Consider the following 70,103-nt stretch of genomic DNA (forward strand, 5'->3'; position numbering starts at 1 on the left):
AACCTGTGACACTCATCAATTTGGGTGTCCTGTGAATAAGTTTGTATGTTGTGTTGTTTTCAGGCTTATCAAAGAATTGGATGGAGAAGTGAAGAATATGGAGAGAATAAGGCCTGGTTTGATACTAAGTGATTCTGAAAAAAGTTGTATAAAAAAAAATTATGAGCTGTTTTTGTGTTTGGTAAACATTCAGCTTCAGTTTTTTTTCACAATTTTGGGTGAAAAAAAGCCAAAAACAAGAAGCTGCAAAACCCAACTTTGAAAAACCATTTTTTTTTCACATCTGTTTTACATAAAAGTTTACCAAAGCAGATTTTTTTAAAACCACAGTAATACCAAACCAGCCCTAAATGACCCAAATACCAGCAGAATCCTTTGTTTTAATTATCTTCTTGTGTGTATTAATTGTTTTTAACACGTTATACTTGTGTTGACAGCTTGAACTATTGTGCAGATCAAAGAGTTGAATTCATATGTGGCTCTGAAAAAACAGTAAGTTAGCATCAGCAAGAAATTACATTCATTGATTCTTAGCAGAAATACCCAATTCATTTGCCTTTTTGGATATTTCTTAAGTGTACATTATATTAGTTATTTTTGTGTGGATGAACTGTATTGTATCCATCTGACTTTAACATCTATTATCCCAGGCTTACATATATGATATTTCGTTGATATATTGGTTCATTACATATCAATTTGGAGAATGAAATACCTGTGTTAGAAAACACCTTGTTTTCTGAGTCTTAATTATTATTTCACATATGATTATCCAACGTTCCCATATTTATCAAATATTTAACATGGATTATTTCAGACTGATGTAGTGATGAACATGTCTCCGTCCCATCTCCCCCCCCTCCCCACACACACACACACACTTTAACCAGAGATGCATGTGTGCACTGTGTAACTTGTTGTGGAAGGCAGTAGTCACACAATCTTTTCTCTAAGTTTTAATACAACAAGAAGCCTGATTTTACAATACAGGAAGATAATTTATTATCATTATTCATGAAAAAGGCTTTGTTGTTATTCTTGAAATTGTCCCATTGGATGCTCAAAGTACTGGTTTATGCTTGGGTCAAAGTTGTTGTTGTTGTTTTTTTTTTTTTTTTTTTTTTTTTTAAATTGACGATATATCTTTTTTCTAATAATAATTTGTAGAAACAATATTAAATAATATCATATGTTGTGGAAGTATAGTCATTGCTTCTGAAAGCAAGTAGTGAATCGATAAGGTGTACTTGAACGTCTCTACTTGGTTGCAAGTATTCTTCTGAAATAATTTCCCACTAATCATTATTCTAGATTCAAGCAGATTTTGAATTTCCTAGGTACCTAGTCAGGCAATGAACTAATTTTTGCTCCACAGAAATACTTGCAAGAGTACAAAGTTATCGTAGTATAGCATCTCTAACATGGTGGTTATCCACAAAAATTGAATGAATAATTTGTGTTAAATCAAATCTTAATTAATTATTTAAAAAAAAGTTGAGAAAAATGTCGATTTTATGATTTAAAATAATAAAAACGATTTTAATAGAAAACAATTAAATAAAATGACAAGATAAAATAAACTAAAAGAAAACAGTTTTTGAAAATTAAAATCGTAAAAGCCTAGGGTTCCTGCGTCACCTTAACAATCCTATGTAGTTATTCCATTTACTTATGAATTACACATGCATATTTTAAAGGTTAGGTTTTCCTAATATATGCCTACTTGGAACCCCAACATAGAGCGTATATCAAACATGCAATCCGTCTGTGATATTCATATCAAATCTAAACATGCATGACTCATTATGCTTTGTGAAACCTTTTGAAAAACCATACAACCCTTAAGACGTGGTATTCATCCTAAATGAACTTGCACATATTAATCACAAGAAGCCTTCATCAATTTCAGGGATCGTCCTCCGACCAAAATTGTATCAAATTACTTTTCTAAAGATCCTAATGGTAGCTAAGCATTAAGACAATTAGATAGTTTAAACCGATGATTAATAATTCAAAATCTACATGCAAAATATCATAAGCAAACTGAAAAGAAACTACATATTCTTGCTAAGGCTCGTGGCCTCGCCCTAGCAAATAGAAATTAGTTACTAACAATCATACAACAAAATATTATTAAAAACAAGGATAGAAAACACCTTGAAAAATAAACTTGAATCCAAAAGCTTTCTAAAGTGTGTGTGCGTTCTCTCCTTCTCCCCCTCTCAACCTTTAATGACTAAAAAGCCTTATTTATACTACTAGAAAATAAAACCCTACCTAGAAAAGGTCTTAGAATAATACTAGGAAACCAAATAAATTAAAATAAATTAGGAAACATAATCCTAAATTGACTAGTAAAATTTGCCCAGAATCTGCATAGTCTCAAAACATCCACGTTTCTAGATCTTTAAGGCTCCAAAATTGGCCCAAAATAGCTAGAATTAAAGCTTGAGATGTCCCGAACATAATTGCAGAAGGCCTTGAACCCAAAAGACACTATCTTGGACGCCAAAAAGCCCAAAGAATCCCAAAACGTCTAATTGACAGCACTATGCGTTGCACATTTATTCCATCACCATAAATAAACCATATTGAATGTCCCCAAGGCAAATCAAACTAGATCAATTTGCAGAAGGCCCCGAGATACTTCAATTTGATGGGAAAAAAATTGACACATTTGATGATAAGGGACAATATGGAATGTCCCAAGGCAAATCAAAGCTAGATCATAAAGTTGCATTATGCCGAATATAAGACCTTTTGCTTATAATTTGAGAGAATCTCTAATTTTGTATTGTTTCGATTATTGTAGTTTAACAATCGTAGTTTGCTAATGATTTCTTCTTCTTTGTTTTTTATTTTTTAGACAACTATATATTTACATTAAAGGGTCGGAATATGGGGCTGAGTCACACAATGAGGCAATAATAAATTAGTATCGAATTCGCTATCAACGATATTCGAACTTAAAACCCCCTATTTACAAGTGAAAAGCAATATCAAATGTTATTTCTTAAAGAAACCCCAAGTTATCTTCTAAAAGAAAACCCAACACCCAACCCACATTTCCCGTCACCAACTCCCCTCTGGCTTCGAGTCGATGACAGCCCCCTCTCTTCTCCACTTCACCTCCCTATTCTCCCTTCCTGTAAACCAAGCAGTGGATTTACTTTCTTTTTTAAGAACCTGATCTCAGTGGTATGACGGAGACTTTATTCATGAACCAACTATAAAACAACAAGAGGAGTCTTGTGGCAGGTAACGCGACACCCAAAATAACATGTGGAAAACTAGATTGTGACTTTAGCCACTATTTTGTTAGAAACTTAAGAGTGAGGACATAGGAGCATGATCGTAAATTGCAATACCAACTTATAACCTGACGCTGGACAAATAGTTGTTACATAAACTCACCACATAAGTAAGAGGGACTTCCATTTATACCAAAGTAGTATCCCTTCTAACCCAACAAGCTCTTAACGCCACAACCAAATCTATAATTTATTTTCTCAACCAACACATCCACAGTTGCAGACCCTTTCAAAGTTGTCAAACCCTCAATTTCCATTGTCATGTTTTCCATTTACAGATTCGGCTAGGGCCGTCGAAACTTCTCTCTTCCTAATCCCAAACCGAAGCAGCCTATGGTCGGTATACCTTTGAAAGCTCAGACAGAGAGAATAAAGGGACTCTTCGGGGGCTACTTAAGGCACTTTAGTGCAAACCAGAATGGGGCTACTTAAGGCACTTTAGTGCAAACCAGAATGGGGCCGTGGATGTTGCTCAGTGCTACTATAACTTAACAACCAAAAAGATCAGCGTCGAACTTCAGCCCCTTTGAGTTGGTCATTCTAGCATCTCACATGATGAAGTATCATGTGGATGAGTTTGTAGCATCTTTTGTCTTGTACCATCGGATAACACGTTGTTATCTACAACAACGTGGGGCATGGAGCAAACCCCTCGACATGTAACACTCCAATGTTGAAATCTAAAATTTTGATCTATATTCATAGGTTTTAAGATCTCTGTATGTTGTATATTGGTAATTTCAGTGATTATTTATTATTTGGGATTTTAAAAAATTTGCACTTTTGGGCCAAAATTCAGTTGTTGGTCCCGAAGAAGAACGTTTCGCGAACCTTGTGATAGATGTTAGGGCCCTTTCAGGCAAACGCTTTTGATGGTGTTTGATCTTAGTTCCCGAATAACTCACATAAATTAAAAACATTGCGAAAAGACAAATAAACCTTATAAAGAACGGGGAAAGATATAGAACATAATAGACATTATGTCGGCTAAAAAGAGCGCTCGTAACGGCAAATTTTTTTTTTTCCAATGTTTAAGTGAGGTATTTTCTCAAACATTTGGCCGACCTATACTTATTGTGTGCTTAGTGTACATCTCTATCTTTTGTATCATTTTAATTGTATCTTTAGGGTCAAGATTGTTATAGTGAACAAATAGATAAATTATATATGTATAAGGGTGAGAGGTCAAATTTATTAGACATATGAGATGCGATAATTCTTCTTCATGAGCTACCCGAATCAATTTTACAACTAAACATTTTTATGTTATATCCGTCTTCTAGTGATTTTGGATGAGAAGCGAATGATAGCGTTGGTGGTGGTGAGTTGATTATTATTCATCATCAACTGATTCAACATCGTATCGAATGTCGAAAGACAACTTTAATTTAAGCGGGACCTTAATTCCTGTTCAGATTATCTTTTTTTAGGCCAAAAACTTAAAGGGGACACGTGTCCCAGTGTCCCATAATAAGATTCGCCCCTGACCAACAAAACGGACATGGACTTAATTTTAGAAGATCCGTCGAATTATCGAATCGGATTGTTTTGAAACGGTTCAAAATCGGATCGGATATAGGGTGGTCCGACCCATCTCCGATCGCTTTACAAGTCCAACTACGAGCAACAAATATTCCAAAAAAAAAACAAAACAAAAAAAAGGAAGCGTGAATAGATGGAACAGATAAGGCCGTCTGTCCTCCTCGTTCTTTCCTCTTCGAAGCAGACTCCATGGTTACTCCCATGACCTCTACTCTCTAACTCTCTCTCTCTCTCTCTCTACCATTTCCTCATTTCCCACAAACCCTAATTCCCATGGGCTCCAAAATTCTTCCACAGGTACTCTCTCTCTCTCTCAATACATTTGGTCCGTGTCTGTGTGGTGTGTGTTGTGTGTGTGGTGTGCGTGTGTGTGAATTGTAGCAATAATGTGGACGGAAATTGATGAATTTGTGGGTTTTCAGGCTCTGATAACAATTCCACGAAACCCTAATCAATACCCGTCAGTAAAGCTCGGGTTTTCAGCTGCCCTCTCTCGCCGCTCTTCCAATTCCACCCGGGTTTCGCTCTCTAGGGTTTCATCGAGCTCAATTGGGTCCGTTTTCAGTCCCATTGTTTCCGCGATATCGAAACGGAACTTCGTTGTGAGAGCAGACCCGAGCTCTGAAGGTGAAGTCGGAGGCACTGATGATGCCCAAGAGAATGAAGCAACTGGGAGCGGAGAGGCCTCTGTGGCCATGGTAGAAGCTGAAGCAGAAGCAGTGCTGGAGCCTGAATCCGAAGAGCCGAAGCCGCTGAGAAAGTCTCGGGTTAAGCTCGGCGATATAATGGGGGTAATTTGTTCCCTTTTCTCTCTCTCTCTCTCTATTGCTGCTTTGCTTGCTCTGTGTGAAAATGTAACAAAAGTGAAGAATTGAACCCGCCAGGACATAATTTTGAAATCGATATCATTATGCTGTGGGTGACATTATGTGGGAATGAAAATGATATCGATGTTGCATTGCGTTCTATATTCTCAGCAGAGTAGCAGGGATTTCAAAATATGCATTTTTCATTGGCTATTTTTTAGCTGGAATGTATTTAAACAGGGTATTTGTCGTTTGGTTTTTCGCCATTCAACCCTAAGTGATTGTTAAAACCCGAGATTAATGTTGACCGGAATTCTTCTGTTTGCTTAGATATTAAATAAAAAGGCAGTTGAGGCGGCCGAGCAGGAAAGGCCAGTTCCCGACATTAGAACTGGAGATGTTGTGCAAATTAAACTGGTAATAGTGGTTCTGCTTCATTTCTCCAGATTTATGCCGTCCCCGATTGCATCTGTTGTGATTCTTTTTATGTGTATGACTTACAGGAAGTTCCTGAAAATAAGAGAAGGTTGTCTATCTATAAAGGCATTGTCATTTCAAGACAAAATGCTGGTATTCACACAACTATTCGCATTCGGAGGATTATTGCTGGCATAGGGGTTGAGATTGTGTTCCCCCTGTAAGTTTTTCTTTTATGTTCTACATGCTCAGCTTGATTTTTCTGCAGAATCATATGTTTAATGTGGTCCAATAACACTTCGCAAATAACTAATCGGGCTATACATGATTAACTTTCGGCTACAGTTACCGATGAGGTCTTTTTTGAGTCAGTGGGCTTTGATCCGTCGCCATATCTCTGAATTCTGATGACATGACTCTGAAGAACCTAACGTGGAGAAATCTATGTTGGATATTTATAGTCACTGATGGTTATTTATTAGGATTTTCTAGTCTAATCGAATTCATTGCAAACTTTATGTTTCATTCTTTGAAATTTAAACAACTCGACCCATATTTGTAGTTGGGTGCATAGGTGATAAAATCATTTTAGAAGCAGGCACTAGGAGGTTGCAAAGGATTTTATTGGATTCTTCTCACCCCCAACCATCCCAAAAGGGTTTCTTTCTCATTGTGTTTTCGACTTTTTGTACTTAATAAAATATACGAGAGAAGAAAAACCCTGTCTCCCGTAGAATATGCCTAGAATTCAGTTTTGGATTCATGATGATGACGCTTAGGCTCGTATGAGTGTTACCATGCTTACTGGCTATTTCTCCCCTTAAAGCCTTCCCTTGAGTTTTGAAATAATTAGAGCTTTATAAGCATATTTACCGTTAAGAATATTTTTGTGTGATAGGTTTTAGTTTCTATTGCTTGTCATTTCAGATACTCACCAAACATTAAGGAGCTAAAGGTACTGAGTCACAGGAAGGTCAGGAGGGCGAGGTTGTACTATTTGAGAGACAAGCTTCCAAGGCTCTCGACGTTCAAATGAGATATAGTATACGGCTCTTGTTTGGTTGTTTTCGGTTTCAGAGTAGTCTCATGAAAACCGTCACGTTGTAAAAACTATATGTATTTCCATCCAGGAATCCATTGAATGTGATATGTGTATCAGTTCTCCCCAATTTTTGTTGTATCTATAAATATATGCTAGGTTAATTTCCCCCTTTCTTTCTATTGCTGTTTCAGTTGATGATTAATTGGGAGGAACTCAGTGTTTTTTTAATTTTATTTTACAGCAACCATGACAGCATATTTCCAACGGTGCATGTAGGTTATATTTCCTTCCCTGCTAGAGGTCTTCCCTAGCCTATGGAAACCTCTTGTATTCGGAAATGGATGTGATTTTCACACATCTCTTTTAGTTTCTCACACACCTCTATTAATATTTAATCATCAGATCGGATAAGTCAAACAGAATCAACGGACAGGATTTAAAAGGGACGTGTGAGAAGCTAAAAAGAATGTTGTATCTTTTTTTTCTTCTTAATTTGGAAATATTCACATCCTGTGCCATGATCAATTTAAAATAACTTTTAGTGCTAAAAATTGATTCTAGCTATTTGATATTTAATTATTAATAGTATAAGTGTCACAAGTAAAGTTTTTCAAACGAGACTACTCAGTATTACGGTTTAATAATATTCTTTTTTACTTTTAAATTGGAGGTCTCTTGAGGTTTAAATCCGGTGGTTGGCGAGTTCTTTTGCATTAGGCTTCCGCCCTTCTTTTGTTTATGCCTTGAATCTTTATTCACCATCCATCAATATTTGTTGACACACTTCAAGTTTCCAATTAATATTGTTATTTCGTACTACGGTCTAGTAGTATTCCTATTTACTTATAAATGAGAGGTCTTAGGTTTGATTTTCGCCAAAGGCGAATTTGAACCACATTATTGCTAGTTCATTGTGAGGCTAAGCACACCCCTCCTCCTTAGTGTAGATAATATCATTTGTTAAAATAAAATAAATAAATAAAGTTTCCAATTAATATTCGTATTTACATCTAAAAGAATGCAATTAAATGGATTTAAAATAAAATAAAAAGAATTTGAAAACTTTGAGTTTTAACCAAAAGTCATGTAATAACTTTATTTAATGGTTAGAACAAACCTAAACACTAAATCAATCCAATTAAAATGGGCCAAACATTGAGTTTACGATTTTGTCCCTAACGACAAGCATCTCTCTTCATTTATGGATATGAGGATCCTCTTCGGATTCTTTTGTGGGGATCCTAAAGTGTTGAGAGTTGTCCCACATTGGTGAGAGAAAAAATTTGTTATGTGCTTATATGATCTTGGGTTACTCCCCATATGGGCAATTGGTTTTATGGTGGAATCCCAATTTCATCATGGTATCAGAGCAAGGTTGTTCACGTGTGAAGCCCAACGGCCACATGCGCGTCGCGTCACGTCACCCAGTTGTTGTCCACGTGTAGGCTTGAAAATCCGCTACACGTGCGAGGACGTGTTGAGAGTTATCCCACATTGGTGAGGGACAATGTTTGCTATGTTCTTATATGGTCTTGGGTTACTCCTCATATTGCCAATTGGTTTTATAGTGGAACCTCAATTTCATCATGCTCACATTTTAGCCGTTCATCATACATCGTACGGTCAGTTTTCATTACATACTATTTATGTTTGATTTTAAATAAAAAAATTCAAAATAATTTCTGACTGTATGATATACGATAATCGGTTAGGATGTGAGGATTCCTAGGATCCCCACAATTTGGATCCGGAAGATATTCAAATCCCATTTATGGAGATCTCTCATATGCTCTGTCTCCCCCATTTCTTCCTAACATTCAAAACCTTCCATTCTTTCTAATATCGCATAGCAGCTTTGAGCAAGGGACTTGAACTTTCACCGACATCGGCAAAAAAACCAAAAGTAAATTTCTGCCCTTTCCTCCTCATTCATCTGATTGTTAACCTTTCAATTTGATGAAGAAGAGAAGAATTCGATGTTCCGTAATTGAATTTTCTGTTTACGTTTATAGGTGATTGGAGATGGCTGAGGTAATTTTGAATGAAAACATCCTTTCTTGTGAAGAAGAAAGAAAGACTTTAAAGCCTACAAATAAGCGGCCGCCCAACAATCTCCAACTTTGCAACTTGTAGATGATGACGACAAAGGTGCGTGTACACACACACACACGGGGGAAGTGATTTCCATTTTTTTATAAAAATGGGAATTGGTTGTAAAGTTCACACCACATTAAACTTTAACTATCCGAACCGTTTATTTTTCAAGTTGCACCTTATAGATTATCCTTGCAAAGTATTAGCAAAATTAGAAATGTTTAAGACATCTAATTTAGTTCAAAGAAATTAACGAATAATTTGTTACGTAAGAAACAATAAAATTTTATCTTAATAATTAGATAAGCAAATGGTTTTGGATTGAATTGAATTTTTGTAAAGATGATCTATGAAACGAGACTTACAAAATAGACTGTTCGGATCGTTAAGTTTGATGTGGAGTGGGCCCACACTTAATCCCCATTTTTTTCAAAAAATAGGGATCCCTTTGCATATAGGGCATGTGTGTTTATATACATATACGTATACATATATATACACACATATAGGATATACACACACATATATTATTTTCTTTTTCTCTTTGTTTTTTTCTCCTTAACATTCTTTATTTTTGTTAGCTAATTAGCTTCTTCATCTCTTGCATATACAGAGGGATGGAATCGATGGATGACGTGAGGAAAACATCATCATGACTATATTAAAACAAGGAATGAATCAAGCTACAAACAGGAAGGCCTCTATGCTTAGTTGCGATTATATGAATTCACCCACACTAAAGAGAATCCTTAAATTTCCTTAGTCACGTTAACATTTGGAATTTATCATGAAGGGAAATGATGCCTTTATGCTTCTACTCAATTATAATACTTTAAATTTTTTTCAAAGATAAACAAAAAATTATAATAATCCTCACCATTTTTTAAACGTAACCAAAATAATTCACACTATTTCTGAAATGTAACTAAAATAATCCACACTATTTCTGGAAGCAAAATAAACACTATTTCTGAAACTACAACAAAATAATCAACATTATTTTTGAAAATGAATCAAAATAACTCATATTATTTCTGGAACTATGGCAAAATTACACACTATTTCTGAAAACTGAACCAAAGTAACGTACACTATTTTTGGAAGTGAACAAAATACACACTATTTCTAGAAAAATATAATTTTTTTTTACTTTTAAATGCTTTTCTCTCTCCTGATTAATTAATAAGTAACAAAACGAAGATTAAACTCACACATTATGTGTATATAAATATAAAAAGGTAAAGTACAAAAAACTACCTCAACTATGGGTCAAATGACACTTTCATACTTCATCTTTTAAAATTGACAATGTCATACCTCATCTTACGAATTTGTGTCAATGTTATACCTTCCGTTAGCTTGGCCGTTTATTTTTCAGTTAAATGCTGACGTGGCTTGATCCGGGACCCATTTTTATTAAAAAATTAATAAAAAATTTATTAAAAACAAAAAAAATCATTTAATATTATTTAAATATTAAAATAATAATAATAAAGTACATAAAAAAAATAAAAAACAAACCTCTCCTTTCGTGCATCTCCCCTCTCTCTCTTCCCCATCATCTTCCTGCAACCCAGAAAAGAAGAAGAAGAAGAAGAAGAAGAAGAAGAAGAAGAAGAAGAACGGGAGACCCAGTTCGTCCCCCCTGCAGAAGAAGAGGGAAGCAGAAGAAGAGAGAAGGAAAAAAAAAAAAAAAAAAAAAAACGGCAAACCCGTCCCCTCCACCCACCCAACCTGCAGAAGAAAAAGAAGAAGAAGAGGGAAGCAGAAGAAGAGAGAAGAAAAAAAAAACAAAAAACAACGGGAAACCCTTCACCCACCCACCCAACTTGCAAAAAAAAAATACCCAGTTCGTCCGCCCCCCCTCGCACCCACCCTCTCCCCTCCACACCCATTCCCCCACCCCCCAACCCCACTGCCCATTTTCTCCTCGCCTAGGAGAATGGGTTTTTTTCTGGGTTTTTTTTTTTTTTTTTGGATTGTAGGTAGTGGGTGCGAGGTTGGGTGCAGAGGGTGGGGTGCGAAGGTGGGGAGGTTGGGTGCGTGGGTGTGGGGAGAAGAGGGGGTGGGGAGCAGGGAAAACAAATTGGTTTTTTTTTTGTTTTTTTTTTCTCTTCTGTTTTTCTGGGTAGCAGTTGTAGAAAGGGGAAGAAGATGAAGATGGGGAGAAGGGAGAGAGGGGGGGAAGGGACGAATTGATGTTGGTTTTTTTTTTTTTTTTAAATAACTTTTATTTATTATTTTAATATTTTAATAATATTAAATGATTTTTTTTTGTTTTTAATAATTTTTTAATAAAAATGGGTCCCGAATCAAACCACGTCAACATTTAACTGAGAAATAAACGGCCAAGCTAACGGAAGGTATAACATTGACACAAATTCGTAAGATGAGGTATGACATTGTCAATTTTAAAAGATGAGGTATGAAAGTGTCATTTGACCCATAATTGAGGTAGTTTTTTGTACTTTACCCAATATAAAATATAAAAAGAATAAAAATTATAATACAAAAAGGAGAAAAGTTGAAGGAAAACGTGAAAGACAAGAGAGAGAGAAGAAATGTGGATGTTTTTTTTCTTTTTCAAATTAAAGATGTTATGATAACGTGTGTGTAGTGTTTGAATAAAAATGTAAAATTTAGTTTGTTCATAATTATACTAGCATTTGGCTACATATTTTGTGTGTATGAATATATTTTTTTAGAAAATGAGAAGAAGAGAGGGAGAGAGGGAGAGAGAAAGAGAGAGAACGTGGGAGGAGTGGGAGATTTTTGTTCTTGGTTTTTTTTTTTTTAAATTTTAAATATTAGAGATATTTTAACATCACCTGTAAATGAGGCTTCAATAAAAAAACTGTAAAATTTGGACCTGTGAAATTACATTATTGCCCATCATTTTTTTTGTGTGATAATAGACGAAGTTGTCTTTTCACCCTCTTTTGGTTGACAAAAATGATTTCATTAATTAATAGAGATATGCTCATGATTTTATTTTATAATAAAAATCAATTGTCTTTTTATTTTTTATTTTGTTGACATAAAGATATCCCTTTTGTAAATTGGAATTGTTATTAGCATTCCAAAAATCTTATTCTACACTCTAAACTTTCTATATTAGGAAAGAAAAATACACTTGTGAGAGAAGTGTAGAATGAGATTTTTGAAGTGCCAATAACACTTCCCTTGTAAATAATTAAGAGTTTTCAAGACTCTCAGCAACAGAATCAAGATATAATCACAACCTCGAGCCGAAATGATTTACATGTGGTACCTAACATGCCAAATGTCAATGATAAGAATTTACGTAAAATTAACAAATTATGCACCAACTAGAATTGCCAATAGCGAGACTTAAATTTAATGAGACGACGGCACACAATATAGGAATCTTATCAGCTAAGCTAACCATCGTTTGCCTGAGAAACAGAATTGTATTAATTAGATTATTAATTATTGATGGGTGACTATGGGTATGTTATGGGACGGTATTTACGTAATACGTACACGAAAGTCTAAAGGATCGCCACCACGAAAGCCTTCCTCAGTTCCTCTTCCTCTCCTGAGCGTCAGCGTTGTCTCTCACTTTTGAAGCGGGCGTCATCACTCCCTTCCTGTTGACACGTGGCCTTCTCCATCCCTCTCTCTCCCTCCCTCCTCACCTTGCCCTTCTTATTGAAATTCGAAGCTCCGCCGTTTCCATCGGAGCCTCCCCTTCTCTCTCTCTTCCTCTCTCTCTAAAATCTAATTAGGAGGTGAGTTTGGTTTTGGTGTTGAAGATCGCTCGGACCGAACCCGATCTTGGTGGCTGAATCTCCGAAGCTGAGGTCGAATTTGCCGTTGGACCGAGCAATCCGTACCTCCTCCTGCCATATGTTAGTTCCCAATTCAATCTCTCTATCTCTCCTTCTCTCTTTCTCTCACTAACACATAAGCACATTTTCTTTCACAAACACCTTCTCTCTCTCGATCTCTCTCTCTCTCTTTCTCTCTCTCTCTCTCTCTATGTGAACCATGTACTCGCGGAGTCGTTAATTCTCTCATGTTTTTGTAATTGATTTTCTGAGCTAGGGTTTGTTCTGGTAATTTGAACGGCAGGGTTTGAGATTGTTAGGTGAAATTTTGGAAGAAAAAGAAAGAAAGAAAATTGTTTGCATCTTTGGTGGTGTTCCATCATGAGTGCCGGTGGTGGTAATCAGTTCATTTCCGTTCATCCTGATGAGCTCAAATTCCTATGTACTCTCTCTCTCTCTCTCTCTCTCTGCCTGCACACACACACACATACGTGCATGCCGCTTTGGGTAATCAGATGGGTTTAGTTGACTTATTGTGGGAAATTGATCATGTTTATACTCGAATGATCATAGAAAGATGTTTTTTTTTTTTTTTTTTTTCTCCCGAGAATTCGAGGATAATTGAATTGCATGAACTCATAAATGTTGGAATTTCATTGACAATGACTGTTTTTTGGGTGACTTGAAGGGGAAGAGATCATTGTTGCTGGTTTTTTTTCTTAATTAAGATTAACAATAGATTGTTGGGTTACTTTTGTAGCTCAGCAAGGTTTGTGATCTAGGCACATATGATTGCTTGTATCTTAAAAGGTTTGCGTTGTCAATTGACGGTAGATTTATGTTGAATGATTGTTAACATGATGGCGGGTGCTAAGAAAAAGGTGAATATGATCAAAGGAAAAAGTTTGAGGAGGGTTTCTTTAGCTCGTATAACATAATGTGTGACGGACCTCTCATTCGACACGAGTCGTTTTTATTTTATTGTTATTTTGCTTCTCTTGTTGAGTACCTCATGGCCTCTTCTTTGGGTTTTTGAGCTCTACTTTTTAACCTTTGTCTTAATTGACCAAAGCGGATTTTTATTAACAATTGTTGAATAGCTTTTATACCACCCCCTAGGTTACATCCTAGATATTGTTAGGAATCTTCGTTTTATTGGGTTACTAATTACTTTCAGAAAGCTATCGAAGGGTTACTAATTACTATGCATAGTGACTGGGATTACATACCCTATAGTTTAGCAGATTTCTGGACTCCGTGGTCACCTTAGATGTTATACTCCTTTAACTCTCTGAACTCTGTGGTTGACTTATGGTTTCTTTTCAGATCTTACTGGTTTAGCAGCAATCTAAGAATTGCTGAATTAAGTATGTTATAAACAAGAGTGACTACACATTGTGATGAAATCCACTACAAACAACATATACTGCTGGTTCCAGCACTGAATCCCATGAACTTGCTTGCCCTAAGTTTCATACTTATGTTTTGCTCTATACCTACACATAGACAAGACACACATATACCTAATTACCTACCTATGCTCATGATAAGCAGTGCCACCACTCCTCTGGTTTTTGGAAGGGTTCAAATTGAAACAATTGCAGGCTAATAGGGTGAATCTCATAAATACATATTGGACTATTACATAATTTTGACTATAGTTAGTGCCATGTCCAGGCAATTTCTTTTCAAATTCTTTCATAAAAAGTTTTTTCTTTTATTGTTTAATGACGTTTGATAAAATACTAATGAATATGACTTTCTTGATCAGTTGAACTGGAAAAGCAAAGCTTTTGTGATCTAAAAGTTGTCAATCACACAGAACACCATGTTGCTTTTAAGGTACCAATTTTGTTCATAAATGAATTCAATGTTTATCCAAACTAAAATTCGCTAGTGCATGTTTTTTTAATTGTTTTCATCATTCTCTTGTTTCTAGGTTAAAACCACTTCACCGAAGAAGTACTTTGTACGACCCAACACTGGTATTATACAGCCTTGGGATTCATATGTAATCAGAGGTAATATACTCTTCTCATCATGTTGTTACAGTTTCCATTTGTTTTGTAATCTTATTTCTTCACCTCGAACTTCAGAAACCTCTGAGACTGCCCAACAAGTTATCTCCAGTATTGGTGATCCTCTCAGGCAATACTTTCAAATGGAAAGTTTTCAATCTAAGATTGTGTTAGCTGGCTTTGGCCAATCATAAGAATGTAACATATTGTTCATGCACCGTCGACTAGTGTTTATTATATACACGTAATGCACCTTAATATCCTTAAAAGCTTTTGTAATACTGGCTTCCAACTAACTGCTGGGTCTGCAGTCACCCTCCAAGCCCAACGAGAATATCCTCCAGATATGCAGTGCAAAGATAAATTTCTTCTGTTGAGTACAACAGTGCCTCCAAATACCGATGTTGATGACCTTCCACAAGATACTGTAAGAATTTTAAGTTGGACATTACTCGCTCTGTTTTGCTAGCTTGATTTGTCATTTTAACACAACATTTGATCTAGTTCACCAAGGAAAGTGGAAGGGTTTTAGAGGAGTGCAAGCTTAGAGTTGTGTATATCACTCCTGCTCAAGGAAACTCAGAAGATGAAGCTATGCGGAGCTCCATGCATAGTCTTGATACTAATTCTGTAAGTTTTTAGGGAAGGTCTTTTATCCACTACTTCACAAAATTAATCCAAATATTGTGTTGTATGTTACATTTCATCACTTGCAATACAAAGCATAATTAGAAAAACAAGAAGTATTGACTTCTAGTAGTGATTAAAGGTGGTCGCTGAATGAAGTTATTGGTTTAGCATTTTTTAATCACAATATATTAGGCATTTGTGTGAAGTTTATTTCCACATATTATTTATTTGCAGAACAATCCTATGTCTGAAAATAATAATAAAAGAAAATTTAAGAAATCATGTGAAGTGTGAATCATCTGAACTTGTTATTTGAATCATATGAAGATTATGCGCTCCCATTTGTTTAGTTGACATTTTTTCAGTGCTTGCTTACCGAAAACTTGTAACAGCCCAATATAAAATGTCATAGGTTATTGCAGTGATTCTTAATATATTTGAATTAATTTCATATTCTAACTCTTTAGAACTTGTACTTGTAGAATCAAGCTTTCCAACGCCTGAAGGAAGAAAGAGATGCAGCTGTTAGACAAACACAGCAACTTCAACAGGAAGTGGTTAGTAGATAATTATTCCTCTGCTTCTCTAATACACACACGTACAGAAAGACTAAAGTATTAACCTAAGTAGCTTATCCTTGATTGTTTAATCTTTACCTATAGCTAGAGTCCAAACATTAAAAGTTGGTGCGTTAATCCTGAGTCTGGACCATGGAAATATTTTAATCTCAAATCTAACGCTCCAACGTATATTTAATACAACATAAAGAGACATTCATCACAACTTATAAAAGCTGGAAGACTAGAATTTTATTAGGTGACCATAGAGATTCTGGAAAATTGAAGACGAGGAGCTATATATGGTCAGAAGTACTTATAAGTTGTTTAATGCTCAGAACAACAATTCAAGAAATTAAATGACCCGGTATCTGGATACGTATGTATCTGGATTTTGACTAGTTTTTTCTTCCTACTTTCAACATGTATTCAGACAATGCAGGGTGAGGTTGATAGGAGCTGAAATAAGTAGGGAAGTATAATTATATAAACTATATATGGAAATGTCCTTCAGAAAGTGGTTTAGTTAAATATGTCAAACAACATGCTTGCGCTCTCACCCCCAACATTCTCTTTTGTTCACTACAGGATATACTGAAGAGGCGAAGATTTCGGAAGAGTGACCCAGGCTTCTCCTTCACCTTTGCAATTTTAGTGGGACTCATTGGACTCATGGTTGGCTTCCTCTTGAACCTTTCGTTGTCTTCACCATCTACAGAATGACTTAACGTTTCTTCAGGATATCAGGAAATATTTTCTTGACAAATTCATTGTATAATTTCTTTGTGTTCAGTTTTCTGGAAAGTTTGCTTTACTTCCGTTTCTGTATATTGATGATGATTGTTGCAAATTTGCATCGCGATTAGTTGATTTATTGAATATGTTTCTGTTTCCCCCAACGTGTTATACGCTCTGTATGCAGCATTTCTGACATTGTTCGGTAGGTCTCCCTAGAAAAAAAACTTGAGTAGCACTGTTGCACATGCTTCACCATCGCGTTATACGCTCACTGCTCCCGTCTGGTAAATTTGTTTGCAGCTTGAAAACACCGTTTTGCAAGTTAATTTGCACGCCGTATTTTCAAATTTCCGATTGTTACGAGTCCTGTGGTAATTCGAAGTTTGGTGACGATTAAATATGATGCGGAACACATGTCATGTTGAAAGGTAGGCATTAACAGAATAAATGCATTCATTTGATATCCATTTTCTAATTTTCATTTGATATCAAATGAAAAAAAAGGGCATGGTTAAAGCAAGGTGTGTTACAGGAGGAAAATGGTTCATTTGATATCCATTTTCTAATTTTTCAGTTTTCCGTTCAGTAATTGTTTTCAGCTTTCATTTTTCTGAAAAACTTAAAACAATTACCTAACACATGTTCATACAAAAACATCCTGGATTTGATCCTTGGCGTTGGTGGATCATACAATGGTGGACAAAGGAAGGCTAATATGTCTCTGTGAGTCTTTTTGACCATCGAAAGGATGGAATCCAGTGGCAAAGTCACTAGCTGGTCTCCTTTTAAAAAATAAAACATAAAAATTCTATATGATAAAATATGAAGGTGTCAAACAATAAAAGTCTAGAGAATAGAGCAAATCGAAAGTGTTTACGAGTTGTCTGCATGACAATTGTGACGAAATAATTGATGGAAATCTTTGAAGGTTTGACGTTACGGAAGGTAGTTTATTAGTTAAATGTTTAGAGGATAATTGGCTAACAGAAAAGTTCATAATAGAAAATATCATTTGTTAGGAGCAAAATAATAATAATTCAAGTCGTCCTGTACATTTTGAGCAAATTATACATGAACAAACCATTGTCTTTCTCTCTTCTTCTTTTTTTCCATCTGGGCCATTGAATCTGGTTTGGGCCTACCAGGCCCAAATTACACAATTTTTTTGTTTTTTCAAGAATAAGAGAGGGTAAAAATGGCGGGAACTCTTCAGGTGCTAAATCTCAAACCCTACACGTGCGAAAATTGGCGCCCATCTGTCCCCTTCTATTCCAATCTCCCTCTCTCCGTCTCCGATCCAAATCTCATCAATCAACCGTGGAAATGGCGACTCGTCCCACCGACTCAACTCCCATAACCCCAACCGTCTCCGAGTCCGAGAAGGCCTGGCACCTCTTCGCCCTCCTCTTACAACTTCGCCGCCCAACTCACCCCTCCGAGCTCGCCTCTCGATGCACATTGTTCCCCGCATCGCCTCACCTAGTCCGATACCTTTGCTCCACCCCGGGCTCTCCTCTCTGCTTATCGAACCAGCTCTACGTCACGCCGTCTCCGGCTTCCTTAGCAGCTTTCCTCGAGTTCTTTTCACATCGCAGTGCCGGCGATGCAGTGAGAGTCTGCTTGGGGAAGCGGAAACGGGTCGTTTGGGATTCCAGAGTCGGGCCTCGGTAGCAAAGAGATTAATTGTGGATTTTGGAAATGGTAACTGTTACATTTAATTGTAGTTTTTTATTTTATTTTTTTGGGATTTAATGTGTTTGGTTGGTAATGGTTGTGATGAACTGCAGTGAATGAAGAGAGTAGAGCGCGGAAAGCAGTTGGGCATACTCGTTCAAAGGTACGATTAAATTGTTTTTTGGGGGATTTTTGAATTTTGCTTTTTTTTTTTTTTTTTAATTTTAAATTTTAATCTGGAAATGTTGAACTACCAAAATAAAAAAATCACTTTAATCGGGTAATTTGTAATCCTAAGAGAACACAACATATGTTGAATTTGAGGTTTTCTATTTCGTTTGAAAGGTGATTTGTCGTTGTATAAATAAAGTGAAATAAAACAGATTGCTTATCTGGAAAGCTTGTAATTCAGATCAATTTTTGCAGACACATTCTCATATGGCTGACTACTACATCTGCAAATACATAAATATGCTACAAAGTTGGATGACACTGACGGTGAACAAATCGATGTTAAATTCTTCGTTATATATCAATTACAGAACTGGACAATCAAGTTTAGGATTGAACAGTGTTGACCATGTAGAGGATCAAACGGAGGGGACCAATACAATTGTGGAAACGAAGGTTAACAGGCTGGTAATGGATTGTGTCATCGGTTTAGAATCAGTTCTTCCAATCATGGTGTCTGATGATTTAGTCTTTTATGAAGGAGCTGACATACATGAGACAGACTGCAGTGGGAATTTATCTCTGGAAGAAATGAAAGAGAACAATATATCACCAGTCATGGATGAGAATGTAAATGGTAGTTGTAAAGTTACAAATGTTGGACTCGTTGAAGATGAAAGAGTTGTTGGAGGTGAGGAGGAAGAGTTGTTAGTGGCTTCTCGCAGCCCTAATGGAGAAATAGAAAATTTCTCCCAGACAAATATTGCTCTTTATGATATGCTGCCTAGGCGTAAGGTCAAAAGATTGAGAAAGGCGGATTGTGAAGATATGATGCCTCTGAATAAAAAGCAAACAAGAAGACATGAGACCAAGACCATAAGTTCAGCTACTGAATTTTCTGTATTGCAAAAGCAATTGTTGATGCCCTCCTCCAAGATGAAGGCGGTTGACAAGGATAAAATGGCTCCGAGACTACAATCACACAACTTAGAGCATGATCAGGCTGTTGCCACTCCCAAAGAGAACCAGAAGTGTGAAACAAATCAAAAGCCAATCATCTTAGTACAGAAATCAAAAAGGAATTGTGATGACGTGCATATTAATGAAAGAAATGGACGCCATAAATCTGTGTCTCTTAAGGTATGCTACGCTTCTGAAATATAAATGTTCTCTCTGTTTCAACAAGTGCAAGTCTGCGTTTCATTAATGATCTTATACTTAGTAAGCATATGACACTTTGTAGGATCAACCGGAGAAAAAAGAATTTCCAATTTTTGAATCCTATATTGTAGAAGAAGAAGAAGGTTCAGGTATATAATGATCTGACTATGTTGGATTTTTCGCATCCGTATCAACCTCTTTGTCATTATTGATTTTCTTATTTGTTTCCCAAACTGTAGGTGGTTATGGCACTGTTTACAGGGCACGGACCAAAAATGACGAGAAAAAGGTCGCCATTAAGCGTAAGTAACACATAATTTTTGTATGTCAATTGTCCTGAGGGGTCAGACTGTTGCCTCTTGTGACGACTCAATCTGCTTGCATATGCAATACAAATATCTGCTATCTCCTAAAGTCAGTAACCAATTCTGGTTAGATGTCTTGGTACACTCCGTAATCTTGCACATAAAGTGCATCTCAGTCACATTTGTGAATTATGGCATTGTTTATTTGAATAATTTAAGTCAACTTTCTTTTTCCTAGACAGTGCTAGCTTTTCACTTAGATATCAAATAAACACCAAGTGAAGGGAAAGGAAACATTTACCCGAAGGTCCCAAATGTTATAGCCAGTGACAGCTCCCCAACTTTCAGTTATCTAATAAACTTAAACAATCAACTGTTCACTGTCATCACATGCTCCCTGTGTGCCTTTTATGAATCCAAATATGTTGTAATTTGGCTCATTAATAATGTGTTTTTGTTGATTTATTCTGGATTATTTATGATATAATTTAGGTGGTAGAATGGAACTAAATTAAGTTGGGTGTGAAAGGGGTTATAGCTGCCCCCAGAACCCCCTTCTAGTTAGACTTAAATGGCATACTCGAAGGGGTTTCAGGTCCAATGGGAAGGGTGTTACTCAAACCCTTTTTAGTTGAAGCCAAAACGAAGTTCCATATCTCATATTTCTTTAACCGCTCTACAGGCCCGCATGCTAATGCTCATAAGAATCATGTTAACAATGAGTTAAGGATGCTGGAAAAGTTTGGGTAAGTGTTTAAAGTTTCAAGTACAAAATTTAGAGCTTTAGTGGCAAGCAGTAGTGAGATTTTACATCCCAGTAAGTTTTGTAATGTAGGGGCAAAAACTTCGTGATAAAATATGAAGGCCGTATCAAGAATGAAAATTCCAGTTGCTTTGTACTGCAGCACGTTGAGCATGATAGGCCTGAGGTGATTATTGGACATTTTCATAACTTTTCTCCATTTCTTTTGAAGCTTTTGTTTGACATTGATTTTACTTTTAGGTTTTAAAGCAAGAGATAGGTCTTTCTCACCTACATTGGTATGGCTATTGCTTGTTTAAGGCGCTGGCAAGCCTTCATAGACAGGTAACTATTGGTGTTTTGCATGTTCTAGTAGGATTCAAGAGCTTTTTGTAATAGTTTCTAAAATATTTTTTTTGTGCATTCACAGGGAGTCGTACATAGAGATGTTAAACCTGGAAACTTCCTTTTCTCTCGTAAGGCCAACAAGGGTTACCTCATAGATTTCAATCTTGCAACGGTTGGTCATACCTGTCCCCACTTTTTACTTTATTTTTAGTTTGTTTCAATAATTTATTATTCTGTTGCAACCATATTGAATTTTGTTGATCTATTAGTGTTTTTTACTCAATATTGATTTTCCTTATTTGACAGGATTTGCATATGAAGCCTGGAACTCGTAAGCTTTCATCTCTTCCATGTAAAACAGATTTATTGTTCTCATGTTATAATTATTGAAACTCAATTTTGTTGTGTTACTGATTATATAGATAATCAAGTGTTAAACAAGTACTAAATGATGGTTACAAGCATCCACATACCGTTTTGCTTTCAGTTTAACTCAATCTCCAGACTCTTAATTTTGCAGATCATTATATTTGGAGAATTAGGGACAAAACAACAATAGCATTTTGCTTATGCATGCTAAATGTTTTTTAATTGAGTTCTCTGGTAGAAAGAATGGAAAATTGATGAAGCTAATTTTTCGTATTTCACAGGCAAATTAAAATCTGGATATGACTATGATGAGAAACTTACAAATGCAAAATCTGTACCTCGAACCCCACTTCAGAAGTTGCCAACTGCTACGTCCTTAGTAATTGCCAATGGGGAGACCAAAAAGGTCTCAAATCCACTTTTGATCCGAGGGACTTGAAAAAAAAGGCTCTTAGCCAAATAAAGCCCTACAATTCTTCAGGTGGCCGGAGCCTAATCAAAAGTCAGGGTGCGGATGGCTCAGGTATAACATCAGTAAAGGATGTGAGTAATATCAGGACTCCTCCAGTAGAAAGGTTGAGGGAACCTGTGCCATCCCAAGGAAGGAAGGAGCTCATCAACCTAGTACAGGAAGCAATGCAGAATCAAAACCATATATCATCAGGTGTTTCGGCTCCTATGAGAAAGAGGATTCCTGCCCCTCCTGGAAATGAGGATGACAAGCTTTTCTATATCACTCCAATGCCTCTGCACTTAACTGGCAATGGTGTTGGTGGTGCAGATTTGATCAGAAGCAGAGGTTTGTTTCTTTCAGTGACTTGGAGTCTTGGACAATCTGGTTGGACTAGCAAATTTCTTTACTTTTGTTTGTTCATATTTTGTCTTAGGGGGTGGAAAGCAAAAGAAAGAAGGTCCTTGTGCTGGAACTAAAGGATACCGAGCTCCGGAGGTGAGGTTCATACAGTTGTTATATTTACCATAGTTTATCCATATAGCCTCAATTTATCCTGCCATTACACTCTGTAAATTTTGTAACTTTATGCATTGTTGGAATCACACTGGTTACTCGTACTAAGAAACTTAGCCAAGCAATAACCAACCTTATGAAGCTTTCTAACTCAAGTGTTTAAAAGCATTTAACCCTTCACCCGAGGTCTTGTGTTTGACTCTCCACTCCCATTCTGGAGTACTTGAGTTGCACATGAAATTGAACCAAATTGTTTGGATAGTTTTTTCTTTTTTTTTTTCCTATGAAGCTGTTAGATTAATGAAATAAATTGAGATGGAATCATGACGAAAAACAGTGCCATTTTGATAACTTATGGTAAACGATTGAAACCAGCTCTTTCATTTCTTGATTTTTTTTGTCATAATTCTATGTGGTTTATGCAGGTTCTCTTGAGATCCCCATATCAAGGCCCCAAGCTTGATATCTGGTCTGCCGGTGTCACTCTACTCTACTTCATGATTGGCAGAACACCCTTTGGTGGCGATCCTGAACAGTAAACACCCTTGCTTCGATCCAAATGCTTTATGCGTAATCTTAGCTCTCTGTATTCTTTATATAAAATATTTTGCTAACCATTGCCATGGGTATTATCAGGAACATAAAGGACATCGCAAAGTTGAGAGGCAGTGAAGATTTATGGGAAGTTGCCAAGCTACACGACCGTGAATCGTCATTTCCAGCGGTATTAATCATTCATTACTTCTTCGATCTAGTACATGATATTTCAATCTGCAGAGTTGTTGAAATTGCAAAGTAATATTTTGTCACAGGGCCTCTATTGTACAGAATCTTTGCCGTCTATCAAACTGCAGGATTGGTGTAGAAGGAGCACAAAGAGGCTGGATTTCTACAACGAAATCCCTAGACCGCTTTTTGATCTTGTTGATAAGTGCTTGGCAGTGAACCCGAGGGTTAGGATAAGCGCCGAGGAAGCACTTCGACATGAGTTTTTTGCTCCGTGCCATGAAGAGCTGAGAAAGCTGAGGCTTCAGAGGCAGGTGCTGTAACTTGGAACGCAAGAAATGGCTCCAGTTTTAGATGGACCAAACATCGTTAAGACTAACCGGTTGGGATTAGAGCTTTGGATTTTAGACTAAGTTGTATCATAATCTCCAACTCCTACTTTGTCTTAGTAATTTGCATCGATGAAAAAATGTTGTATAGTTACAGCCTTGTTATTTTTAAGCGGTGAGAGATTAAATTAGTTTGAACTCGTAATCAACGAGATTTAAATTTAAAATCTTTCATTTACTAATGAAGAAGAATATTACTAGATCGTAGTATTAAGTTTTATTTTTCATGAATAGAAAATGAAAATGAAAAACTATTTTAAGTTTTTATTTTCTTTCATTTCTTCTTTCTCTGTTGTCCTCCCTGTCATTTCTCTCACCATCTTATCTCATCTTTGTTTGCTTTTCATCTGTTATGTATACTTTTGGGCCCAGTTTGTACTTGTTTTTTTTTTTTTTTAACCAAAAGTTGCTCAATTTTAAAGTTGTTTCAAAATAAACGCTCAATTATTTTATTTTACAGCTGATTATTTTTTAAGCACAGCAATCACAAATTAGACCTTAATTATCCTAGTAGTTACGTCATTCATATTCAACTCATTGGTGTTTTAAATTCAAACTTTTCACCTCTTAAACCATCTCTAACTTTTGGGTTAAAACAAAAAATTTAAGTCATGTTTGGTACTCTACTTCAATCCAACTTTTTAAACTCAAAAACACTTTTCAATTTTTAGGCATTAAAAAATTGTTTGGTAGGATTATTTTCAAAAACTAAACTTAATACTAACTTAAAAATATTGGCTATTCTCTAAAAACACCACAAAGTGAGTTTTTAGAATTTTTAAACTTAAAGCTCACTCATTTCTTTTCCCTCTCTCCTCCCCTCTCACTCCAAATCTGTCTCTCTCCCTCTCCTTTTTTTTTTTCCTTCTTCTTTCTCTCTCTTCCAATCCCCTCTCTTCATTATCTCTCTCTTCTTCCTTTTTATCTCCTTCGATAGTCTCTCTTCTTCCTTTTTATCTCCTTCGATAGTCTCTCTTCTTTCTCACTCCTCCGATCCTCTCTTACTTTTTTTTCCTCCTCTCTTCTCTTTCTCCATCTCCTGCAACCCCCTCTCTTTTGATCTCTTTGTCCAATTTAAGTTTTAAAATTTAAAAATTTTTCATACTAAACAAGTTTTTGAGTCATAAAGAAAATTATTTTCAAGAGATGTTCTTAAGAAATGATGAATTTTTTTTAACAGGATACCAAACAGGCCCTTAGGTTTTAAACTAGCACAATCATTCTCCAATGGTTGGACCTAAAATAAGTTTTTGGTTAAAACTTAAAATTTGGGCAATTTAGCCTAAATTTCAGCCAGAGTTAAAAGGCTAGCTCACCTTATGCGCATGGCAACACCCAGAACAGTGGAGGCCACAGTAAGGTGCCGCCCAATGCTCGAGATGCGCGAGGGCTGATAAGAAGTGGGGCTTGCTTATGATGAGAATGTAAATGAGCCTAACTGCTCTTTTTTGATCCGACAATTTTAACTGTTGGACCGTTGGTTGATCTAGTGATTGAGATTCAAACCTATTTAATTTCTAAATACATGAAATCCAACAGTTGAGATCGAATATAATCAAATCCAACAGTAAAAAAAAGAAAGATATAATGGCCGAAAAATAAATCCAGCTGCTGAAATAATTAAAAAATTATTTAAATCAAAATTCATTAAAAAAAAAACCCCATAAATACATTTATATGAGTCGATTTAGTGAATTTTCAACTTATATTAGAATCTAAATATTTTTAGGTTAAAATGTTCATAAAAATAAATTATGATAATCTACATAAATTTTATTTTTTAAAAAATTACTAAAAAAATTAGTTTGAATTTATTTTTTAATAATTTCGGGGTAAAATTTTAACCTAAAATTTTAAATCTTAACCTAAGACTTGGATGATCATTGTGAATTTGTGTTCTAGTTATTATGTATCTTTGTATTTAACCACATTTCATTGGATTCTTTTCGATGATGCAAAATCTAGTTGAATTTGTTTTATTGGTCAAGAACAATATTGGTGTAAAAAAGGACATGGGAACACGCCATGTCATGTTGCTGATGTGGCAAGGTTCGATTTGCCAAGAGGGCACCGACGCCGGTTGCTAATTGCTTACGGAGAAAGCGATGTCAAGGTTGACGAACGTGTCATGGAGCTCAGTCAACCGCCAATCCACGCGGAAGCCTCTAGTCTCCACCAGAACCATCTTTGCTCCATTTCCTTATCTGCCCTTCTATAACGCATTTAATTGCTAAAATGACATTCATTTTGATTTTTGGTGTGACCCCGAGATTCAACTTGTCGTTTGTTTGTTAGTTTTTTTTATTTTTAATTATTTATTTATTTATTTATTTATGAATAAACGATATTATTTATACTAAGAGGGTGAGGAAATGGGTTAAGCCTCATAATGAACTAGCAATAATTTAGTTTAAATTCGCATTTGCGCAAGAATCGAACCTAAGACCTGTTACTTACAAGTAAAGAGAAATACCTAGACTGTAGTACTAAGTGACAACTCATTGTTTGTTACCTACTCGACATCTAGAGCATATCTAACCAGTGCTTTAAAAACTAGTTTTAAGACTCGTTTAGGTGGTTTTCGGGGTGGAATCATGTAGAAAACATTTTGTTCAACAAAATTGAATTATAAACTAGCCTAAATGCTTAGGCTATCATCTCAGCGTTTGGGCGAATTGGAAGCCAGAATTTTTTAAAAAAAAATAGAGAAAAAGGTCCATACCCAAGACAATGTCCTTTCGAGCAGGGTTTTTATAAAATTCATTCTAATTTTATGTTTCTAAATTAGTTTTTATTAATTTATTAGGACTTTATGATGTCAATTACAAAAATATTAATTGCTTGCGTGTTTGTTTGATTATTTTACAAAGTATTACATATATGTATTTATATATAAGATGTCTTAAATTTGATTCTCGCAAAATACGAATTAAAGTTTTAAACTCAGGCTAGAAGAAGATCTAGTCCCAAGTTGCGAAAAAGCTTTTTAACAAACCCAATCAGCCTATACTAATTGATAACCAATAAAAACGAACCCCCTAATACTTTTTAACTTCTAACCTCTCTAACTGCCAACTTACAACTTACAAGAGTCGCGATTTTTCGGGGATACGATGAAAACCACAAGGGCAAAGATGTAAATTAACGCTTCAGAAATTAATTAGAGTTGATGAAAAACTGGAAGTTTCTAGGAAAACCCGTAAGCTGAGGAAGCCCCTACAAATTCCAGATCCCCGTCTCGCATCTGCTTTCAGCTTTCCCCTTTTTTCCTGCAAATTCTCTCTTGCTCGCTCTTCCTTTCTTGTCTACCAAGCAACGATGGACGCCTTCACGTCTTTCTTCGATTCCCAAACGTCGTCGAGAAACCGCTGGGCCTCTGAGTCTCTCAAGAATTTCCGTCAGATCTCTCCCGTCGTTCAGAATCATCTCAAATTGGTACGGATTCTTCTTCCTCCAAAGTGAATTTCATCCTCGTTTGATTTGATTCTGTTTTGTTGCCGAGAAAATCATTTAGAAAGAGAGAAAATTTCATTGTATTTTTCTCTGTTTTCTTGGTTTTATTCACTGTTTGTGTATTAGACTGAGCAATTTAGGCGTGGTGCGAGAAGTGTTAGGGTTTTGGTCCCCCTTCGTTTAATTTCTCTCGATGGCTACAATTATGTGCTGAGAAAATGGTGCTGGAGGTATTGATTTTGATATCTAGGGTTTCATCTAGGTTTAATTCGTTTTGTTACCTAGAATCTTGGTGTTAGGAAAAGAAAACTAGGGACAACAATAGAGAGATTCATAGATCATGTGGATGTTGCGATTAGGGAGTATTTTCATAGCCTTTCTTTGTAAATATTGGTTATTTGTATTTGCGGTGGGGAATGAAAAAATCATGAAGAGCGGGGCCTTCCCGTGTTCTTCTTTCTCTGTCAAGTTGCTTTTCTTGGATGTTTTGATTTCGCCGATTACTCGAATGATAGTGGAATAAGTATGAATGCCCCCATTTTAGTGGCCTGACTTTCTTTGATTAGATTGTTTTGGCTGGGGAATGTGGTTTGATGGATTTTGCGGTTGTGTGCAAACCATAACGACTTTGATTTACTGATTGGTATCTTAAATTTCACAGGTTTACCTCACTCTATGCTGTGCCCTCATTGCATCAGCTGCTGGAGCCTACCTCCATATCCTGTGGAACATCGGAGGCATTATCACCACTCTTTCTTGCATGGGATGCATGGTGTGGTTACTCTGCACACCAACCTATGAAGAGGTAGGATTTATTGGTTTAACTTTCTTTATCTTTCTGCAGTCATATGTATTTGTGTTATCGCAATTGTTTATTTGTTTTCATGTATTGTGTTTATTCCGTTGAGCAGAAGAAGAGGGTTTCTCTCCTGATGGCTGCTGGTCTCTTTGAGGGGGCTACGATTGGGCCTTTAATTGAACTGGCCATTGAGATTAACCCAAGGTATATATGTGTTAGCATTTGTACTCTATATTTTATTTGATGTTCAAGTCGAGTAACATGTAATGACATGAAACTTCTTGAGCCATTATTCTTCTTTCTACCATTTATGTGCTATAATACTTGTATTTCTTAAGATAGAAGTGACCGCATCTATAAACAAAAGTTTTGTTGTGTCAAAATTATGTATTAGCTATTACGTCCGTTATTTTTTCTCTCTAGGATAATTCAATTCACATAGCGTCCTGATTTTTTGTTGTCTTCTTTTGAGCCAGTGTCTTGATCAGTGCATTTGGAGGAACTGCTCTGGCCTTTGGTTGTTTCTCAGCAGCAGCCATGTTGGCAAGGCGCCGGGAATACCTTTACCTGGGGGGTTTGCTTTCTTCTGGCCTTTCTATGCTAATCTGGTTGCACTTTGCTGCTTCTATCTTTGGGGGTTCTGCAGCACTTTTCAAGTTCGAGGTAAGGAATTGTCAATTAGTCATGTGACCGATGGGAAATGCTATATTTTGCAGTCGTCTAATTGTTGTCTCAAATTATGTTGCAGCTGTATTTCGGGCTTTTGATTTTCGTGGGCTACATGGTAGTCGACACCCAGGAAATGATTGAGAAGGCACACCATGGTGACCTGGACTATGTCAAGCATGCCCTGACCCTTTTCACCGACTTCGTTGCCAGTGTTTGTCCGTATACTGATTATCATGGTAAGCTCTCCTGAATGCTCTATGAGCAAAACCCTCGTCTTGGTCTTCTTTTCCACCATACCTATGGCTGTTGGTTGTGTCATGTCAATTGAAATATATAAAGAGATGTTACCTGTTAACTAAAATGTCTATCATTTCCTTACGCAGTTGAAGAACTCGGCTGAGAGGAATGAGAGGAAGAAGAAAAGAAGGGATTGAAGCTCTTCCTGTAACCCTTGTGATGCTAAATCCGATCATGACTTGTCTATATATAGAGTTTTACATCTGACCTTAAATACAAAATGTGGGTTTGATATACTCCCCACTCTTTGATGGATGATAGACTGATAGTGATCGGATAGTGTCGCTGCTGTTAAATTTCTATGTACGGTTTTGAATGATATCGTTTTAAGTCGCAACTAAGCGTCTTGCTGTCGTCTGTTAATAAACAGTTCCTTCTGCAGTAATTGCTTGGTGGTGTAGCAGGTTTCCAGGTATCGATTTTGATGGTATTTGTGCAATAGCTCTTGGGTTTGAATCTTGTGAATAAAGAGTTTGAAAACAAATAAAAAACAAATTTAATCCTGGGAGGTCACTAAGAATTGTACAAGACAGGGCAGCGTGTTTACGTAACCGTAATGAAAATAAGATAAATTGAATTGAGGAAGAATTGAATTGAGGAGTTGGAATAAGGAGAAGTTAGAATTTGATTCTCGTTGAATTTGTTTACTTAAATGTTTTGGAATTGAAATAGAAATAACATTAATTTCATAAAGCTGTTTATTAATTTAGCAGTCCTTGTTCCAAATCAAATATTTTATATACATTTTTTTTAATAAAATTTAATATAATATATAATAATAAGAAGAAAAAAAAATTAAATTGCTTTTTTATTTCATAGACACACTAAAATGCTTTTGTTTATTTATTTATTTTTATAAATTTAAGTACTTACTTTAATATTTAAATTTTCTCACTCAAGTTGTAGTTTCTTCTCTTCGGCATATGCATGGAGTTGTGCATAATGTGAATGAGCATGGAAATAAAAAAAGTAAGGAGTTGTGCATAATGTGAATGAGCATGGAAATAAAAAAAGTAAGGAGTTGTGCATAATTAAACTAGGGTTAATGGGTTTATAATGGAGAGTCTTGGAAATAAAAAAAAATAAGTGAGGGCACAAAGGGAACAAAAGTGTCATTCTGATTTCCCAAGCAATTGGAAATTGGATTACCACATACATCTAGGGAATCCTCCACCAATACAAGGAATTGAATTCCAAAATTTGTGTGGACCTCACTGCTTTTCTGATTCCTCCATGTTTAGTACACATCGGAGTATTTCTTGATTGGAATTCAATTTCACATTTTCATTCCGATACGGATATGTAAACAAGCCTGGAGTTCTTTTGTACAAGGAACTAACAGGGGAACCTAGCACAATCCAGTCTAGTGAAGACAAACAAATGCACCATATAAGGGCAATGCAAAGGTTGCTAGCATTGTTCTGGGATTAATTTGTTGTGGGCTTCTTTTTTTTTTTTTTTTTTTTTTTGCCTTAAGAGTGTCAAAAATACTCTTGAAAATCTACCATTTGTATGAAAAACTTCACGGATTTGTAAACATTGCTAGTTTAAGTGTGATTGTATAAATCCTAGATTTGATTTGATTCTAGTTATTCTTTCTTGTATGGACTTGTATTCCTTAGGGATGAAGGAATTCTTCTCCCTCTTATTATTATAAATAAAGGCACTACGTAGAGGGAATAACACACACATTCTTCTACATAATTCTACAAACACATCTCTCTCTCTTTTCTCTCCTCTGCCGCCGGCCCTCTTCCCCTTGTCAGATAAAATAGGCTACAACAACGGAGTATTTTTCTTAAAACTTTTTTTAGGTGATAAAATGTAATTGGTGAGTTAAGATTGGTAGAATTAGAAACAAGGTCTCCAATTTTTATTCAAAAAATTTTGAACCAAATTTTTATTTTTATTTTTAATTCTCAAAGTCAGAGTAATCTCGAAAATTTGAAAACCTAATTCAAAAATTCATATATCTTACAAGATTATGAATATTTTCAAACTTTTTCGTACATCAAATTTATTCTTCCTTTATAATATTTGGCATATGTTTATGTATAAATTCAATTAATTTTTATCATGTTTCATCCATTCTCATATAGAAGTACAGTAAAACCTCTATTAAATCATAAAGTTTTGACCAAACTAATTTTATAACTTTGAGGATATTAATCAATAGAAGAGTACTAATTGACAATTATTATATGGATATGTGTTTTCTTAAGATGGAATTAAAAAATTCTTCTTTTTTATGATTTTAAAAAGCTATTCTTTTATAGAGTATTTATGTTAAAGAAGTTTTGTTGTATATAATTAAAATAATAATAATGAATAAAAATCATTTTAAATTATCAATAAAAGTCGATTAAAAAAATACATAATTGTAGTAAATAATTATAAAAAAAAACAAAAATTTTCAGAATTTTTTTCAAAATAAGTTTAGAACACCGTGAAAAAGTCAGGTCGAAAATTCAGATTCTCGAAAATACTAAATCTATTTCAATTTTCATTCAATTTGGATTTGGAAATGTTCGGTTCATATCGAAAATTTTAATTGTGGAATATGAAATTCCATTCCAACTTTGCACCCTTAATGAGGCGTAACAAATGAGGCATAGTGTTTGAAATTTGTTCACCACTTTTGTAAAGTCACTTTAAGCACGTCCTGAGCCATATTCCCATTACGGCCTACGGGTGGTGGGGCAGCAAACAAATGAGGCGTAACAGGTTGTTTGGACATTGACTCGGACATATCCCCCGTCTGTGTAAGTGTAACTATATGACGTCATAATGGAGACCCAAACACTGAAAACTGCAGGTCGTCCTCAGAAGAGGACGCCCAAACAAAGCCCTACTCTGCTCACTCGCATTCCTGTCTTCCACCCAAGCGGACAGCCATTGCTCCCGCACCGCCGCACGTAAAGGTCAGAAGGCTTCACATCTCGCACTTCGATCCACACTTCCGAAATTTTAGGTTCTCTAGTTGTTGAATTGAATTTCCGAATTTTCGTTTGTATTTTGTCTGATTCCAAAAAAAAAATATATATATATATATATATTTCTGATTGTCGATTGATCAGGGTGCTTTGAATGCCCTAAGTTTAAAATTCGACAGCGTTTGAGCTGAAATCGAAGCAAGGTGGATGATAAAGTGAAAAATTATGAACAAGCTGATTGAATTCGGAAAGAAAGCTCTGTTCTATGCGAGGGTTCTTTCGGGCTACGAAGAACGGAGAATCAGATCGTTTCGATTGGAGGTTGAAAAGCGCCTAAAAGAGGTCAGTTTTTTTTTTTTTTTTTTTTTTTTTTTTAATGTTATCATTTTAACATTTTGTTGTTGATTTTGCATTGGTAGAAATTAAGCCTCTGTTAGAGAAATTGTTGTTATTCTTTCATTTCGATCGATGATTTTATTATGTGGGGATTATTAGGCTGAGATGAAGTGTGATGATAATCTTTGTAAAAAATCTGAGTTGTATTCATGTTGTTCATTTTCTTCGAGCACTGGAAATTGTCACCTAGGCAGTGTTTGGTTGTTGAAATGAGCGTTGGAATAGAATTGAATCAAGGTTGAAATAGAATACAATTGAAATAAGAAAGGACTGTGAAGAGAGGTAGAGGGTAGAGCAGGGAGAGTTGAAAATCTGTCAGGAATGCATTTGGTTTTATCATTTTTGGAGACTCTGCAATTTCCATATCCCTTACTTTTCCTTTTCAAAGAAATCTTGGCATGGCCCTATTCATTTAAGGTTCATTCTAATAAACCAAGCATCACCTTAGTTTTTGGCAAATTTACTAAGGACCTATGGTTCTGGTGATGTGCATACATGTCAACTTAACTTTGGTCTTTATCTTAGGTCTTTGTTAGAACAGGACTAAACATAAGAAATGTATTAGGTATACTGAGATTTTCCTGCTGTTATTTGCTTATGTGAGGGAAAGCGAGTGTATTGTGGTTTCTTCTATCAATTTCTTCGTTTGAGACTTCATTACCTTTTGAAATAGAGCATGTGTATTGTGGTTTCTTCTATCAATTTCTTTGTTTGAGACTTCGTTACTTTCTCAAATAGAGCATGTGTATTGTGGTTTCTTCTATCAATTTCTTCGTTTCAGACTTCATTACTTTCTGAAATAGTGCCACCAACTGGATTCCCTTACCCTCTTTTTTTTCTTGGTTTTTTATTCTGGAATCTGTTAATATGATAGAATAACTTTCTGGTATAAAAATACCCTTTGAATGTCGAGCCTAATTGTGAAGGTGAAAATGCATAGGCTTTGGGCAGTCTTTCATCTGGGAAATATTATAGGCTTACCTTTTTCATCCACTTTGGCAAATGACTATGAAAATGCCCTGGGAACGGCTTGATTGTATTGTGCGTCCACGATGTTACCATCAAAAGGATGGAGCGATCAAGAGAGATAAAGAAGAAGATTTTATCCTAAACCCCAATTTTCTGTCAGATTTCATTTTCTGTCTTACTAGTGGTGATAAGAAAAAAGCTCAACACAATAAGTGGGATTTGAATTGTGGAGGAGCAAATGAAACACATCAGTGTACACCAATTTAATATTGAAGCATTCTGAGCAAATGGAAGTGTTGGGCTTCATCATTCATTTACAAGCAACTTGATTACTTTCAGAAGCATAATATTTGCTTTTGGAGCTCTAAAATATATGCAATAGATGCAAATTACAATGGAACTTTTTTAAATATTAAACAGCATGTAATAGCTTATATATGGATGTCTTACATGTATAAGCATGAATAGCTGATAATGGATATCTTACTTTGATTGGTACCTTCTTTGTCGCTTTAGTCTTATTCAAGTTTAGCATTCACCGCCTATAATAAATAGGATTTGCGTTATCTGTGGTATTCTTTGCCTTAATACTTTGAGTACTAATTTTCTTTTCCCATTTCTTTTATTACTTGACTCTCTCTCTCTCTCTCTCTCTCTCTCTCTCTCTCTCTCCCTTCTCTATCTAGGCAAATGCCCGGAAGTTAGCCTTAAGAAAGATCCCTGAACAAACTATATTATCGGAGGTTCGTCGTATGGTTGAGGAGATGCAAACTTTAAATAGGAAGCTGGAAGAAACTGTAAGTTTTATTGTCATTGCTGAGGCCACTCGGCCAACAAATTCATAAGTTAACCTTCAGAAACATTACTTACTGTGACTCCAACCAGCATCATATACGCTTGCAACTAGGAAAAAGCGTATGGCCCGAATATACTGTTGATTTTAAATAGATGCTTATCCCGGCTATATAGAAAGTCGTGTTTTTCTATTTAATTTAATTTTTTTATCCTTTTGTCTGCTGATGTACCAGGAGGCTCAAATTGAAGAGTACTTCAAGCCGATTGACAAAGAGGCTGAGATGATCATGAAAACACAACTTGAAGGAGAGGAGAGGACCATGAAGGAGATGATGAAAGCCATGCATCAGCAGGCTTTGCTTGAGAAAGCTGAAGCGGAGAAAGACGCACAAAAGAAATTGGAAACAAACCAGAAGAACCAAGAATCAATACCCAAGACACAGCATCTGCCACCGCCCCCATGAAGCTTAGGTGAGATGATTTTGTAATAAGAATATAATGTAGCTTTAGGATGATTCCTGCAAGTGCGTTTTCAGTTTTGGCTTTTTCACAAACCCTTTTTTTATATGAATATAGAAGTACTTGTTTTACGACATCTTTGATTTTAAGTTGGGATTTGACCTGGCTACGGAGTATTTATATCATGTCACACTTATACACTTCTTTTACCTTGCTTGCGTTACTTCCCGATTTCAAATGAAGTATGTGGTAGTTGAAATTTGTCTGCAGTAATTGTAGGGCTGTATGGAATTTCGAAAACACCTCTTGCCCTTTGGGAGACTAGGCTGTTCGGGTCATGTCTTCCCCTCAGCTCTTATTCCTTAGGTCACAAGTCAATTAACTGTGAAAGTACAATTTTGCCCTTTATAGGAAAGAAAATGGTATGACCATAGTATGTAATTTTAAAGCCTTAAGGTTTGCTTTTTTTTTTTTTTTTTTTCTTTTTTTTGAGTTTTACTTTGACTAAAACTAAGTGAATGAAAAGATGATCTTGTGACATTGGAAACATCTTTAACAAATATGAAATTAGGTTGTTCAAGTTTCTTTGACCTGGGGGCCATTCTTTCAGTTAGGGGTAAGGGGTAAGGGGGAAGGGTTAAGCATTTTTACTGGTATGGCCGACCAATCCAACAATTTGAATTGGTCGGTGTCATGAGTTCATTCGAAGTTTTGGATAAAGCGCATTACAGCGTGTTTGTCGTCAATTCTTTCCTCTTGAAAGGACATTTATTCAAACCGTCGATTTTAGTTTTGAATTATCGCTTTAATGAAAATTAAAGAGGTGTGATATCTAAACATTTCATTCTCACACATTTTTTTAATTTTTGGCCATCGGATCGGATGAATTGAAGAAGATCAACGAACTGAAATTATCAAGGGATGTGTAAGAAGTAAAATGAGGTGTGTGGATAGCACATCCTAAATTAAATTCCTGAATTATTTTTTTGATAAAATAAGTCTCTAAATTCATTGAAAACTGCTAATTTCATCCTGAATATTATTTAAAGCTATTTTATCTAATTTTTCGTCAACTTAAATCTCATGATACATGTTAGAGGATATTGTCATCGTTGTCTTACCTACAATCCTTTAATGATGCATGTAAGTTGCGAACCTAACATTTAATTTACCGTCCAGAGTTAACTTCATACACTTTTTATTTTTTGAAGAAAATAATTCCTTAAACTATGAAAAACTACCAATCTACCCTCTAAAGTGTATCACTTGCAAGTTGCATGACTTAAATTGATAAAAAAAAAATTGAATAGAATAGCTTCGAATCCAATATTAAGGATGCAGTTGACAGATTTTTATATATTTGAGGACTAATTTTTTCAAGAAAAAATAATAATAATTTAAAGATCTAATTTTAATAATTTAGAGACTAATTCGACAGTTCTTAAATATTTGTTCTTGGTTCTCGACTTATTGTCTTTTTCGCTATCTTCTTCTTTCCCATCACTTTTCTCCTCTTACGGAGCTGAGTAACCTTTCCGGTGTAGGGTGATTGCTGCTATTTGTATGGTTGCTTTGACAGTTTTGCACATATCTTTTTCCGTCATGGTTTTGTGCATTTGTGTGGTTCCTTCACATTGGACAAGTTGATGGTTCGTTTATATGTGTCTTTGACACAACTAAAAGCGGCATTTGATGCGAGTGTTTTTGAAACTCAAAATCATATTCACCATTGAAAACACTTCTGAAGGAGTTGTTAATTGATTTAGCAAACCTAAATAATATGAACATTATACAAATTCAACATAAAAGCCAATTCCAATCAGAACAATTATTTTAATTCGTGCAATTCGTGTTTCGAAGTGTGCTAAAATAATGGAAGTTTTAATGAAAAGTTTGCGATATTGTTCATTTTAATGAAAAACCACATTTTTACACTAAAACGTCAAACCTGGTACTATTTATTTTACCCTTTATTTTATCTTTATCGTTAAAACTCAAAATTTTCAAACTATTTTCATTAGTTTTCATTAAAATAATAGCGTTCCTTTGCTTTGCAGCAGCAGGAGAAGTCTTTTCAATTGAATTTGATGGAGTCTACTCATTCGACTTTGTCCAGCATGCAACCGAAAGGGTACGTTTTAATTAGGTTACATGCCTCCAAAAATAAATAAATAAATAAGTTTTTTATATGGTTACAAAAATGCCTTATTTAGAATAAAATGCCAATTCAATCAATCTCAAAGTAATTTTATTTCTATGGGCGACTTGCAACAATTAACATATTTTAGCATTTGATTTGTAAAAATAATTATTTTTAGCAACGACGGATCGAAATGCTAACATAACGATAACATAACGACTGATTATTCTTGTTATTTTTAGCAACGACGGATCGAAATGCTAACATAACGACTGATTGTTTTTATACAAAAATGTCAAAAAATATATTTATTGTAACTAATTGCCCAACACGATGGGTATGTGGGTGGTCAACAAAATTATACGGCCTAGTGTAAAAATTGAAACGAGAAGTGTGATTTTTTATGAAAGGTATCAAAGTGTGGGTTCAAAAACTGAGATAAAACCTAGTCAAAATTTGTATTTAAAAGGAAAAAGACGTAAAACTGAGTCTTTGACCCTCCATATGTAAAACAATTGATACATCAATAATGGAGGATGAAGTCATGAAAGGCGTGTAGGCATTTACTTTAGGTTTCCCTACACGACTGTTGATTAAGAAGGCACCAACCCACCTTTTGAACCTTTCACAGTCATTGGATAAGCAATATTAAACAAAAATTAACTCTTTTTCTTTTAGACAATTTGTCAAATGATAGATTTTGTTAGATTAGCTACCGGTAGGATTTGAATTCATACCATCATGCAAGAGCTCAACATATTTCCACCATTGTAGTAAAGGGCCACTTGCCTTTTCTTTTAGACAATTAGCTACAATAAAAATATTTTGATATTTCTGTGCAAAAATGATTCATTGTTATTTATATTATTATTGTGTTATCATTATTCTATTGTTATGTTGTCGATATATGATTCATTTGCCTAAAAATAATTACTTCTACAAATCAAATATTAAAATACGTTTAATTCTTGCTATTGCCATTTTCTTTCCCATAATATGCTTAATTTTTCTTTTAAACCTTTCCCACTTATAGGTGCCCATCTATATAGCTAAACAAAACCATGATTTCTTCCTACTAGCATGGGTGATTAGTTTTTTTATTACTTTATTATATCCATATCTCCAAGTGGTGGATATGATAATTTTTTTGATCCACTACATATTAGATTTAAACTCTCTCTATTGTAATTTAGACGTTTTTTATTCAACTATATATAAAGGGTGTGAGATAAATTGGTATCGAATTATAATAATTTATAAGATCTTTAACTTACAAGTAAAAATGAATACTACTACATCGTAGTACTAAGTAGCATATATGTATTTAAATCATATTTACGTATAGGAGTAATGAATTTGTAAGGAATGAGTATCATTTTCATTCTTGTATTTACTAGCTAACGATCAAGGATTTGAAAGGAAAGCTAGACCATAGGACATATTGTTGAGGACTCGAAAGCAATGCTATACTAGATCACCTGAGTCACAACTAACCATTTCTGCCGCAATGCAAACGAAGTCGCACACCAACTTGAGGAACCATCAGATGTTATTACTGATCTCTTCTTTAAGGAATTATTTTACAACCAGTCTTTGTGACTTTCTGGATTTTTGGGCTTTTAGTGAAATCTCTACCGCTAATTTTCAAAAAGAAAAAAGAGGAGATTTGAAAGGAATGAGTACGATTCTCATTCACATGATTACTAACAATCAAAGGATGATAAAAACAAATGCAGAGTTGCATCTCATACCTCCTCATACTTAAAAAATGAAGGTATGAGATTACCATAAAGAGTTGTTTATCTCATACTCAATTCCTCATATCCAAATTCCTTTATATTCTCATTCATTTTTATGATAGATAAACGTACTCGTATCATAAATTATCTTATCGTAGGTCAAAGATTATCTCCATATCTATATTCCTATAACCTGACTATATTACCTGTCCTTTTTGAATTACTATATATAAGCAAATAAACACTAGTTTGAATAAACAATGCAGTTTGGAGTTGCCCATGCGTGCGTTCGTTCATGGGTAGGTGTGGACTGGCATGAACCATGATGCAACCAAGCGCTATCAAAGGGCTCAATATGTCCAGAAGATGGTCCTCTTACACCAATGATTTCTATCCACGCGTCACTGCTTTCCGGGCTTGCAGCGGAAAGTTTTGTGGAGTGTGGCAAAGTACTCATGCTTGAGATGAGGTGGTGTGGACTATGGAAACCCTAAAAGCTATCAAGAGTTTGAGTCACGATCACGAACCCACTTGATTGAAAAAGTAAAAAGGAACTTCATCAATGGTTTTAATCTGGGGAAAAAAGTAGGTCACCTTCCAGTGCGCACAGGTCTTTTACCTATATTTTGCACCCACGTAAAAATATATATAGGAAAACAAGTTATATTTTACATGCATGCGCTATAAGTTTGGCATTCCGTCTCATATTAATGATAAAAAGATATTTAGAAATTTTATTCACATAGCGTTTGAATTATTGGCACAAAACGTAATGGTAACGGTTTTCTCTGTCAAATAAGTGGGTTATAACTTCTTATAAGTGTCTGGCTTTCCTTCTTCCGTTATACATACATACATACATACATAAATACATATATATATATATATTTATATATGTATGTATATATAGGTTATGTGCCATGAATAAATCCATGATTGAATCGGGAGAAACATTGAGCTCCATTTTTAAATCCATCAATCTGGACGGACTAGGTTGGATCTTGGACAACACAACAAGTGGTACTCTGGTGGAAGAACAATTTTATTATAAACTCTCTGTATATAACGAAATTACAGTTTAGGACATGAATAAAAAACCTTTTGCAAAGGCATTGGTGCTATTTTCTGTGAACGTTTAACACTTACCAGTATAATACAAATACGTTCAAATATAATATCTTCTATTTACAGTGTAATATGACACCCACAAGGTAAATACCAACCTTGTTATATTAATTAATGCTAATGTATAAATAGCATTACGATTATTATGTAATCTTAGAATGTAACTTGAACATAGTGTAACTTTACATTTCTTGTAATTCACACGTTGATATTAACATCATATTACAACATTGTTACATGTTAATCTAGGGAAGTCATAAGCGAATTATGTTGTGTAATTTCATGAGATTCCCTAGTAATAACTTACATCTATATTGTAATAAGATGTCCATAGTGTAATCATCAATATTAGTAGTGTAATGCACCTACGTTAATAGTGTAATAGGATATCCACAATGTTACCACTAGCCTTATTATAGTAATAAATACGTCATTCTATATTATTAATTATAAACGTTATAATTATTTTGAACTATAAAAGTAGGATATTATAACTTTATTGCATTATACTACCAAGGTTCAAAAATTAAATGGTATTAATAAGATTTTTTTTATCTTTTATTAAAGAGTATCATAAAACATGTCTTTTTAATTCAAGCAATATTGGCTGAAGGAGAGCTCGAAACTTCTGGTTCAAAGAGTGCATGTTCTTAACAAATTGAGCTATATTTAAGCACTATTGTAATTTGATACATCAATATTCCAAATCATGTTTTGGTATTATTTATATAGTTTGGAAAGAAATATAATCCTAAAAGGTTCAACATGATGGTTAAGATTGGTATTACTCCTTGCTTCCCATTAAATATGACATCTTTTCTTACTTAAAAAAGATATCTTTTCAAAACACACAAAAAAACTTAAAAAAAAAAAAAAAAAACCCCTTTTGACAAACAAAAAAAGCTTTTCATTGTATTTAACAAAAGAAATATATATATATATATATATGGTAGATTAATTAGTTACTTACGGAAACAAAAAATGAACAACAACCTAATTTGAGAATTTGTATACCCATTGCATAATTTACAGTATATACAGCGTTTCTCATCTGTTGATATCTTTTGTGACGATCTATGTGAATGCTCTCTTAAGTCATCCGTGTACATAGGGTAGCATAAATTTAAATACTAATATACATGCTCCAATTAATCGGAAGTTAATTACGAAAAAATGAGTAGAATAAAGCCAATAAAAAGGTTACAAGATGTATCTAACCACCTAATATATGGACTGTCTTTTGTCAATACAATTGAGCTCAAAACAACATATTTGAGATCCCACCAACTAACCTCTTCTGTGCATCTTATTAGGTGTTATTATCCAAGTTTTGTCAACTCTCTCACAAAGATCAAATGAACCCAAATTTTGCCTACTCATTAATCTTGGCCTTTCATTGAGTTCCATCAAAGAAGGCTGAGATCTTTTGAGTTTTGAGTAACATGCTACACTGATGCCACGTGGGGAAAACCCATTCGGGAATTGGGCACTATAAATCTTATCTTTGTTAAAAAAGGAGATTGATGCACAAATGTGCATAAAGTTAATGCTAAATCTCTCCTTAATCACACCACCTTTAAACCAAATCTGAATTCCAGTTGGTGAAGGCACAAACTTTTATTTACTTATTAAATAGGAATGGGAATTCCAGCAGAAGGTTTGGATTCTGGTATACTTCAAGGGATTGATTGTTTTAACTGGATTGCGATGGGGATTGCTTTATTTTACTCTAATTCAAGTTGAGCCAAACTAAGTGTTATTTAAGAACTACTATTAATGATATTTGTTTTTTAAATGAGACATTTTAAGTTTAAACTCGTTGATGACGAGTTGATACTAATTTATACTTTCACCTCTTTCTGTAAATATGTTGTTTGTATCGGAAAAATAATAATAATATGAGTCTTAATTGAGTTTAAACCAAGCCTCCTCCATATAAATTCTTTTAAAGAAAAACTAACGAAAAGTCAAAAAAAAAAAACAACAAATAAAGGTGTAGTGAATAGTACCAGAAAAGAATAAAAATATGATTTTTCGTTAAAAATGAACAGTACCGGAAGTGTTTCGTTAAAACTCTCTTCTTTCAACTTATTTAGTGAAACAAACTCTCCCCAAATATTTAAATATAATATAACAATTTCCAGAAAAGATATTATTAATGGCCACTGAGCTTTGTTTATACCGGAAGAGATTAGATTAGGTCTTGACGTCCCTCGTATTAAACAGTCGGCTTTTGTTTTTCTTTATTCACATAAGTACTCAACTGTGACTCGGCACATGGATCTAAACATGCACCTTAGATATTCTCTTTACACTTGGCATGTACACTAAGTCTCACTTGTGGGCCTGAATGGGACCCACATACAGTAGACTTGGGGTTCTTCTCCGGGCCCACTATGTGTATATTTTGACAAGTTTCTGACCGTGTGAGTGCTCACATCCTAATATCCTATGACACCTATTTAAAGGGAAGGAAACTACAAAACAAAGGAAAAGAAGGGAGAATTGGTCGATGGAGGACTCGGAGTTGTGACTTCTAACTTGGGATCCACCAATGACTCAGATTCAATATTTTACAATTTTTCTTTTTTATTTATAATTTATATACATTATATTATATACAAACACACATATACACACGCAACTCTTATGTTTACTTTTCACATATATTTTTTAATTTTCAGTTATCAGATTAATTAATTGAAGATGATTAAACAGCATAAATTAACAAAAAGTACGTAAGAAGTAAAAAAAAATTGTGTAGATATCACCAATATTTATTCAATGATAATTTAACTCTAAATGCCGAGAAATTTTCTCATACAATCAATTTTAGGTCTCAGAGGTGTTATTTTTCGATAATTATGTGCTACCTGTTAAAAAATGTGCATTATCTGTCTAATAGACGATGACAAGTTATAAGCTAGTGACATGAGAGAATTTTTTATCAATATAAATGTATTCATATGTGCAAATTCTTACATATGACATCACACTTCCTCAGATAAAACCAACTTAGGGTGGGTGGAAGAACCAAATAAAAGGGGGTTTGTTGTTTCTGTGAGTAGAGCCACACAACACAGCCACGTGATCTATGGGAGAGTAACTTACATTGCATCGATACATTATTACCATAGTGTTTCATGTGAATGATACAATTTTATGCGGAAAAGAACTTACATATTACATTTTAATATTGACACGACACAACGCAATAATTATGTACGTATATCATATAAGTCATTCTCGACTCGGGGTGTTCAGTGCTAGAATTTTTCCGTAAAGTGACAATGTAGCATAATTGTCTCCTCTTTTTATAATGCTTAGATGCGTTATATGGCACATTCGATCCAGCGGTGGGCTAACCATCATGCGACAGTGTGGTATAAAAGAGATAAATCTCCACCGTTGATCGTAAAATATATTTTCTAGATTTATATTTAAATTTATCTATGTTATCCATCTACATTTTTTATTGCAGTGAGTCTGAGTAAGGATATTTGGAAACATGGAGTAGGTAAGGTATCTGTGCTAAGGGAAGGTTTGAGAATCAGAGGGTGAGGATTATTGGCTGGAAAGGTGTTCTGATCGAATCCAATTGATAAAATGAAGGGCCTTGATGGATGGATTCAATATGATTAAAATGGTTCATTGTATGCCAAACCAAAAGCACACATATATATGCTCTACACTTGAGATTCTGATTTCGATTTCTATTCTCTCACTATTGTTCGTAGAAATTAAAAGAGTACATATCTAAATTAACAATAAGTTTTTTCAAGATGATTTTAGTAAATATAATTGTTCACGAACCATTGGTTTATAAGTTGAGCTAGTTAACCTAGTTTGCGAGCACTTGACGCATATCGAGCCATTGAGTTGTGTTAGCTATCACCTTTGGGACTGAATGTTGATAAATGGCTCATGTTTCACATGTCAAAACAGGTAAAAGCTAGTGTTTTTCTTGAATTATACACACCAACACATGCAAACCCCAAGAGGAAAACTGCGGACTCTGAGAGCTAGAAGTGTCGGGGTCAGAATCAATAGACCGACCGGAGAAGCACTAGAGGTTGAGGATTTCGAAAGAAGAACCTCTTGGAACAGTGGCACAGATTGGGAGGGAGAGCCAGACGAGTCGGAAAGGTGACAATGAAGGAGGTTGCCATTGAGCACGTGAGAGGAGGGAGGCATATCGTAGCAAATCAAGCGAGATAGGAGAGCACAACATAGAGGGAGGTGGGCGACGTCGAGAGGAGGAGGTTATGAGTTTGGAGCGAGCGTCAATGTCGAGGTATCACGATTGATTGTGCTAATGAGTTTGGAGACTGGAGGCAGGGATGGGAGACAGAGTGTATTAGTTAGGTTTAGTGTAAACATAAAACGACATTGTTTTGAGGGTTTAGAGGTTCAGTTTGGTTTCTGAACCACTAAAACCAAAACAATAGATTTTAGTTCAGTTTGTTTACTTCTGTTCAGTTTTTTTTCAATTCGATTCAGTTCCTTGTTCAGTTTGATTTTTTTTATTCGGTTTTTCAAACCCGCCTCTAGTTGCATGTCTTAGTTGGTTATAGGTCAAAATATTTTGAAGGAAGGACCATGCAATCTGATGGCCAAAGTTGCCCTTAGCTATTGACCCAAAAGAAAGACGGCAAAGTTTCTCCTACTTATTTAAAAAGACTTGAATCGATAGGTACATCGCCACAATAACGTCTCATTCATGTAACAAGATGTCATGTGGTGGTGTACCATATCACAAGTTATGAGGTCCATTAAGGTACAAATTTGGTGCACCATATCACAAGTTATGAGGACCATTAAGGTACAAATTTCATAGGTCTAATGGGGCCCACAACAGGCAAAAAAATAATTAAATAAAAGAGGTCACATGGCACCAAATGAGTCAAATTCATGAGATACCCACTATGCATCATTATATAATTTTGTCCTCTTTATTTTTCATAGAAATTGGAATTAATTGAATAAAAATGCTAAACAAGAAGAAAAAGAAAAAAAAAAGACTCTGCTGTGATAAATCGGAAATTTCCCTTTCATGTAGTTGTGCTTTGTATTTTGGATTACATTACGTGACCACCATAAACAGTAATAGTTGACAGCCCTCTAGATCACCGTAGGATTACAATAATCAAGCCACGTGGCAAACATCTGAGGGGCCCATCACTTAACATTTATATTTATATTTATTCCTAAATTTAAGGTGAGAGATATTACCAAGGTACTAGTGTGACAGGTGACTTTGGAATTTACTGTCTTGTATAATAAGAGACTAATATTATCAAATATCAACATCATGTCATCACAACGAACACATAAAATACCAAAAGAAAAGACCACAAAATGAAAACCGAAGCAAAATGAAATGCGAAATGGACCCTCTTTATTTCTTTCTTTCTTCATCTTTTGTTCTTAGTGGCTATGGCTTCTTTTTTTCTTTTTTTTTTTCTCATTAATTTTAGGAATTTTTTTAAAAATGTCATATTAACTTTTACATATTTTTTTAATTTATCATATGAACTCAAATTTTAAGCAATTTGTGACATCCCACATCGCCCAGGGGTGATCCTTAAATGTATATTTCCATCCCTACCTAGCACGAGGCCTTTTGGGAGCTCACTGGCTTCGGGTTCCGTAGGAACTCCGAAGTTAAGCGAGGAGGGGCTAGAGCAATTCCATGATGGGTGACCCACTGGGAAGTTGCTCGTGAGTTCCCAAAAACAAAACCGTGAGGGAATGGTAAGCCCAAAGCGGACAATATCGTGATACGGTGGTGGAGCGGGCCCGGGAAGTGGTTCCGCCTCGGGCCGGGATGTGATAGTTTGGTATCAGAGCCTAACCCTGGCCGTGGTGTGCCGACGAGGACGTCGGGCCCCTAAGGGGGGTGGATTGTGACATCCCACATCGCCCAGGGGTGATCCTTAAATGTATATTCTCATCCCTACCTAGCACGAGGCATTTTGGGAGCTCGCTGGTTTCCTACTCCGAAGTTAAGCGAGAAGGGGGCTAGAGCAATTCCATGATGGGTGACCCACTGGGAAGTTGCTCGTGAGTTCCCAAAAACAAAACCGTGAGGGAATGGTAAGCCCAAAGCAGACAATATCGTGCTACGGTGGTGGAGCGGGCCCGGGAAGTGGTTCCGCCTCGGGCCGGGATGTGACAAATTTGTTATATGAATTTTATGAAATTATTAATTTGTCGGATCACTCTAACTCTGTTAAGTTTTCTATCCAAAAAATGTTATTTGGACTTTTGACCTCATATTTCACAAGTTTATTTATTTATTATTTTGATATAAAGGTAAATTGATTTTCAACTTTTGATTTTTTTTACAAGTTATCTATTTATCTTTTAGTACAAAAGAAAATGTCAAGTTCGTTTTATAAACTTATCGTGAATTACAAAACAGTACATTAGGCCTGCTAACATGGAATTTAACTAACTAGTAGTTTTGATAATTAAACGTAGTCAATCATGCTCATAAAAAAAAAAGTTAAAATGTCTGATATAACCATGAAATGTCCAAAATAATCTTGAAGGGGTTTAGAGAGTAAGGAATTGAAATATCCGGATTAGAGAGTAATGGAATTTAGATGAGATGTCAAATTAATGATTTTTGAAACTTGATGTAATAAATTGTTTAAAATTTTAGTTTAGTTGATAAATTAAAATATAGCTATAAGCTCATATGACATTTAAAGAAAATCTTAATTTTATTTTTCTAGTCAAATTTTTTTCTCAAATTTTCAGTGTTATGGAAGCAAAGATTTTTATGGCTTCATTTTATAGAGTTTGAGAATTTATGATACATAGAACAGAAAAGTCTATAGTCAACAGGATGTATGCAATAATAATAGTCATTTACATTTACGTTTTTACCCCTCATTTCATAACAATTTACAGGTTATAAAACTTAAAATTTAGAGATTTAATTCTTTCATTTTTAACATTAACATTAATTATAAAAAGTTTGAAGAAATCTTTCAATGACATCAAAAAAAAATAAAATAAAAAATAAAGCAAGGGCCAAGAAGAGAAAGCTCAACATTTACTTCATAATTTACAATACAAAACACAGACACAGAACTCAACCCTCTCTCTCTCCTCTCTCCTCTCTCTCTCTCTCTCTCTAGCATTTCATCTTCTCTTTTTACAAACCCATTTATGAGATTCCTGTAATGGTCTTTTCTCTTCCATTGGTTTGTACAGATGCCCAGCTAAAAACCCATCTATAAAATCCCTGAATTTTCCATCTTCTGCTATTTTCTGTGAATTTCTGGGACTAAAAGACATAAAATTCTCCTGGGTCCTTTGGCTTTTGCTTTCTTCTGCAAAATCTCGCTCTGGGTTTGCTGCATAAAAGCTCACTGGTATTTATATGCTACAAAACAAAAAAAAAGTTGGAGAGACTAATCATCTTAATTTTGCATAAATTTTGATTATTTTTCCACTTTTTAGCCCATTAAATTGTTCTCTCATTTTTTCTTTCTGTAATTTTTGGTTGAATTTAGTTTCTTTGAGTTGAGGAAAAAAGAGAGACATGGGCAAGCAAGGACCTTGCTATCACTGTGGAGTCACAAGTGAGTTCTTGTTTCTCCATTTTTTTTTTTCTGTTCTTATAATTTTGAACACTGAAAAACAATTGGGTTTCATTTCAATTTTTGTTCAGAGTATATATTCTGTAACGTGTTGTGCATGCACAGAAATGAATTGGAATCTCAGAACAGAAGAGATTTAACTATGCGAAGGCGTGACGAAAAGTGAAAAACCTGTCCTGTTTGCCTTTGAATTCACTCCTTCCAGCATCCTTGTTTATTTGAATTTGCTGTACTGGGTTGAGTATGATTGTGTTCAATGAAAATTTTCAACCCCTTAATTCTTTTGATTGGGTTTTTACTCTCACTCGAATTTCGACATGTCCTGCAATGCCAATGTGTTTGTGTAATAATGTTGTGTGAATGAGGAACTATAGAGTAATGTTTGATTTTGTATACTTGCTCATTGCTCTTGAGGTCCCTATGATCCCGAAAATACCCAGTCAGAGCAAATATTTGTATCTGAAAAATGATTCAGATGTCAATGAATGTACGTTTCGTGATGCCCATGTTTCAGTTTGTTTATCCATTCCATAAGCTAGTAACAGCGCTGTTTCCCACATTCCTTGTGAACATGTAGTAATTGGACTATTTCTCTAGCTTTCGGTCAAGTTTCCTGTGCAATTGTTCGAAAATGTTCTACAACGCACTCTCGTGTGGAGTCAATCTAGTTGAATGCTATTTGTTCTGAAGTTTAAACCTTGAAACTGATAAGTTACACTTGAAACTATATGTATTGTAATAGAGCTAGTTTCTAGTTGAAGTGATACCATTCCTTGGCATTCCCGAAAGTTTTAGTTGCAATTTCTGAACTCAGTTTGTACTGCATTTGTTGCAAGTCTAGTGGTTGTGACTTCCAAGATACTCATATCTTCAAAATTTCAACTCCAATAACTCTGTTCCGCCTAATGAAATGAATCCTCATCCATTTTGTTTCTGAAATAGCATAATCTTTTCTCTGTGACTGAAATCCTTGTTTAGTGTCTTCTGTAGTTTTAACTTGTAAGGTGCCTTGTATTCGTGTTCAGTCTTATCATGTATAATCAGTTGTGTGAGCAAGGGCAGTAGCTTTATCATTTTCTGTAGAAGTGAATTTCGGGGTTACTACTTGTACTGAACACAGGAAAAGGATGATGTTGATTGTTGAACGTTAGACACTTGTTCTGCCTTGGTTAGCCTTTGGAAATTCTACCAGTATAACTAAAACGGGATAGCCTTCATTTGTCCGTAGTCCCTATCTGTCGTCTGTGAATTATTTAATGTAGCTTTTCTGTGTACTTGTTTTTTTTATTATCCGTTACACAGATACGACAGTTAAGCCTTGGAGTAGTTATGCTGCGAGAGTAGTGGCAAGTGGCAACGAGTGATTTTTCCATTTTAAGAGAAATAATTAGGCTTGTTTAAGTATATTTAGCTGCTTTACATGCTGTTTTCATCTGTATTAAGTAATTTTCTGCGTGTTGAATGCTGACAACTGGCCATTGAAACAGGCACTCCCCTTTGGCGCAATGGGCCACCTGACAAGCCAGTACTTTGCAATGCATGTGGCTCTCGATGGAGGACTAAGGAACGCTAGTAAATTACACGCCTCTACACGCTCGAGCAGAACCTGATGATTATGAAGATCACAGAGTTTCTAGGGTGAAGAGCATATCTGTAAACAAAAACAAAGAAATAAAACTGGTCAAAAGAAAGCAGAATCCTGAGAGTGTGGTGGCTGGAGGAGTTAATTCTGATTATTCCCATGGTTTCCGAAAGTTAACTGAAGAAGATACAAGTAATAGGTCGAGTTCTGGGTCTGCCGTGTCTAACTCTGAGAGCTGTGCACAATTTGGCAGCGGAGATGCAAGTGATTTGACAGGTTGGATACTTGTGACAATGAATATTCAATTAAGTATATTTGAACTTTCCTCTAATTTTTCTATCCATGAAAAATTAGTCTACGTCAATGTTATTAGATTTAAGGTGACAACTTTGTTCATAAAATTAACTAAATTGAGATCTGTGAATTCCTATCGAAATTCCTTATTTTGATTGAGATTTGGAGATCTGTGTGTGAAATAAGGATGAAATTGATGCCCAATTAGCAGTTTTTAGTGATAGCACTTTTTCCGCACCCCCACAATCAGAGATCAACCTTATCCTCCTTTCTAATTAGGCCTCCTTTGAACCAGGAAAAGAAAATATTCACTGGTCGAATGATTTCAGAATCTCTTATTCAGGCAGTTGGCTGCCAATCCTTTGTGCACATCTAATTTATTCATATCAAGAAGTGATCAATTTATCAGGCTAATCTTTTTATACCTCTGACGATTGAGACCTTCCAAATGAATATGGTTTTCACCATCGTCATGGAATTGTTTCTCATAACGTAACCTAATACTTCTTACTGTTCTTAATCTTTTGAGTGATCTTTTCCAGGTCCTGCTCAGTCAATGGTATGGGATTCGATGGTACCTTCTAGGAAAAGGACCTGTGTAGGCCGTCCTAAGCCATCTCCTGTTGAAAAGCTCACAAAGGATCTGTATACCATTTTACATGAACAACAGTCTTCCTACTTCTCCGGGTCCTCTGAAGAGGATCTGCTTTTTGAGAGTGAAACACCAATGGTTTCTGTTGAGATAGGCCATGGAAGTGTTCTCATTAGGCATCCCAACTCAATAGCACGAGAAGAGGAATCTGAAGCTAGCTCGATTTCGGTTGATAATAAGCAGTGCCATGCAAATGAGGCTTATTCCCATTCTGCAACCCTTTTTGTACATAATAATAACAAGGGTGTCAATATGGCCAGTACTGTATCTGGAAGGATGAATAATCTTTCAGGACAAGGGATGCAACATGAGCCAATGAAAAGGTAATGTACTATTTAACAGACTTTGATATGCACTCTTGTCAATTATATGTCAAAAGGACAAACACGAGTATTATTGCTCAACTAGGATGCCTTGTGCATGTTGATAGGTGTTTGTATTTATCGGGCTCAGAAATAAATTTAGGACCCTTTTTTAAGCACATACCTAAGAATTGCAGAGTAACCGACCTTCATGCAAGTCATGGATCGTTGTTAAGTAGCTAGTGGTAGCAGGATGGAAATACGGCTTTTCTTTGACAAATTTGTATCTGAATTATCTGCATGGTTAAAAGTAGCAGATACTATTGGTGAAAGAAAGGTGATGTTAGATCGATTTCTCACACCATACCTAACACTGTTAATGTTTGGATTTGCAGGGAAAAGTCTCAACTTGACAACTTGCAAATCTTGGGAAACCATAATTCACCACTGTGTCATGTAGATTTAAATGTAAGTTGAATTGTATGTTACAACAGAAGGCAGTTCCCTCAAATTCCTTTGCTTTATGTTACTAAAGAGAAATGAGCGTAATGACAATATTCTCCGATAACTCTATGTATCCTATATCATATTTCAACAAGTTAACGAAAGCTTAGTAATGTGACTTGTCCCATGTATGCGTAAATGTTTGCTCTAACCAATATTGTGATTTACCAAACATGTTTAGGATGTAAAATTACAACTATTTTCCTCTTGGCAACGGCAACCGGAGTTCCTCTTATATTTACAATAATTCATCTGTTGGAATAGTTGTCCTTCGTTCAATTTTGAGGGCTTACATAGTTTCAATCCTTGTTTGGTGCAGGATATTTTAAATGTTGAAGAGTTTACGAGGCAATTAACAAATGAGGAACAACAGCAATTACTGAAACATCTACCTCCAGTTGATGCTGTTAAATTTCCTTATAGGTTAGAAACCTTGTCATTCATGATTTAGTTGCATATTATATGGTTGACCACTGATGATCGAATTCCAAGAATAGTTTACAAGTGTAGCAGTGAGCCATATATTTTGCCACATGATCATTTTGTATTACTTGCAAAATTTATCAATGTGTGCGACATTGCAAGCTTCATATGGACTTTCAGATCCTGCAAATATGAATGATCCCATTTTGTACATCTTACCATGAAATTATAAAGAGGCCCATAATTAACTGGAGCCATGTTGTTACACGATTAAATCATCACCACAAGCTTAAAATCAATGAATATAATTTCTTTTCGAATGTCATTATGGTATGTTTTAGGGACAGATTAGCTATCATGTCAAAATTTACATCTGAGAATTTAAGAAGTTAGACATATTGACATAATAAATGATATTCATGGAGGTTTGTTTGTTTTGTATGCGCAGCCTCAAAAGTATGTTTGATAGCCCTCAATTCATAGAGAACTTGACTTCCTTTCAGCAACTGCTAGCAGAAGGCGTCTTTGATATCTCCTTCCCAGGGGCAAAAACTGAAGACTGTAAGACTTTGAAAAGGCTTGCATTGTCCAATTCTTCAAAATCTAAATGGGTTGAACGCTATCATCTTCTCAAGGTTTGAGCTATTCTAAAATTTGAATATCATTACAAAGAAATTTCAAAGTGAATTTACAATAGCTGGTATCTATTGTTCCACAGAAGTATAAAACTAGCTATGGAAAGTCTATTGTTTCTGCGCCTAACATGGCATCTAGTAACTTTCGACATGTCAAGAGACTGCAGGACAATGAGACTCAAAGTTTACCAGGTTAGCTGAAAGTTCTCTCTTTCTTATAATTAGTTGAATGGTAGAATTGTTGCTTGTATGTTTCTTGAAACATTGACATTACAAAAGATGAAACGAAAGTGTAACATCTGAGTAACATAACATTTGCGAAAGATTGTCTACCATTTTTTTGAATTCCCCTCGTTCTGTGCACTCACTTCTTGGTAGGACTGCTGGAATACACAATCCTGAGTTTCACTTTTATTAAACTTCTATACTATCATTACGGGGGTTTTGTACTTTTCATGTGCTCGAAGTATCATGGGTCGATAAACTGCTGTTAAACTCTTGGAACTAATTCCAACAAGGCATGTTTTATAATTCAACAATTGTAGTGTATTAGGGTTCAGTAACACGTTTATGTTCATATCACACACACACACACACACACACAAATGTTGACATGTGCTCACTCATACACATTGAATGAACTAAGATGGTACTAAAACCTCTCATGCTCAGAGTATTGTGTTGGAAGAGCAACTTCACCACTATCTGTACATGTAAATTTCGTCATTTACGAAATAATTCTTCAATATAATGAAAAATTAGAACTATTCTTAACTATCTTGCATATTTCAGATGTAAAGATGATGAAAAGCCCCAAAAGGATAATTATGAAGGGTAGCTATGAAAACAAGGATCTCATGGACTACGATGGAGGTTCTTGCTTTAGTCCAAAAAGCCTATTTGCTTTGCCTCCTGATGGGAGTTCTTTCCTAATGGATTCTATGAATTTTGTCGACGAAAGTTCTGACCAGGATCTCCTCCTGGATGTTCCATCCAATGGTTCTTTCGCCCAAGCAGAGCTCCTTCGCCCAGCCATGAGTTTTGGTGCCCCACAGGCAACTAGTAGTAGCTCGATATACCCACATTTACTCCATCCCTGACAAGCTTGAAAATGTCATATGCTATGTCGATGAATAGAACCATGCAGGTTCCTTACGCCCTTCGGCCAAAAGCAATGACAGGGTTCGTGTATTTTGAATGGTAAAGACATGTGAACGAGGTTTAATGGTTGCTCTCTTATTCCCCTTTACCTCTTTGAACCTGAAACTCTTTTAAGGGATGAAATTCGGGTGGGCTTTTTGTATAGGTTGACAAACAGGCTGTAATATAACTTATATTGCACAACTGCTAAGTTCCATAGTTTTTGTATGAATTCTCTAGTTTTTTGTTTTCATTTTTGTTTTTGGTAACAAGTCAGATGCTATTTTGGTGGCTTTGATTGAGCAAGAAAAGAAAAAGGGTCGGAGAAAACAAGTAACTTTGCGTGGTGCATGTGAAAGGAGTGGGCATTTAGCCTGCTTTTATGCCGTTTTCGAGGATGCCACAATTGTCTAATCTTGTTGACTGCATGTTTGTGATAAGGTTTGTTCTTATCCAACTATTCACTCAACTAAGACATTTCTCAAACTTTAGGACTTAGGGTGTGTGACCAAACCTAGCAATATTAAAGAAATAGGGCATATTCCAAGACATGTCAATTCATTCCAAAAGATAAATATTTCCAAATTGTGCAATTTGAAAAGAAGAAAAGATAGCAAATTTTGCTTTTTAAATAGAAGAAAAGGCCAAGAAGGTGAGACATACATGGTGATGCAAGCCAATACACAAGCAAGATGCCCAATAATACATAAATACATAAGCAAGATGTTCACACAAAAAGGTTCCGTATGCCCAAAACATTTCTAAAAAAAAACCTACATTTACAACTTCAAAAGTCCTACCTCAATTGCCATGCTTCTGTTCTTCAAGGTTGGCCACCTTCATCAGAACCCGCCTTCCGGCCACCACGACGGTCGGGGGAAAGTCATGCCTCGGCGCTTACTTATCTCCAAAAAACTACTTTTGTCAATCGCATCATTACCATTACCATTGCCATCATATTTGTCCTTCAGAAGTTTCAACACATCCAATATAGCAACCTCCTCCGGCTTCCCCTCCTTGGCGCCATTTGCACTTGATCCTGCCTGCCCACCGATGGATCGAGGCAGCACCCGCTGCAGCCACAGCCTCTCTATTCGATGCAATTCCTCAATGGTCACATTAGGCGTCCTCTTCAGTATGCCTTGAATGCTTTCCTCTTCCTCACTGTCCGATTTAGATTCTTCCATACAACTCTTATGCTCGTCTTCGGAAGAGTCCAGCTTCCTCACCCCCAATATATCCTCGCTCGACTTCTCATCGCCACCGTCAATTTCAAGACTCTTGCCAGAGTTACAGCCGGGACTATGCGGAACCATTTCCTTAAACTCCAATTTCCCCACCTCGTGCTCGGATACCCTCAATTTCTTCAACGGCGACTTAAATCGACCGCGTTCCCAAGCCAATTCCGTCACAAAACCCGCAATTCCCATCGTTTCTGCCTTAGAAAACTCTAGGTCCGTGTCCCGCCCCAAATCAACCCCACCGGCAGTGCCGTCCGTGAAACCATCATCGGAGGGGACGGTTACACCGCGCCCATCTCCGGCATCCTCGAACGGACGACCGTCATCATCGTCGCTCTGATCGACTTCCGGAAGCGGAGTAATACCATCGGAGGTCGGTGGATGCGCGTCTTCGGGCGGGGTCTGGAAGACGTCTTGGGAGGCTCTGTTGTTGTTGGTGCTGCTGCTGCAGTTGGGATCTTCGTCGTCCGATGTCTCCGGAGGCGAGACCATAACGACTGCGGTGGGGGTGACATCATCCCCGGAATTCAGGTCAGGCGACGAGTCGTCGGGAAACTCGAAGGAGTCGCCGTTGTCGTACATGAGGCCGCCTTTCTTTTGGGTGTTCGTTCGTCTTCACTCTCCTCCTTTTAAAGGGTCTGGAGTTTTATTTATTTTATTTTATATTTGAAGGGTTCTTGATTTGAGAGATTCCCGCCAATTTTGTGATCGACGGTGGAGGATGACTGATGAGATGGTTTTAGGCGGGTTCACTTTTGGGTATTTAAATGTGGCGCGCGCTTTGATGTTTCGGGGATAAATATTATTAAAACTAAGGATCCACCAACAGGCCCGTCTAGCTCAGTTGGTAGAGCGCAAGGCTCTTAACCTTGTGGTCGTGGGTTCGAGCCCCACGGTGGGCGATTACACTTTTTTTATTTTCTTAATCATAGCTACATCAATTTGAATAATACTATTGCCAAAAGCAACCAGAACATAATAACCAAAGAGAAATTTAGCACAATAGTTAACGTTGATTTGAATAATACTATTGCCAAAGCAACGAGAATAACCAACTTACTTAAGTCATATTTGCAACCGTCACATGACCTTTTAGAGAGAAATTTAGCACAAGAATTAATGGATTTCCGGCCTTCTATTTCCAGCCCTTTTTCAAGCTTACAGTGCCATCTCCGGTCTTTAACTCATTCTCCACCACTCCTCTTGTAATTTCTGCTCTTCCGCTTTATTATTTAGCTTTAGCTTATTTCCTCGCTTACTACCCCAGCCTTCCAGTTACATCCCTTTCTCCCCAGCCAAACCGAACCATGGTCGTGTAATTGTTCCGTACCTATTTTTCCCGATCACTTGAGAAGCTCTGAGCTAATAATCTGCAGGGAAGCGACTTTCCTTCCCGTAGAAAAAAAGGTGGAACCATCTGGGAAAGTAACCGGCCCGTGCAACTAGACTAGCTGGCTGATTATAACTCTGAGAATGTGACTTTCCTCACCGACCTGGAGGCTTTCCAGGCCGAAAGGCGTGTTGTCATGGAAAACTTCCAGGTCGTTAAACACCTCTATTCCCTTGCTAGTGGAAAACACGGTTAGTCCACGACGACAACCCTAGGGATTTCATAACTTCGGTTCATAATGAGACCAGCATGGTGAACGTGAAGGTCAAACAAGGGAACATGCTCCTCAAGACATTATCGTTCTCCTGCTTGACCTTGTAGGCCTCATCATGAACAACGTTTATGAATTATCCAAGGTTGTCATCATGCATCCGGATCTCGAACTTCCAACCGTGGTTCCCCTAGCAAGCTAATAGAGATCATCTTGAGACGCCATCGACAGGGGTAGTGAAAATCACCATGACACCACTTGAGACGTCGTCAAAGGGGGGTGAAAATCGATTGTTAGAAAGGCAGAGGGGCTACTGTGCCTTTTTTTGCTCACGCCCTTCATCTTAACCGCCATTCAATAATGGTCCGTACAATCGCCCATTTCCCCAAACAAATCAAACAAAACTAAACCAAATTTCATGGCTTTTTATTTGTTACATACATATTTTTCCTGTTAAGCTCAGAGTTGTGTTTGGTACAAAAGAGATTTTCTTTGCCATGGAGAAAAAAGTCCAAACTCTTTGGCAAAACAACCAGAAGGTGTAGCCCAAAATGCTTGCCGACTACAGCTCTAAGAGGTTGGCTTTCAACACCCGCATAGATGCTATCCAAGCTGAAACGCAACTCCCCGAAACTTTCAGGATGCTAAACACCTACTTTCCCTTGCCAGTGACAATGAACGTTAGAGTTCGAGATGCTAGTCCACGATGATAACCTGGAGACACTTATGAAGCGGGTTGTCATCGTGGACAAGTATCCGAACTTTCCATTGAAGTCGCACTTGCCCATCCATTTAGCTGGAGGAGTGGATACTCCGTCACTGAATGAAGGCTGATCGGGTCCAATGCCTTTGTCCAAGAGCCCTATTATCACACCTTCACCATAGTTTGCTTGTTTCCATAGTCCGTATCCTTGGTGTAACCCCAAGAAGTCAGGACTATGAGTAGTTAGCAAAGAAACCGTTTTCTCGAGATGAGCCGACAAAAACCCTTCTTTGGTTTCCATTGCTTTCACTTCCTCTGGTGTCAGTTTAGTTGCAAATCCAGTGACCACAGTGCGGTATGCATGAATTATCCTCTGCTGGTTTGAGTTTGCAATAGTTTCAGGCAAAAATGACTGATACCAACTGTCTAAATCTGATTCTACAAAAAAAATTCGAGGAGACAGGCTTTTCGAGAAAAACAACGTATGTTTGGAGGCTATTTTGCTTCTCTTGTGCAACTGCTAGTGATAAGTAAAACAAGAAAGTAAAACCAAGAAGATATATGATATGCATTGCAGCATCTTTTTTGTTCTCCATCTTATAATTTGGTTAAAAGAAGTTGGACGTAAAGAGGTGTGTTAGTTTACCATTTTAAGTAGCTATTTATATTTAGATTATTGTGATTAGCAGAGACAAACATTTGCTGGATTTAGTACTGCTCGCAGGTGGTGGCGATGAAGCTTATGCGTATCACTAATTAGATTAATTTGATTGGATTGAATTTGGAGGATGTTCTTGCGTAGTGCGTTGCCAGCTGGTTTATCGTTCTTGTTAAAACCTTAACCATCCATTCAATAATAATGTGGTAATACAAGGATAAAGCATCAATAATGATGGTTATCACATGTTTCATGGCACCATTTTCTCTTGTTTGCAAGGATTAAGCATAAAACCTCTAGTACAATCATTTCCAATACACTCAAAGTTAAAGGCAGGAAGAGCAACATCAGGTAAACAGAAATCTCAAAAATGAGGATTCGAGAGGGAGAGACCAAGGTGAGCTAAAGCATCCGCAACAAAGTTTGCCTCCCTGAAAATGTGTTTCCAATCAATATGACTAAAAGATCGAGCCAGCACAGGAATATCATTGATGTTAGAGCTGACTCTCCAAGGAACTCCCCAATGACCTTGCACAGCTTCAATGATGAGCTTAGAGTCCCCCTCCACCATCACTTTACTGAAACCCTTGTGCCTAGCACACTAGAGCCCACTCTCGCAAACCCATCACTTCTGCTACTGAAATAGTAGCACCATTAAGATTAAGAGCCCCCGTCCCAATCACCTGTGAATTACTGTTACGGAACACAAAGGCAGCATCAGCACAGTTGTTTGAAACTGAACCATCAAAATTGAGTTTAACCACATTGTGTTGGTCAAGAGGATGCCATTTAATAAAAAAAGAGATAGGTAAAGCCTCCTTGGGGTCACACTTCCCCTTAGCCTTCAGAAAAGCCGAACCAACACTACTAGCGATAGAAACACAACGAGCCAGGACCGGGGGCACACTTATGAACACCAAGTTATTTCTTTCCATCCAGATTTATCAATAGTTCAGAATTACTTTACTAAGATCAGAAAGGTCATCTTTGTGATTAGAACTTAAGGATTCCAGCCAATCAAAAAAGTTATCATTAGTAATAATGTTATCATTGTTACAAATACCAAAAGTTGAGCTCCAAACTTTAGTAGCAAAATCACAATTACAAAAGAGATTGGTCTTCTTCAGCTGTATTACATAACAAACATAACTTATCAATATTTTTAACAAAACAACTTAAGCATTTTCTAGTTTGCAATCTTTCCTGAATCATAAGCCAAGCAAACATTTTAACCTTAGGAGGAATAGTTAGCTTCCACATTTTCTTTAACAAAGTAAAGTGATTACTAGAGTGATTGTTCCAATCTTGTAGACAGGTAATAGACTTAATAGAAAAGTTCCCATTATTGGTTAAACCCCAAATTAACTTGTCATTCGACTCTTGTAAAGGGAGGGGGATACAACAAATTTTTCTAGTGATGTCACCATCAACTATAGTAGCTCATTTAATGCTATCCCAACTATTATGAACTATAAAGTTGCTTACTTTAATATTCCAATCAATATTACTTCTATCATTGACGGGAATTAGATGAAAACGGGGGTAAGGAAAAACCCATTGATGTGTCCAAAAGAATATGTCCATCATTACCCACAATCCATCTCATTTCCTCATGGATGATGTTATCATTAGAAAGAATGCCTTTCCAAGCAAGTAGTCTTGTTTAATCTTCGAATTTAAAAAATCGGACTTATGTAAGTATTTACTTTTGACTATTTCAGCTCACCAATTACCTTTATTGGTTAGAACTTTCCAACCTAATTTGGCTAAACAAGCATTGTTAAAATGATCAATCCGTTTGATTCCTAAACCACCTTGATTCTTCGGAGAACAAACCTTCTTCTAGGCCATTGGTCCTAGTTTAGCATTTCTCCCCCAAAAGAAATCTCTGCATTCTTTATCAATTTTAGTTGTTACCCTATTGGGGCCCTTAAGGCAAGACATTACATGATTCAGCATCTCGGTGAAATTAGAAACAATAAGAGTTAGTCTCCCGGCCTTGGAAAGGGTTTGCCTTTTCCAACCGGCAAACTTTTGCTTCACTTGTTTAATTAATTCTATCTGGTTAACCGGATCATTCCAGAAAACTATATTATGAATCCCTAAGTACTTCCCAATAGTGGTTTTATGTTCAATACTCAAGATATTCACAATATTGTTCCTATCCTGGTTGATAGTATTATTTGAAAAATAAATAGAAGATTTATGAAAATTTACTTGTTGACCTGTAGCTGATGCAAACATCTCAAGGATTTGAAGGACATTCATGGCCCCTTTAGACCATCTCCAATGGTGGCTTATAACCTAAATTTTTCCTTTCCCACCCCCCCCCCCCCCCAAAAAAAAACCATTCCAACCCAAAACCTAAACCAAATCTAAAACCTAAAACTTAAAATGAACCTAAGTACCAGTCACAAATTTAGCCCACAAATTGAAGTGGGACCCACGGATGATAGTGAAAAGTGGGCTGTGAAGCCCAATCTCCCTCACGCGCATGAACAGTGCAGCTGAAGCCCACCCACGTGGGTTGTCCCATATGCTGTCAGTTTTACTGTAGCCCAACGGCTACTTTTCTTCATCCAACGGCTCCATTTAAATGGACCGTTGGTTAATCCAACGGTCTAGGTTCAAATTATTTTTTTTAAGTTTTATATTTATATATTTATTGAATTCAACGGCTTAGATCGAATATAATCAAATCTAACGGTAAAAAAAAAAAAGATCTAACGGTCCAAATTTAAATCCAACGGCTAAAATAATTTTAAAAAATTATTTAACTTAAAATTCAACCAAAAACTCTATAAATATCTATGTATTTGTTCAAACATCCACATAAAACTCACTTTTCTCCTACAATTCTTCCAATTTTTCTTTCTACCATTTCTTCTCATTTCCAAAATTTTTGAGATGGCAAAAGAGCATGTTAGAGGTCGTAATTGGACCTTTGACGAAGATATTGCTTTATGTTTGGCATGGATTTCTGTTAGCGAAGATGGTGCCGTTGGCACCAATCAAAATAGAAAGGTTTTGTGGGGTAAAATCGTTGATAAATTCCATGAAAACTCCAACGCCGGTCGAAGGGAAGTTGGTGGTGTTTATGATCGGTGGAAAATTATCAACAAAGTGTGCACTTTGTGGAAGCAAAGCTTGGAGAGAGCCATGGTTGACATGCCTAGTGGAAGGGGCGCCTTAGAAATTGTGAGTTTCTTTGTTGATATTTTAGTTGTCATGTACATAATAATATTTTGCAACTAATTATTTTTATGTATTTGTTGCATAGGGTGACAAAGCAATGGCAATTTACAGGACAAGAACTACACCAAAAAATCGAGCTTTTAAGTTGCATCATGCTTGGAACATCCTCAAGGATTGTCCGAGGTGGGGAACCAATGCGAATCAACAATGTGGAATATTATTTCATAATGAAGCCCCACCCCCAAAATGATGTCAATGAAGGTGTGAATTTTGCCGACAATGAAGGTGTCGACCAAATGAGCCCAACTTCTTCTTTTCCAAGGCTCCCAAGTAGAGATAAGCAAAAGGAAGTAAGGAGAAAAGGGAAGTCCCAGGATCCGATACGTGCACAATTTGCTAGCGAAATGGCAAGAATGAAAGAAAACCAGTGCCGTCGGTAAGAAGAATCGGCCCAAATGTTTTTGGCCATGAAGGAAGAAGGGGATAGGGAGCAAGAAAGGTACGAAACTAATTTGATAATGGAGGACCTTGACAAATACACTCCAAAGAGGAAGAAATACTTACGTGGTAAACAAAAGGAAATTTTATGAAGGAATGCCACAAGAAGTATATTTCAAGATGATGATTCATCTCAAGACTATCACCCAAGTCCATCACCAAGTCAAGATGATGGATATCATTATTAAATTTATGTAGTTTATGAGTTTTTTATTGTATTAAGTTTATGTGGTTTATTAATTGTCTTTTTTTTTTCTTTTTTTTTTTAAGTTTATGTGGTTTATCATGATTTTCATGTATTGATTTAGTGATTTTTCAAAATTGATTGGAATTTAAATATTTTTAGGTTAAAATGTTCATAAAATTAATTTAAGATAGTCTACATAATTTTTTTTTTTTTTAAAAAAAGTTAATTTAAAAAAAAATTAGCCTTAATTCATTCTTTGATAATCTAGGGCTAAAATTTTAGGTCAGAATGGTTGGAGTAGAAAAACTGTTTCTGGGCTAAAACCTAAATTTTCTGGGCTAAATATTTTGAGGTTTTAGGTCACCATTGGAGATGGTCTTAGGGGTAGTTCAGGCAAAAAGTAGACAATCATTTGCAAAAACTGGGTTCAAAAATCTGAAAACCCCTGGGGACGATAGGATTTTTCCCAGGAGGGGATTTAGGAGTAGAAGCCAAACGATTAAAATATCTAATAAGCGGTTCCATACATAAAATAAAAATGTAAGGTGACAGGGGGTCATCCTGTCGTATGCCACGTTTAGGATAGAAATAACCACGCGAAGAGCCATTAATTAAAATGGAGAAATTGATGTAATGCATTCTATTATTAAGTTGATCCATTTCTCATTAAAACCAAAGCGAATTAGAACATACCTTATGTAATCCCAATTTAAAAGGTCATAGGCTTTTTCCAAGTCCAGTTTAATACCCATGGTTTGATAAGCTCATATTTATATATTTTTTATATCAAATTCACTTGTCTTTTCTTAGTTAGTTCCTTATATTTTTGAGTTATTTACATTGTTTTTGTGTTTTGTAGGATTTGTCAAGCAAAGAAAAGAAAAATAACACAAGTGAAATTTTAAGTAACAAATTCGTCAAAACTGCCTGTGCAGGTCAGCTGACTTTGGAAGCAAGTTGCAGACAGCTCAGAATGAATTAGAGAATGAGCCTTATATGCTTGGAAAGCTACGGATGTCTATTTTCTGGAGCATTTCGCGGATTGTTAATATCATTTTTCTAGAAGAAGTTATGGTCATTTTAACACTGAAAGGTTGCCAAGAGGCTGAGCAGTTTGTAACTGACAAGAAAGCATTGAAAGCAATAAATCCAATAAATCTAGCAGCCAAAACTGATGCAGTCAAGAACAAACCAGCTGACACCTATTCAAATATCAGAGGAAATGGAATTAAAGATGAAGATTAAGAGGGAGTAATTGACATAAAGACTACCTAAGGAGTTACAATTGTTTTACATTTCCTCTCACTTATTGTCATCACTAAATGGCTATTAGTGGGTGAGTTAAGGAGAAGAAAATGATGCAGCAAGAATTGGTTTAAAAGTAGCATTGGGGAAGGAAGGAAAGGAGGGAGCCTTAGTCGATTTCTTTCGGTTCTATTTTCTCAAACTCATGTCTATTTTTTGTTTTAACTTAAGGATTGTGTAACTAAATTTTTAGTAGTTAGGGGCTGTTTGAAGCCCCGAATATGATTGCAAGTTTGTTATGACATTTCGTTTGAATTACTTTTATAAATGGATGAAAATTGGTTCACTACTTGTCTCATTGATGAATTCTTTATGTGTTTTCTACGGATGCATACTTAGTAAGCATATCTAGGATTCTAATGCTATGAATATGTGTGTGCCTGCCCTTGTCAAATGAGGACCTACATATGTCCTAGAGTAGTACTTGTTAATTGCGATTAACATGTGAACCAATTTCTAGGATAAGTAAGACAACGTTAGTACTTACGATGCCTTGTGATGACTCAAACTCTTTTCATTCTTAATGATTTCTACTTGTTAAATCTATGAACACGCCATTCTAGATTGTATGCTAGGGACTAAGTTAAGTTGAAAATGTCATTCTCTTAACATACTACATAAGAAAGAGTAATAGGTTGAGTTCTAACATTGAGCCAACTTAAGCATCTTCATCCGGAAATAGAAGGAATTTGAATGAAACATAACATGTTTGCATGATTATTTGGTGGTGGATAACAATTCCCCTAACTCGTTTCTCTTAATTTGCGAACTACTTAAAATTTGTTTTTGTCCTGTTTTTGTTTGATTTAATTTAAATAGCAAATCAACTCCAAAAATCCCAAAAATTTGTATGAGTGTAGCTCTATGTGTCTAGTCTCTGCATATAAAATTTCGTAGATTTTAGATAAGTGTAAGTCGGTCTAATAATTATTTTTCGGTGGCTGGTCAGTAGGGACAACAACCCAGTTTTTGTGACGTTTTAAGTAATTAGATAAAACAATCTTCTGCAGGAAAGACCCTTATTTTCATATGCTACAATTGACAAATCTTAGTGTTAATAAGGAAAATTAATAGGACATTTGTGTGCTACTTTGTGGTGTGCTTTTAATCCTACCATGGTTCCCATCTTGCCTTTCTTTACCTTGAAGCTGGAAAATAACTCATGGGCAATTAAGATATTATCGTGAATGGAATGCCCCAGAGTAAAGGCACCTTGATTAGCAAAAATGCATAGGTCAAGCAAAGGCTTAAGCCTTTTAATAATAATTTTCATTATAATTTTGTAACTAACATTACAAGGACAAATGGGTCTTTAATTGGACACAGTTTCAAGATTATCCACTTGTGGAATTAAGGCAATATTTGTATGATTAATAAACCTTAGGCTTGAATTATTTTGAAAGAAATCTTTAATCATAGGAATAATAATATCTTTAACCTCTTCCCAACAACCTTGGTAAAAAGCAACACAAAGACCATCAGGTTCGGGTGCTTTGAAAGCACCAGTGCTATTCACTGCTTCCCAAATTTCCTCACTTGAAATACATTCAAGTAGTTGCATATTATGCATATGATCAATGCAAGGAGTTACGATATCAACCATTGTAGCCAATGTCTCCTGAGAAGGGGAGCTATCACAAGAACAACGCTGTTTAAATTCCTGCACAAAAACTTGCTCTAAACCTTCCCCAGAATTCCACCAGAAACCATTACTATTTTTAACACATTTTATTTCATTTCTTTTCTTACAGATAGAAGCCACCAATTGAAAATATTTAGTATTTGCATCTCCCAATTGAAGCCACTTAACCTTGGCTTTTTTAGCCCACATAATTTCCTCTTACTGTAAAACTCTGTTAAGCTCACTTCTAATTTTAACCTCTTCATCCATGCTTATAGAGTTATCTTGATCCCTCATAACCTTATTTTGAATATCACAGAGAGAGGTTAAAAGCTTATCTTTACCATAGATTCAAATTTGAAGGAACAAGAGCCTTTTCTAACAGGGGTTACATTATTTAAATGTTTATGAGGATAAGAATAAACAAAGGTAATGAATTGCACCTTATCATTATGCAAATCTTTAACTACACAGTGGATAAAACGAGGTGAAGAGCTTAAAACAGTAATGCTAATGGAAGATGAGTTCCAGAACAAACAAACCCCAACAGCTCTGCCAGCGGGATTGCAGCAAAAAAACCTGATCAAAGTGCTTACCGTAGAAATTGCTTTGGACCTTGTCTATGGACATCTTAGTTTCAAGCGAGTAAAAAAAACTAAAATTACTACTAAAATCAGGTCTCCTAAGACCCCCTACAATTCCATACCATGCACTTCATGCTGAGTCAATACCTTTTCAATTTAGCAAATTGGGTCGCCCGAAATATTTTAATCATTGTTTAGTAGAGGTGGAAAGTAAAACTTGGCCCCAACAAGATAAGATGAACTTAAAGTGAAATTAAAATTTGAAAAGTTAGTTGAAGAGTTGACATACCTAGCTAGCATTTTCAATTCAGTTCAATCAGTAACTGAGTAAACCACAAGATTTAGGAAACTGGGGGATCCAGGATTCCAAAGCACCTTGGCAACAGTCAAAAAATGAGAACCCGCTAGACATCTAATTATCCATAACTATTAACCATACTATTACCTCATCACCTTCTCTATAACAGTATTACCACACCCCAGTTTAACGCACAGGGAAGACTAAGTGCACGATGTAACAGCAGTTAAACAATCCGCACACAAATGCTAAAACTAATCCTTCCATGGTACGATGGTCGATGAATGATAAATAAAAGAAGATAGACCCATTCTATCAATAATAAATATAAGTTTGCAATTCATAGCACAACACTGACACTCCGTCTCACTTGCAACTAGGCCAAAATGAAGTACATAGAATAAAATGCATCATAGCATGTTATCATATTGTCATTTTCCAGCAGACCCAAGTTCTAGAATCTTGCAAAAGAGGAAACTACATAAAAAATGTGTTTCCATGATATACGTCCGTACGTTGAAAATGTAACCAACACCCTCAATAGACAAGGAAATAAAGATCATTGAAGAAAATAAAAAAGATCAAACACTCGTACAAAGATTTGAGAAATAAAAGAGTACATGTCAGAAATTCCATTTGCATCAAGTTTGGAAATCACCTTTACTCTGCCTTCCTATTTACTTTTAGGTATGGCAAGGCTCCAATCACGTTGTCATAGTCACTTCGACTAACTGCATGCTGCACATAGCAAAAGCCAAACTAACATAAGAAACCAAGTAGCAGTACTAAACCCGTGGGCATCTAGATGGTGGGGGTGTGTGGGTTAAGTGCTGGATAATTGGTGGGCTATGGACCTATGATACATTTAGATGAGCTATATGCGTTCATTTGGACGAGCTAGATGGGTTTATAAGAACCAAGTAACATAAGAAAACATTATTTTTTTCCCTTTTCCCATGAAGAGATCACTCCAAAGCTTCTCCTTTCCCAATTTCAACAGTTCACTCTTTCCAAATTGCAAGCTATTGAGGGTATTGCCTTGCATTTTGAAGTTGAGCTTTAAAACAAGCCAACTCAAAAAAATAAGAAAAATCACACTGATAATGATAAATGCTATGAACAAATGAAGCATACAATAGACAAGATGGCAAACTCAAATGGGTAATGGATGAGAAGACAATCATTATTTCTCTAGAACAAGAACAAATGATAAAGCGATTGCAAACTATGCACCACTTTTTTCAAAGTTCACGAACAAATTGTTGATACATGAGAAGAAACCATTTCTTGCTCAAGTTTCACTTGAACTGGTTCTAAAAGTAATCAGGGTTCAGAACAAGCCCTTAAATTCAAACGTTGAATGTTTCAAAGAAAATCATTCTATAACAAAACACTAGACAATTGAAAGTGGAGGGAAATATATACTAATTGAAAGTGGAGATAAGTTATACAAAACGCACCATTTTGGAGAGTCGAGTTCTCCTCTTGGCATTCTTCTTTACAAGTAAATGTTGCTTTCCAGCTCTCCTCCGAACTATTTTTCCTCTACCCGTCACCCTGAAGCGCTTCGCCGAAGCCTATCAACAAGAATTCACCAAATACTTACTACCTAGATGTCAAAACAAATAAAATTTTCAAGCTAACAATTAAACAACAAGAAACAATGGCCCAAGTTGGATTTGATTGGGGGAATTCACAGTTCAAGGTTTCAGTAAGAATTTATGCGGTGGACTATTATCAAATTCGAATTCACTACTATACCAATAAAGAAGAGAATCACAGTATCAACTCCAGATTCCAAATTGCTTATTTTCCAAAGATTTTCTGAGTAACCAAACAAAAAAGACGAGCAATACCTTGTGGGTCTTCATTTTGTAGCCCTTGGCGGAGACGATGGTAAGAGAGCTAAGGCGGCGAGGAGGGGTGAAATTGATAGTGCAGAGCTTGTGGGGAAGAAGCGAGTCCAACCCAGAAATGCTATGCGATTGCGAGGAACTGAGTCTCAAGGGTTTGGGCCTCCTGAAGTTACCGAGTTGAACTGAGCCGTGATTGAGTTGAGTTGGGTAAGAGCACGATGGGTAGTATCTCAGACCAAACGATGCCGCCATGGTCATGGTTACACCTACACAAGCCATTCTTACTTTCTCTTCTTCCACTGACAGCAAACGCTTATGGATGAAGTTTGTACCCCTCATATCCTCATATCCGTTGTGTTATATACAGGGGGTCATCTCGCCTCCGGACCGATTTTATATGGGCCGTTTGATGCACATCCTACGGCTGTCAATTAATTTTTCTTTTTAATGGTTTTCACATCAAAAAGCCTCTCTTTCCTCTATCTCTTCTCCCTCAATTCCACATCAAAAAGTTCGAAACTCGATCAGTTTTTCTTCCCTCTCTCCTCTCATTTTCCAGAAACCATTTCAATTTCACCAAAAAATAAATAAATAATCTGGCTCTCTCTCCTCTTTCAACTCTGCACTCGTTAGTCCCTTTTAGCGGGGGTCTCCTCAAGCCTTCGAGTGATCTATTTCCTTTTTCTTTTTCTCCCTGAATGGGTTTCACGTTAAATCCGAAATTTGACAAATTTCTTCTTTCTCTCTGCAATCTATTGCTGGGCGGTTCGGAAATTTTAATTTCTGGGTTAGTGTAAATTATGTCTCTCAATTTTAACTCAATTGGAACAATACCCCATCAACTCATCAAAACGTGAAGTTATCATCCTTCAACTAAAAATCTATTGTCCCTCAACTTTAATTCAACTGGAGAAATAATCTTTTAACTTTAATCCAATTGTAGTAATGATCCTTCCAACATAACTTGTTTTTTTTTTTTTTTTTAACGTAATTGACGAAAATGACCATAATTACACTTTGATAAGTTGAGGAAACCCTTATTATATAAATAGTTATTCCAACATAATTTATTTTGACAAAATTGATGAAAATGACTATATCTACACATTTTAATAAGTTGAAAGGCCAATAGTAATAGATTCTTAATTGAAAAATCATTACTTCAATTTAATTAAAATTAAAAGATCATTCCTGCGATTTACTTTTATGGATTATAAGCGTGATCAGAAAATACCCAAACGTTGAAATAAATTGCTTGGAGAGTGAGAAATGGTGAAGAGAAGATGGTAAATGAGAGAGGCGTTTCGTTTCGCACAGAGAGGAAAAATAATTCCAACTAATCCTGACCGTTCAGTTTTTATCAAACGCTTATTCTTGAAGGATCCCGACCCGAGGATCTCCTGGGAACGGATCTGGAGAGGATTCGAGTCCATTTACAGGCAGGGGGAAGGATTTTTTGTGTAACTAGAACACAGATGATACACACTACATGTTACTATATAAATAATGAGATATGTGTTCAAAGATTAATAATTTAAAAATAAAATCTCACGGATCAAAACTCGAAAAATAACACGGAACAAATAAAGAGTCACGAATTCCGTATTGTTTTGTTGGGGAGGGTGAAACTGGTAGGCTAGGGCAACAAGCTAAGAGCAGCTACTGTAAGAGATTTTCCTGGGGATTTTTCGAGTAGGTTTTTGGTGTCAAGGCATTCCCCATGGCTTTTAAGAATATCACAATGAATTCTCAACGGACAACGGCCAGAGATTCTGCAAATATCCAGTCACTAATCATACAAAACATTTCAAAGTTGGGGGTTAAATTGGAAAGCCGACATCGGTTAATAATAAATTTCTCCATCACCCCCAAAACCCACTTCCTCTAACCAGACCAAACCGTTCCCTGAATATTTGGGTTTAATAGTAATCGTAATTCCCACACAAAACTACATGACCAAAATCCTCCATCTGATTCTTCTAGTGCACGCAACGAATGTAAACCGTTAAGTCCTCTTCGGGCACAGACTCACTTCCCACCCATCGACATTCTACTCCGGAAACAAACAGACAAGGAAAAGTTCAAACCTAACCCTCTTGACTTTCATCCTTGGCTAGCCTGATCATGTCATCAATTCGGAGAATTGTAATAGCTGCTTCAGTTGCAAACTGCCAAACCAAAAAAGTTTGAAGTTTACAAACATTGCAAGGCTGTTAGTTATCTATCTTCACAGATTATCCTAAATTATTACTGATTTGTATGTAGGATTTGGTACCTGAATGATCTTCACTTTACTCATTGCAGGCTCAATGACTCCGGCTTCTAGGTTGTTACGAACTTCTCCCTTTAATAGGTCCAAGCCCATGCTGCAACAATAGTAGAGCATTCACCATAAGTATGTAGTCACAGAATGTGCAAGGATTTTATGCACCCAAGAATCATATGACGGAATATAATTTTAGTTGCACTGTTATCATATTGGCTTACTTTTGTAAGTCTATTGTTGCATATGAGCAAGTATAATGACAATGCTACAGAATTCAATATACAGACACCGCAAACAATGACAACTGTGGAAACCAATAATATAAAATTGGGCAGAATGCCCCGACAATACTCAGAAAATACCTAGAATAATCCTTGTCCTTCTTGTCAGTCCTGTTTGTTGCCTTGGTTTGTGCCCTGTGGTGGTTGGCCCGTAGTATTGAAACTAAATCTGTAGAATCCTTGGCAGCATTGACAGCAAGAACCTAAACCAGATAAAAGTCGCAATAGAAACACCATTAACATACGAAAAATAGCAGAACACAACAAAAATACACAATTTGCAATAAGATGTTTAGAACCTTTGGTATAATCAACAAAGATTCAGCAAACTCGGCAATTGCCAACTGCTCACGTGATCCTAATGTTGTAGCAAAACCCTCCAAATACAGAGACAATGCAGACTCAACTGCACCTCCACCTGGTACTACCTGTATGGTAAATACATCAATGAATTAGATAAATAACAAGAAACTCTCAATGAAAAGATGACCACCAAACTCGGTGGTGAAACCTTCACAGTTTTATCTTCATATTTCCATTGAAAAATACATTTCAAGTTCTTCCACACCTCCCCCAAAAAATTGCATTGCACAAATCAAATAAATAACCATAAAACCCATTTCGCATGAAAAAAATACCTCATTAATAAAAAATAGCGTCAAATATAATTTAGTTCAGAAGAAAGTAAATTTAAAATGGTTCTGATCCTTTTCTTATCACTTATGTAGTAAATAAATTATACCGTGTTAGATTCTAGAGTCCTCTTGACAATAGACAAAGCATCATGAAGAGCTCTTTCCATCTCATCAAGCATATAGTCATTTGCACCTCTGAGAATCAATGACACCTGAAAAGAATATATTCAGAAAATCAGTCCATACCATAAGATTATAGATAATGTCCTACATATAAATGTATAAACTTCACAAAAACTTGAAGCAATTAGAACTCAACGTCAAGCACAGAAAAATGTTAAAAATTAATTAAACTCACTGCACTGTTATTTTTGGTTCCTTTTATCAAAATCACATCATCATCAGAAATGCGCTCCTCCACAACTTCATCTGCAGATCCAAGAAGTGACGTATCAAA

General features: G+C 36.0%; 8 protein-coding genes and 1 non-coding gene across 13 annotated transcripts in view; 7 read left to right on the forward strand and 2 right to left on the reverse strand.

The window, feature by feature from the left end:
• Positions 1-4,988: 4,988 nt before the first annotated feature.
• Positions 4,989-7,291, forward strand: LOC103966901 (50S ribosomal protein L19-2, chloroplastic). The gene is made up of 5 exons (XM_009380128.3): positions 4,989-5,150; positions 5,276-5,644; positions 5,990-6,076; positions 6,163-6,296; positions 7,004-7,291. Exons 1-5 carry the CDS (start codon positions 5,127-5,129, stop codon positions 7,110-7,112), a joined length of 723 nt encoding a protein of 240 aa, XP_009378403.2. The 5' UTR covers positions 4,989-5,126; the 3' UTR covers positions 7,113-7,291.
• Positions 7,292-12,699: 5,408 nt separating this feature from the next.
• LOC103966900 (vesicle-associated protein 2-1) lies at positions 12,700-17,107 on the forward strand. 2 transcript variants are annotated; one of them, XM_048579873.1, is made up of 8 exons: positions 12,700-13,084; positions 13,281-13,445; positions 14,775-14,845; positions 14,943-15,024; positions 15,333-15,448; positions 15,526-15,651; positions 16,134-16,208; positions 16,797-17,107. In XM_048579873.1, exons 2-8 carry the CDS (start codon positions 13,385-13,387, stop codon positions 16,929-16,931), a joined length of 666 nt encoding a protein of 221 aa, XP_048435830.1. In that variant the 5' UTR covers positions 12,700-13,084; positions 13,281-13,384; the 3' UTR covers positions 16,932-17,107. The 2 variants fall into 2 exon arrangements, with proteins under 2 accessions (XP_048435830.1, XP_009378401.2); XM_009380126.3 differs by having other exon boundaries at positions 12,701-13,084; positions 13,308-13,445.
• Positions 17,108-18,153: 1,046 nt separating this feature from the next.
• LOC103966915 lies at positions 18,154-23,998 on the forward strand. Its single transcript, XM_048579874.1, is given in 16 exon segments — positions 18,154-18,647; positions 18,734-18,783; positions 19,047-19,931; positions 20,035-20,101; positions 20,192-20,254; positions 20,940-21,003; positions 21,093-21,186; positions 21,261-21,344; positions 21,430-21,519; positions 21,654-21,699; positions 21,998-22,137; positions 22,140-22,515; positions 22,604-22,665; positions 23,109-23,218; positions 23,320-23,407; positions 23,496-23,998. Coding segments are annotated over 16 exon segments (2,706 nt in total). The 5' UTR covers positions 18,154-18,397; the 3' UTR covers positions 23,733-23,998.
• A 3,062-nt stretch (positions 23,999-27,060) lies between these two features.
• LOC103966899 (bax inhibitor 1) lies at positions 27,061-29,401 on the forward strand. Its single transcript, XM_009380125.3, has 6 exons — positions 27,061-27,233; positions 27,913-28,056; positions 28,163-28,254; positions 28,527-28,713; positions 28,799-28,955; positions 29,103-29,401. Exons 1-6 carry the CDS (start codon positions 27,117-27,119, stop codon positions 29,117-29,119), a joined length of 714 nt encoding a protein of 237 aa, XP_009378400.2. The 5' UTR covers positions 27,061-27,116; the 3' UTR covers positions 29,120-29,401.
• A 2,378-nt stretch (positions 29,402-31,779) lies between these two features.
• Positions 31,780-34,768, forward strand: LOC103966897. 4 transcript variants are annotated; one of them, XM_009380119.3, is made up of 4 exons: positions 31,780-31,937; positions 32,094-32,291; positions 34,001-34,111; positions 34,343-34,768. In XM_009380119.3, the coding sequence occupies exons 2-4, from the start codon at positions 32,175-32,177 to the stop codon at positions 34,571-34,573; spliced, it is 459 nt and encodes a 152-aa protein (XP_009378394.2). In that variant the 5' UTR covers positions 31,780-31,937; positions 32,094-32,174; the 3' UTR covers positions 34,574-34,768. The 4 variants fall into 4 exon arrangements, with proteins under 4 accessions (XP_009378394.2, XP_009378395.2, XP_048435832.1 ...); XM_009380120.3 differs by having other exon boundaries at positions 31,786-31,937; positions 32,114-32,291; XM_048579875.1 differs by having other exon boundaries at positions 31,837-31,987.
• Positions 34,769-46,637: 11,869 nt separating this feature from the next.
• LOC103966898 (GATA transcription factor 26) lies at positions 46,638-52,970 on the forward strand. Its single transcript, XM_009380124.3, is given in 10 exon segments — positions 46,638-46,957; positions 47,099-47,167; positions 48,673-48,744; positions 48,747-49,043; positions 49,604-50,036; positions 50,411-50,483; positions 50,839-50,942; positions 51,391-51,577; positions 51,661-51,769; positions 52,370-52,970. Coding segments are annotated over 9 exon segments (1,623 nt in total). The 5' UTR covers positions 46,638-46,957; positions 47,099-47,127; the 3' UTR covers positions 52,678-52,970.
• Positions 52,971-54,787: 1,817 nt separating this feature from the next.
• On the forward strand, positions 54,788-54,860 carry TRNAK-CUU. Its single transcript has one exon. It is a non-coding gene; the product is annotated as a tRNA-Lys (tRNA).
• Positions 54,861-65,151: 10,291 nt separating this feature from the next.
• Positions 65,152-66,818, reverse strand: LOC103966896 (50S ribosomal protein L35, chloroplastic). Its single transcript, XM_009380118.3, has 3 exons — positions 66,465-66,818; positions 66,069-66,185; positions 65,152-65,346 (listed from the first exon to the last, which is right to left on the reverse strand). The coding sequence occupies exons 1-3, from the start codon at positions 66,801-66,803 to the stop codon at positions 65,269-65,271; spliced, it is 534 nt and encodes a 177-aa protein (XP_009378393.2). The 5' UTR covers positions 66,804-66,818; the 3' UTR covers positions 65,152-65,268.
• A 1,416-nt stretch (positions 66,819-68,234) lies between these two features.
• Positions 68,235-70,103, reverse strand: part of LOC103966894 (T-complex protein 1 subunit alpha) — a 6,262-nt gene continuing 4,393 nt past the window's right edge. The window contains exons 12-17 of the mRNA XM_009380117.3: positions 70,005-70,103; positions 69,754-69,858; positions 69,311-69,439; positions 69,093-69,214; positions 68,740-68,830; positions 68,235-68,632 (exon numbers count right to left, since the gene is read on the reverse strand). The exon at positions 70,005-70,103 is cut by the window's right edge and continues 36 nt beyond it. Of these exons, the coding sequence (XP_009378392.2) occupies positions 68,552-68,632; positions 68,740-68,830; positions 69,093-69,214; positions 69,311-69,439; positions 69,754-69,858; positions 70,005-70,103 (627 nt within the window). The 3' untranslated portion in view covers positions 68,235-68,551. The remainder of the gene's footprint in view (positions 68,633-68,739; positions 68,831-69,092; positions 69,215-69,310; positions 69,440-69,753; positions 69,859-70,004) is intronic.

The sequence above is a fragment of a genome, unplaced genomic scaffold, assembly GCF_019419815.1.
Source record: "Pyrus x bretschneideri cultivar Hongxiangsu unplaced genomic scaffold, Pyrus_bretschneideri_v1 Contig14, whole genome shotgun sequence".
In the NCBI taxonomy this organism is placed as follows: domain Eukaryota; kingdom Viridiplantae; phylum Streptophyta; class Magnoliopsida; order Rosales; family Rosaceae; genus Pyrus; species Pyrus x bretschneideri.

Bases quoted from the DNA above. Each gene is read 5' to 3' on its own strand.
- LOC103966901 (XM_009380128.3), top strand. From the start codon at position 5,127: ATGGGCTCCAAAATTCTTCCACAG. The intron at 5,151-5,275 runs GTACTCTCTCTC...GTGGGTTTTCAG, and splicing joins GCTCCAAAATTCTTCCACAG to GCTCTGATAACAATTCCACG. The intron at 5,645-5,989 runs GTAATTTGTTCC...CTGTTTGCTTAG, and splicing joins AGCTCGGCGATATAATGGGG to ATATTAAATAAAAAGGCAGT.
- LOC103966900 (XM_048579873.1), top strand. From the start codon at position 13,385: ATGAGTGCCGGTGGTGGTAATCAGTTCATTTCCGTTCATCCTGATGAG. The intron at 15,449-15,525 runs GTAAGAATTTTA...CATTTGATCTAG, and splicing joins ATGACCTTCCACAAGATACT to TTCACCAAGGAAAGTGGAAG. The intron at 16,209-16,796 runs GTTAGTAGATAA...TGTTCACTACAG, and splicing joins AGCAACTTCAACAGGAAGTG to GATATACTGAAGAGGCGAAG.
- LOC103966899 (XM_009380125.3), top strand. From the start codon at position 27,117: ATGGACGCCTTCACGTCTTTCTTCGATTCCCAAACGTCGTCGAGAAAC. The intron at 28,057-28,162 runs GTAGGATTTATT...TCCGTTGAGCAG, and splicing joins GCACACCAACCTATGAAGAG to AAGAAGAGGGTTTCTCTCCT. The intron at 28,255-28,526 runs GTATATATGTGT...CTTTTGAGCCAG, and splicing joins GCCATTGAGATTAACCCAAG to TGTCTTGATCAGTGCATTTG.
- LOC103966897 (XM_009380119.3), top strand. From the start codon at position 32,175: ATGAACAAGCTGATTGAATTCGGAAAGAAAGCTCTGTTCTATGCGAGG. The intron at 32,292-34,000 runs GTCAGTTTTTTT...TTCTCTATCTAG, and splicing joins TTGAAAAGCGCCTAAAAGAG to GCAAATGCCCGGAAGTTAGC. The intron at 34,112-34,342 runs GTAAGTTTTATT...CTGATGTACCAG, and splicing joins ATAGGAAGCTGGAAGAAACT to GAGGCTCAAATTGAAGAGTA.
- LOC103966896 (XM_009380118.3), bottom strand. From the start codon at position 66,803: ATGAGGGGTACAAACTTCATCCATAAGCGTTTGCTGTCAGTGGAAGAA. The intron at 66,186-66,464 runs GTATTGCTCGTC...TCTTGTTGATAG, and splicing joins ACAAAATGAAGACCCACAAG to GCTTCGGCGAAGCGCTTCAG. The intron at 65,347-66,068 runs GTGCGTTTTGTA...TGCTATGTGCAG, and splicing joins GAACTCGACTCTCCAAAATG to CATGCAGTTAGTCGAAGTGA.